Consider the following 72,089-nt stretch of genomic DNA (forward strand, 5'->3'; position numbering starts at 1 on the left):
TTTTTCAACGATTTAATATCTTTCCTTTTAAATGAAAAGTTTTTTCTTTACCCACTTATCTCTTTAAGTTTTCAATGTTTTTTTTCTATAATCTAACCTATTTCGATTGGACTAAGCTCCCGGCATGAGCCAAGTCTTTACCATAAATTGACCCCACTCAATTGGGTTTGGCTCACATAAATGAGTTAACTCTTTACCATGAACCACCCCACTTGACTGAGCTTGGCTCCCATAAATGAGCAAAGCTTTTACCATAAATCGACCCCACTCGATCAAGCTTGGCTCCCATAAATGAGTAAAGTATTTACCATAAACCGAGCCCACTAAGTCTTTACAATAAACTGACCCCACTCAATTGGGCTTGACTCCCATAAACAAGCCAATTTTTTACCATAAATCGATCCCATAAATGAGCCAAGTCTTTTAACACTAATTAACAAGACAAGATGGTTAAAATCAAAACAAATCTTTTATTGATAATATTTTTTAAGATTAAAAGCATTGCAAGGCACACGAATACATCCCTTTTTCCATTTTACAAATAGTAAGTTTAAGCTTCCCCTACTTGTGTATAATGTATGGGCCCTCCCAATTGGCATCGATCTTCCCACTATTGAGTTCTTGTGTGTCTGAAACACCTTCCACAACACCATTTCACCAATTTTGAATGTTCTCCTTCGTACCTTTTAATCGTAGATTGCTATTGATATCTTTCAAATCTCTCCATTACCCATTCTTTCATCTCATCTAGCCAATCAAGATTCTGAGCCAATAACCCCTTGTTTACACTAGTCTCGACGACTTGGATTCTTATTATAGGGACCTATACCTCAGTCGGAATGACTTCTTTTGAACCATATGTTAATGCAAATGGAGTTATCTGTGTGACTCGCCTCGATGTCATTTGGTACGTCCATAAGACATTATATAGCTCGTCGACCCATCTTCCCTTATGATCGGTCAACCTTTTCTTCAAGTTATCTATGATATTTTTATCCGATGTTTTAGTATGTCTATTCTCCTATAGATACCTCAGAGATGATTGTAATGAGTGAATCTCATAAGTTTTGCAATACGTAAGGACCTGACTTCCTTTGAACTATATGTCGTTATCTGAGACTACTGCATAAGGGATTCCAAACCGAGTGGTGATGCACACCCATAAAAACTTTATAATATCTTCCTCCCTTATCCAAGCTATAGTGATAGTTGCAATCCACTTCTTAAAGTAATTGGTTGCTGCAATAATGAAGATCATTCTCCCTAAACCCCAAGGAAATGGCCCGATGATATCCATTCCCTATATTACAAATGGCCACGGGGCTAAAGTTCTCCTGTTGATCGAAGATTCATCCAAACATGCCTCTAACACTTATCACACAATCGCATGTACTTTTTGCAATCTTCCTGCATCTTGGGCTAGTAGTACCCTTGGGTTATCATTTTGTTTGCCATCGACTGACCCCCCGAATGATTTTCGCATATCCCTCATGTACTTCCGCTATTACTAACTCAGATTCCTCTAGAATTAGTTATTTCAGGAATGGTCCCCCAAATGACATCCTGTACAATTCATTTCTGACCATTTTGTACTGTCCTACCTTGTAGAAGAGATTCCTCGCATTCTTCTTATCCAAGAAAAAAATCCCTTGCTACAGATATTTGACAAACACATCCATCCAGCTTGGAGTCTAGTCAATCTGCATACACTATTCTATTTATGGATCAATGCCCAATCACTATTATTATTTTACTAGCACTGTTTATGAGACTGAATTGTCAAGTATCGAAGTTACATAAACTAATGAATCGACATGCCTATTTTCATCCTTTGGGATTCTGTTAATCTTTACCTCAACGGATCTTTCCAGTTCTTTTTTTAGCACAACAAGATACATTGCCATCCGTTTATCATTCGTTTGATACTTCTCATTGTATTGGTTGATGACCAATTGCGAGTCGATGAACACTGTCAACTTGATAAGCTTTAGCTCCCTTGCCATTTTAAGCCTATTTATGACTACATTGTACTCCGTTTTGTTGTTTGAAACCCCATATATGAGCTTTAACATATTTTCCAACATATTATTGCTTGGTGTCACTAAGATTATCTTGAGTTGCTAAGGTTCAAAAATCCATTTACAAACGTTTTCCACCCCAAGTGAGCATCCTATGCGTCAAAATCCCCTGTTTTTTCTATTACTACATCCTTGTCTTCCTTTCAATTCAGATCTTCAGTTGGGAAGTCTACCAAGAAGTCCGCTAGTATTTGCCCATTAATGTCATACATTCTTCAAACTATAAGTCATGCCCCCCGAGCATCACAGTCCACTTTGCCATTCTCCTAGATTTATTCATCCTCTACAACATATACCTTAGGGCATAATCTAACTACCTGAACTAGTTTTGACTAAAAATAAGGACGGAGATTCTGAGCTGAGTAAACTAAGGCCAACCCACTTTTCTTTATCTTGACATATTTTACCTTTGATTGATCGAGAGTTTTGCCAATGAAGTATATGGGGTACTCTTGTCCCAAATTCTTCTGAAATAATATCGAACTCTCTGAAAGTAGTGTAGTTGCCAAGTAGATCCCCAATTTTTTGCCTTCCTCGGGTGTATTAAGTATATGTGACTTCCCTAAGTAATTTTTTAGATTTTGGGAAGCCATTTCACATTCTTCAAACTAATCGAATCCATTTCCTTGCTTTAGTAATCTGAACAATGGTTTGCACCTATCTGACACCCTCAAAATGAACTTATTTAGATATGTGATCCTTCTAGTGAGAGTTTATACCTACTTCAAGCTTCTTGGGCTCAACATCTTGATCAGGGATCATATTTGGTCTGGATTAACCTCTATCATTTCTTGCATAACCATAAACTCAAGGAATTATCTTGATGAGGCACCGAACTTTCTTTTGGTTTAGCTTCATTTGCTACTTCCTAAGCCATGCAAAAGTCTCCTCGAGGCTCCTGAGATGATCTTTTCCCTGTTTGCTTTTCACCAACATGTCATCAATGTAGACCTTTATGTTCTCCAGATCAGATCTTCAAACATCTTGGTGAGTAGCTTCTGATAGGTGGCCCTTACATTTTTCAAACCAAATGGCATGACTTGGTAGCAAAATAACCCTTATTTCATTATGAAAGACGTCTTCTATTGATCCTTGGCGAGCCAAAGGTATCTAGTTGTATCCTGAGTAACCATCCATAAAAGATGGATTCTCATGTCCTGAGGTGGCATCTACTAGCCTATCAATCCTCGATAATGAGAAATTGTCCTTTGGGCAGACCTTGTTCCAGTTGGTAAAGTTTATGCAAACTCCGACTCTCCCATCCTTATTTGGAATTATAACTATATTCGCTGTCCACTTTAGATACTCGACTTTCTTAATAAATCCAACCTTAAGCAACTTGTTGATCTCCTCATTTATGCAAGAGTGGAGATAGTCTTATCGACTTCTGTTAGATTGGTCGGGCTGTTAGATCCACATACAATCGGTGACTTGCAATACGAGATTCAATCCCAACACATATCCTCAAATAACCATGCGAAGACATCTTTGTTGGCTCTCAGAAACTATACTAATTCCTCTCGCTCATTTATGGACAACGAGGTCCCAATATTGGTTGTCTATTGTTCATATTCCCTAAGGTCCACCTCTTTTACCTTTTTAGCTGCGACCACTCAACTTGGTTGCATATCCTTTTGTCATTGTTATTGTTGTGGTCCCTCTGAGGAACTGTATTTCTTTTTCATCCATGATACTACCTTAGACCTATTTTTTTCCTTCAGTATTGTCATGAAGCATCTTTATGACATATCTTGGTCTTCTTGATCTCTATCGATCCATTTTTATTCGAAAATTGTATCACGTGATAGTACATTGACAAAACTGCCTTTATCCCTTGTATCCATCTTCTTTTCAATATCGTATTGTAGGATGAGTCTACTTTTATAATTATAAATCTTGTCATAATTACCTCGGGCCCTACATTGATTGGGAGTATTATCTCCCCGACAGCAATGGTCGGAGTTTCGTGGAATCTGAACACAATTGCTTAAGATAGCTCAAGGCTCTCTATTGTCCCTATTTTCTTTGTAACTTTTAAGAAAAGAATGTTGATCGCTTTTTTTGCATCCACCAGGATCATCCTTAAGTCTACATTTTTTACCACATGCCACTACCAAGGCATCGTAATATAGTGTAGCAACTCCTTGAAGGTCATTTTGGGTGTACACAAATATTTTATCCCCCTAGATTGATTCTCATACCCTTGCAATGTTCACCCCCATTGAAACTTGGTACACCCCAACCTCATGCCATATCTTTTTGGCGATTGTCTTTGCCATGTTCTTTGTCTACCTCCTAGAATTGTACTCCCCCATGATTGTATGCACTATCTTTTGTTACTCTTGCTCTCGATATTACTCATCTTTCGAAGGCGGGATATGATACATTCATTCCTCGTCTCGCTGTTCCCTTCGATTTCTTTCTTTGGTAGCTGTAGCAACAATCCTTTGAAGTTTTCCTTCCTTTATCATGTTCTGGATAATGTGCCTCAATCTGTAACAATTGTCGGTCAAATGATCCTCTGCCTCATGGTACTTGTATTAGGGCTTCCTTGTATTCCCTCAATAGTCTCGAGGTGGCCATAAAAAATTCGAATCGTTATGTATATGCCTCAAAATGTTGGACATCTTTTTCATTCAATGGTGTGTAGACTTGCTTGCTCCTCCACCTTGACATTCCCGTTAAAGCTCAATGTCGCTTCCTTCCAGTCTTCTCGTCTCTTGATTGCTCAAAATCCTTCGGGGGTTCAGGGTCCACGGTATTAATGGTAGCTATCTGTGCTAATTCCCCTTATTCTTCATTGTTTTCTTCCGCCAGAATGTACTTTTAAACTTTTGCGTAGAGGTCTTCTAGCCATGATGGGTTGAACTTAATCAATGATTCATGCAATTAAGTCCCTAGGACGATTGTCGTCATGTAAGTCACAAAGTAGCGCCTCATCTAGATTTCCATAGCTAGCATTTTGGTCATAAACCGAGCTATGAATGATCATTTTCTTTCCCATCCTTCATGACGTAAGTAGAAAAAATGTATTTACTCTAGCCTTCATTTTTCGATTGTGCACAAACTGATTAACAAAAGCTTACTCTAGCTCAAAAAAACTTCTGACAGATCCTATAAGTAATTTTTAAAACTAAGACACAACTCTATGCCTTAATGTTGAAGGGAAAACTTGTAGAGCAATGAATTGTCCCTAATACAACACTATTTGATTACGGTAATGAAGCACATGCTCCAATCGATCCTCATCTCATCGAATGTTTCAAATTTTGGTGGATGGAATGCTCTAGGTGGCTTAGCTGCCATTATCACATGCTAGAACGGTGACCTCCTAAGTTCTCAAATCACGTTTTATGCGTAACATCTAGAATCCCTCCTCGAGCGTTCTCATAATCTCTTTTTCGTAGCAATTCCTCCACTTATTCTCTTTTCATGGGTTTCCAAGCTTTAGAACTCCCTTCTTGTGTTCCCATGCCAACCAAGTTAACAGTTTGCTTATGTTGGTTCGATCCACCTCAGGCGGTGGGTGTCTTTATCTACCTTCCCTACCTCTGGATTTCTCTTAGCCTTGATTCCCTTACCCAACCTCTACTTGAGTTCCTCGTTTTCCATTCTCATGGTCAGGAGCTTATCGTTCTACCACTCAAGTCCTTACCGCATCTATACCTTCATCTCTATCAATAAGATATGTACTACTTGCAACGGGTCTTACTAGACAGGTTGTTGGTTCTGTGGAGGGTTTTCTACCTCATTGTCTTCATTTTTTCTTCTCCTCACCATTATGGTAATTTTTTTTTGTAATGTTTCCCACAGACGATCCCCAATTGTAAATGCAAAAAACTTGCACTACCTTGTGATTGCCCCTGAATGGTTGATTCCTTCCTTCTATGCTCCTGGGTGTGCCTGCAACACATCTTTGATGCCCAAGTCATGACCTTAGTACAAAAATAGTGTAAAGTTTTTAGGCAAAATAATTAGATACCTTTTAGTGCCCATTATCATTGTATTTATAGGGATCCAACCTTATGATCCTCCTTGATTTCTTTCCTAAATTCCCTTTCTTAATCATTTTAGTAGTTCCCTCTTACTAGGAATATATCTGCTTCTCATTCGGTGTTAGAATGATCTTTCCTAGGATCCTCACAATCGAATCCTTGATTCTCCATGAACTCAATCGGTTGGATCTTTCCTTTGTATTTCGACCTAATTACCTCTGAAGTTACCATTTTCTTTCCAACCTCCTAAGTTACCTTTTTCATATATCTGAGTCTTCCTCTCATTTATCTTTTTATCTTTTGACATTTATCAAGAAGTGAGATTTGATAGGTTGGATTCTTCTTGTGTTCTCGAGTGGTGAAGTTTGACACTTCCCTTTTATGATCCCAATGTGCCACGTGTCACCTTTTGAAGATATACGAAAAATATCCTCCATAATTTGGGCGGGTTGGAGGGTAAACCCAGGCTCAACACAAGCAACAAAACTCTCAACCTGAGCTCAACTCAACTCAACCCAACCATTGAGCCTAGGTTTACTAACTCAAGCTCAACTAGAGTTTGATTTTCTAAACTCGGGTTGAGCTTGGGTTAGCTCGAGTTAGGTAATTTTGGACAGGTTGGATTTGTTGAATAACTAATTTCCTTTGGATTAGCAAATAAATTGTATATTTAAAAAAAATACAATAAAAAATATTTGTATTAAATAAAATGAGTACAATTTTCAAATCCACCATTGATAGAATTTTTAGACAAATCATACTAAATCAAAGCTCACATTAATAATATCCAATTGTCCACAAGCCATCATATATATATATTGGGTTGAGTTGGATTGCCTGAACCCTCAACCCAAGCTTAACTCATCTACATAATTCGGCCTGGGTTCACCCATCAACTGAGTTGAGCCCAGGTTGAGTTTGGGTCAACCCACCTAGGTTGCAACCCTAATCCTAGGTGTTGAAAATGGGTGGTTACAAGACTCCAAAATTTAAACTTAAAATTCAATAGTTGAAAATAACTTTTTTTAAGTTATTAGAATTTTGATCTCTACATCCCTTTTACGTCAGATCATGTTATTTGATGCTACAAGGTGATAGGGTCATGAAACTTCATTTACTAACTTGGAAAAGAAAACATATTTAGAAAGAAATTCCTTCATTAAGGTTGATTAAGTATTTTTTTTTGCCTCAATTGCATACCTATCATGGTTTTAAAACTTGTTTTGATGTCTTATTTTGTCCATGAATGAAACCTTGTCGTCCTGGACAAGTCATCTGATTTATTTTAGACTTCCGGTTCAACAATGACACAATGAACGACTTTTAAGACACAATATACTGACTTTTGAGAAACACATCGCCATACAAGTTGAGTCCTAAGGTAAAACATCTAAATGAGGCCTTTTTATATTAAGTAATGATAAAACAACCACTCGCAATTCACTAGCTAGCGTGGATGTGTGTACGAAACCATAGATCCTTTTCCTTGTGTATCCTAAAGAAAAAGATCTATGGTTTTATGTACAAAACCATGCCAACGAGTGAATTTCAAGTGATTTTTTTCAAGTTAGTTTATTGTGATTCTTTTATAATTAATATACAATATATTAATATGAATAATTTAATTATCTATTTAGATAATAAAAAAAATATTTTAACTCAATTTTTCTAGTTTTTGAGATACAAAATTTTTAGGAAAAATTACTTAAAGGACCCTAGCATAGAGGTTTATTTCTAAATAGTCCCTAAGTTTTGCATTATAGCTTGATAGGACATTTAGTAAATTTTTTTATTACATAATAGTCGCTCATTACTGGTGAACTCACTGCTTTTTTATTTATTGTCGAATTCGCGACTTTTTGTTTAGTGTCAAACTCGGCGCTTTTTTATTTAGTGTTGAGTTTACAATTTTTACTATTGAACTCATTACTATTTATTGTCGGGTTCACCACTTTTTAACTCAACATTGATAAAATCCACCCATTTTCAATTTTGAAGTTTTTTTCGGTTTAAATGCATGGAAAGATCGACTAAGAACTTGAGATAACGACTTGTTTAGATGATTTCAACCCAAAAGAACCATTTTTAATCGATTTTCATCCAAAAACTAAGAAAAAAAAAGTGAAAAACCCTTGAAAATGGTTTTTTTTTTTCCTTCTTAAATCATTTATGATGGAATGGAGTATTTGAAATTTGATTGAGATGCAAAAAATCTTTTTTTTTTTTGATAAAATGATGAGTTCAAATGATTAGGACATTCAATCGCGAGAAATGTGGGAGATGAGACTAGGGACTATTAAGAAAAGTGTACTTATTGGACTATTAAAAGACTGCCCAAAACTTAGGAACTATTTAGAAAAAAGTCCCATTGCCATGGTCCTTTTAAGTAATTTTCTCAAATTTCTATTTAAGCTTTTATATTCAACTTTGTTAAATATATAATTTTAATAGATAACGTGAAAAGTAAATTATTCAACTATTTTAATATTTAAAAGCAACCTAATTCATCTTGGAAAAAAATTGTAATTAATTAATAAAAAATCTAATTTTTAAATTTCAAAAATGCAACATTTTTTTTCATGTGTTTTATGAATGATATAAAGGGTTTTTTTTTTTTTTTTTTCTAATATTATTATTTTATTTTCATAGGTAAAGGAGTCAACAAAAATTGTTTATGACCAATTATTTTATAAAAACCTAATCAAAGTATTACCACACATTAATCTTGGGGATTACAAAATTGACGATGAAGAAATAAAGATAAATTAAAATTATTTTTAATTAATTCAAATATTAAATTTATTTGTATAAAATGCCATGTTCATACCTTAATGCTCTTAATAAAAAATAACTTCTAACTAACTCTTTTAATTGTTTTTAAAAAGAGATATAGTATGAGAGAATGAGAGAAAGGCCAAAAGAGATTTGAGAGAGAAAATAGAAGTTTGTGTTTGAGTATCGAGAGGTGACAGTTAAAAGCTTGAGAGAAAAGAGGTAATGTAAAATTATTATTTTTCTTTACTCCAAAAGTTTCAACACGTGGGAGTGAATGAGAACTTAAAGAGTTTGTTGCTTTTTTTAAAAAAACATTTGAAAATCCAAGAGAGATTGTTACATTTATTTGTAATTCTAATGCGCAAAAATTTATAAGAAAGAATTTGTTTTGAAGAAATTTTCACTCTTCAAAATCTTCAACAAGTGAGGGTTTATCATAATGGTAAATTGATAATGATTATACGAGGTGTCTTATTCCTATAAAATGGGGACATTGTATATATAGGTATTTTGATAAGATTTTAAAATGCATAGAACTCCTAATCAATCTGTTTTCTAAATAGCACATAATTCGATTTATTTAATCCCCAATAAAAATATGCCAAGTAGATATCATAAATTGTAATAAAAACTAAACACCTTCTAGATCAAGACTCTTATCATAAAAAAAAATTGTGGAGTGCTTATAACATGTAGATATTTTTTTTCTTGACAAACCCTTTTCTTTTTGTGTAGGGATGGGGGTCTTATGCATGGCGTGGCTTTAGGCAATCGCTTAGATGGCCTAGTGACTGAGCCGGCCTTCCAATAGACGACTGGTCAACCCGTCTCGTTCCTTGAAGGTACCGAGATAAATCAGACGAGTCGTTTCACACGAGACTTAAAATCATGATACCGGTGCTCGTCTTAAAATCGGGCAGAATGAAAATCTGCCCGAGTTTCCGAATTACTCCGCCCGCTAAAACCTACGATCGTCACAATCTTTCGATTCAACGGTCTAGATGTCAGGAGAGAGCTCCGAAGATTCACGAATAGTTAAGATCGAACGTTCACGAATATTTATATTATAAATTTTACAAATTTTAAACGAAAAGGGAAGGGTTTCGAATCCGTAACTGCCAAGGTCACTGTTTGGGAAAAAAAATCTCTTTCGAAATTCGAAGTTCTCTCTCATAGTTTGTTGCAACAAAGAAAGAAAGCCGCGTGCGTGTATTATATGAGGTCAGAGAAACAGAAACCCTAATTTCTCAAAATTTTTCTGTTTTTCTAGATTTCTTATATCTGTTTTACAATTTCGATTGTCAAATCTATTTGTTCTTCCTTTGATTTTTTTTTTTCTTGCTATCGATTCTTTTGATCGAATTGATGTTATGATGAGTGGTTGTGTTGTTACATTGAAACCCTAATTTCTGACTCAATTAGAAATCATTGAAGTAGTTGTTTTGATATTTTGAAGGTGGAGATTAACTTATTTATTTTGTTTTGGATGGAAAACCGATGGCAGGAAAGGAAAATTGGAGTTCGTTTGGTTGATCTGTCGCTTCTAGAAGTAGTAATTTTAGATAAAGTTTGAGTGGAGAAGAGGAAAATTGGTTAGGTAGTCTGGTTAGGGTTTTACTATAGAGTTTTGTCTCGTTGATCAACTGTGGTCTGTAGTAGCTAAAAATTATTCTATTTCTTTTAGCAGAATATAGTTATGAAATTTGGAAAAAAATGATTTGCACTGCACATTAATGAAATTTAAAGCTCATGTGCATTGGAAAATTAATTTGAATTAAAATTTTATTGTATGCTTTTGAGCTTAGTGAGTGTGAATGTGAACTTGAACTAGAAACAATAAATTGAGATATATGTGGACAGATTTGACACACGTTCTAGGTTTTACCTTAGGCAATCATACTACTTCTAATGGGTTTGGTATAAAAGCCTGAGGCTTTATGCTGATAGAACAAAAGACCAATTATGCTCTACGAAGCAGGATTTTGTTGGAGTGAAACAGAGACAAGGATGTTGAGATGGACAAATTGAAAAACTAGGAAGGATAAAATTGTAAACAGTTATCCTCAAGGGCATTTAGAAGTGAACCCAATGGGAGACATTGATAGGTTGGAAACCTTGTCAAAGCTCTGATTAGCTAGTGATATACTTGGGTATGTCGGGCCATGCATGCCCTTGAACACAACCTTCTCTTTTGAAAAAGACGGTTGTGGGGGTAGATTTATCATAGGGTTTGCTGAGGTTGTTAGCTAGTTGAACCCTTACCCATGTTTGGATCAAGGAGTTAAAGTTCATCCCATGTTGGGACTGTTCTCCTTGTGAGATAGAATGCAGCATTCTACCCCAATCAAAGGGAGGAGATAAATTAAAGGAAGTCAATTAAGATGGTTTGAACAATGCATAACAGATACAACTAGCATCAATGGTGACAACTGCTTTGGTGTAGGTTTAAGACTCAAAAGGGTGAAAGGAAGGCTGGAAATGATGTCAATTGAAGTGGTAAAGATTTGAAAACACCTTCGTAGGATATATAAATTTTACTAGAATTAAATAGAGAAATAGGATTTATGTTGACTCAAAAGAGTTTGGATAAAGCACTATAAATGAATATGACCAAAATGGACATATATTTAGTTATAAAAATGGATGGCTTGGGTTGTGAACAATCTTCTCTTTCTGCTAGTTGGTAAACTTGTAGCCAACCTCTTAGTTTGGCTTGAACTTGTTGTTTATGGAGGACAAGGTGCTGATATTTTAATATCTCTTCTTAGAAGTTGGTTTATTAGTAGCATAACACGGACATGCTAATATGAGTGTGATCAATACCTAATACTCTTGCACTTGACAATATAAATAAGTTTGAGACTCAATTTATGAAGACAACCTTTCTAAGAATACATGTTAGAGTCTTATCATGGTAAGCTGGGATATTCTCGAGTTTAGAAAGTTGATTGGATCGTGAAAATGTGAGGTTTGAACTAAATCAATTGTAACTAAGTTTGCCCAATTTTCTTGGTGACTAATATTATGGAGATTGCTTCCATTTGTATCTTGATGCTTATGGTAAGAAAGGAATAAGCTCACTTTTGAGGATAATTGTGGTCGTGGTTCAAAGTTTTGTGTCGTTTCAGAATGTTTCAGTATAGCTTTCAGATTTTGGCCAAGACTGTGACTTAGAATATTTCATGTTTCGAGAATGTTTAAGTTTTTCTCTAGACCTAACTATTGATTCAAAACGAGATTTTAAACCTTGATTATGATTCCTTTGGCTAAATTTTCGTTAAGATCAACATAATGCTTTTTAATTGCTAGTCCTTGAGGATTTTTTTTAGTAATTCCTAAGGAATTTTGGAGGTTTCAGTTTCTTCACTTGTGTGTCATAGTTAGGATCTCGTTATTGATGGCTCTTGCCAGTGATTCCATTCCTCTTTTGTGTCAAATTATATTACAAATTTGTACATTGGAGTTTCTTCTATCAAATAAATTCATCTTTACTGATCAATTTTTTTATTTTTTTTAATATTCATCCTTGTATATCATGCTTGAAGTTTAGAAGACGTTAAGGTTTGGATTTGCATTGAGGAGGAGGAAAGAAAAGAAAATTGAGAGGAAAAAGATTAGGGAAAATAGAAAAGACAATTAGGTTTCTCCATATATATGTGCTTCTTATTACACCAAACTTCAAGTATGCCACAAAAAACATAAAAGCCTTAAAATTCCCCTAAGGTAAGTATAGTAACAAAAAAACTCTAACCCTCGACAATCCTCGTCAAGTTGGAGCATGTATATTATTCATGCCCAGTTGGCCAATGATCCTACTGAATAAATTTTTTTTTTTTTGATAAGAAAAATATTTCATTAAACAAAAGAGGCGTTGGGTGAGATGAACAACCAAGCCAAACCAAATACAACAATAGTAACCAAATTGAACATTACTAACCCTTTCCCAATTTGCTACAAAATCATCAAACGTAACTACTCTAAATTCAATGAACAGTTTTGACCAGAAAAAAAATGAAACCTAAGATAGAGATTATAATTCCTTTAGGAGCTTAGAACTTTTCTTAAAAAATGCGTCTGTTTCTTTCTTTCCAAATACCCTAACAAATCGCAAATGGCATAATACTCCAAAGAATTCTCTTGGCCCCTGAGAAAATCAACCCAGAACGTAACCAAGCTTTAAAGAGATCCCGCACCGAACGAGGAAGACACCCTGACAGGCCAGCCAAACATGCTGAAAAAATGTCCCTAGATTTGCAAAGCTTCTCTACAATGGAGCCAAAGATGATTTGTGGACTCGCCCTCACTTAGGCACATCAAGCAAACATTAGCCTCACAAAAACCTCTATGCATCAACATGTCTGTCGTTAGTATTCTACCTAAAACCATTGTCCAGGTAAAAAAATAATCTTGGAAGGCACTTTTGGACCCTACACAACTATTGAAGGGAAATTAGAAACCTATGTGCTGGTCAGAAAGTTGTAGAAAGACATAGCTGAGAACAAACCCCGAATAACTTGTCTTTGTCCTTTATGCTTAGTAGTGTCGAGGCAAATTTGAAAATGATGGTTAGGGAATTCTTGTGGAACGACAGAGATGGAAAGTATCACTTAGTAAAGTGGAAGGTTGTTTGTGCTCCAAAGAAAAATGGAGGTTTGGGTATCAAAGGTTTTAGATTGTCTAATTTGGCTTTGCTTGGGAAATTGTTGTGGCGTTTTGAGAAGGAAAAATCAAGTTTATAGAAGAGTGTAATTAAGGCAAAATTTGGGGAGAAAAGGTTAGAGTGGGAGAGTGGGGAGGTGAAGAATTCTTTCGAGGGTGGCGTTTAAAAGGGTATTGTGAAGGTGAGTTAAGAGTTTAGGAAGTGGATTAGGTTTATAGTGGTTTATGGGGAAAGGAATTGGTTTTGGGAAAATAAGTGGACCAACGAGACTCATTTTTCATTACAATTCCCCCTATTCTATGAGCTTTCGACTTGCCTATTTTTGCCTTTGTTAATCTTGTTGAAATTGAGAACTCGGGGGATTTGGGTTTTTTAGGAGAACCTTCAATGATTGGGAGCTTCAGGAATTAGTTGATCGATCCTCAAAATTGGACCTTTTGCATGTTTAGCCTTCCGAGAGTGATTGCAGGGAGTGGATTTGCACCAAGGAACGATGTTCCTCAATTAGCTCCTTTAGGTCCTCCCTTGAGCCCCACGAGGCCGGGTGTTTTCCAGTCGTTACCATCTCGGGAGTGGAAGTCTTATAAAAAATCTCATTTTTTGTTTGGCTAGTTGTTTCTAGTATGCTTCTCACCCTTGATCATCTAATCAGAAAATGTTTGATAACCCCAAACTTTTGTTCTTTGTGCTATGCAAGTTAGGAATCTACTGATCATATTGTAATCCATTGTTCTTTTGTAGCAAATATTTGGTCCCACTTTCTCCAGCTTTTAAAATTAAGGTGGGTTTTCCCAAATTCCTTTTTGTCTTTCTTTACATGTTGGAGTTCGATAGGTTTCACTGGTTGGTAAAAAAATCATTGGGCTTTGCTCCCTTTCGCAATTTGTTGGGGCATTTGGTTGGAAAAGAATATGAGAATCTTTTCGGGAGTTGAGAGGTCTCATTGTGATCATTTGTTCATTCTTGGGTTTTTGTATTATTGGTGTAAGATGGATGTTACTTTTAGAGGAGTTTTCTTGGAGGAGTTTGTGTTTAAATGGGATGCCCTCTGCTCCTTGTAAAGTTTCTCTGTTGTCGGTTTTTCTCTTGTTTTTGTTTTTTGCTTTGTAATTGGTCACCTTGACTGATCTGTTAATATATTCTGTTTTTCTTATACAAAAGTCACTTTTCTTGCTAGATGCTTATATAATCTTGGATTAGATGAGAGATTTTCATTTGCTGAAATTGCAAAGTTCGTGCCATGTCTAGTCAGAGGGGGGGGGGGGGGTCCCTTGTTTTCTAGGTGGGTCAAGTGTGATGATCTACTCACCTAGAGCTATTCACATACACTTAATGCTATCAAGGTCTCAAAGTTATGTTAGGCAATGTATTACACTTAAATTCTCAGAATTGAAGGATGGCATTCATTGTAATGACATTCATGACATTTGTGTGCAAATTAAAGCATAGGCATAAATCAGAAAGAGGAGACACAAGATTTATAGTGGTTTGATAACTTGCTTACATCCACTCCCATAATCACATTCGCAAAGGTCTCGGTGTTCACTAATCAAAGAGGTTTTCGATTCACCTCAACCCGTACATGAGATTTTTTCCTAGGCTAAATCCCAAAACCTTCTTGTTTGAGAAAGGCAACTCCTTACTTTTAGGAAACTCAGAACCTTGTCGCTTGACAAGAATCCTAGACTCAAGTGAGTGCTTAGTTTTTTGACAAGGCAAGACCAAAAAACTCCTTTGAAGGTTTTAAAATGAAAAACAAAACTTACAAGGATGACTCAACCGATTCTTTTAAAATGAAGCCAAATGCTTCAGATATATAAAACAAAATGTTGGGCAACGACTACCTTTCTGTGGCAACGACAAAGAGTCAAGTGGGGCACAAATTCAAATTTTGTGATAGTTGCACACTATCAGTGGCACCGACGAAGTGCATAAAACTGCTCATTTGATCATGTTCCGTCGGTAGCAGAGGGTGGCACCGACATGTCTATTTCTTAACAGACTTGTCTGATTTGGGTGTTTGGGACTCACAAAGACTTTGTAATCAATTTTTTCAATTGATGAGTGAGGTTCCAAAATGAAGTGTGGGTAGGTCTGGGTGGTCCAATTACTTGGTTGGGCTATGCACACACATGGTCGTTTTGTTGAGGTGTCTGAGGTTGCGCGTCGATGCCGAAGTCTTCATGTGTTTTTCAATGCAAAACAGTCCGACACATAACTTGGTCTCGGGATTGACAAAAAGTGGAACTAGCAGCGGCATGGATGAAATGTTTTTGCTCAAAAGGAGAATAAAAAAGGCTAAGCATCCAATTTTTAGTCTCATTGATGGAGAAGGTTAAAACATACTTCCTTTAAGAGATAAAGAGGCCTTTAGAGTAGTGAAACATCTTTAGTAATAAAGGAGTATTCTTGACTCATTTTGCTTCACATGGTAAATGAATCCAATATAATCCCAAGTCACAACACTATCATCAACATACATCAAAAGAATAGTTTGACCCTACCAAAAAATGGTATGATCTGCTTAACATCTATAAAAGAGTGCATTTTCCACACTATTTTGCTAATCTTTTTAACTATGCTCGTGGAGATTATTTGTGCTTAACATCAATAAAGAGTGCATTTTCGACACTATTTTGCTAACCTTTGTAGCTATGCTCGTGGAGATTGTTTGAGTTTGTGTATTTTTTTTTTCCACTTATAAAATTTTCAACGATTTCTTTTAAGGTGAAAGCTTATAGGTAAATACGCATACACCTTTTTAGTAAGGTCACCATGTAGGAATGCATTCTTCCCTTATAGATAAAATAAGAGCCTATCAAGGTTGTCAATGATAGATAGATGCAGATGAATGAAGTTAAGTGCGGGTACATGGGCAAATGTCTCTCTATAATCTACACGTATCTTTTTGTTAAGGCTTTAGCAAGCAGTTGGGCCTTGTACCTTCTATGCTGCCACCTGCTTTATATTTCATTGTATATACCCACTTGCACCCAATTGTGCACTTTGGTAAATGCACAAGTTCCCAACTAAGGTAATTTTTTGGTAAGTTAAAGATTTTATTGAGAAAAAAAAAGGGGTCAAGATGACCCCTAGAACAACTTATCGAAAGAGCAAGGGGACAAACACCTTTAGACAGTCTCTAGGTTACAAACCAAATCCCACCTTACAACAAAGTCCTAAAAGAAAATCCCCTTGAAGTTATAGAAAACTTTCTCCCAAAGAAACAAAAGCCTCATAATCAAAAGAATAAGGTTCTGCAGTTGGAGTTCTTTCCCCTAAACATGTGACGATTCCTTTCTTTCCAAAGCCCCTAGCAGATGGTGAAGGAGAGAAGGCTCTACAAAATACGTTTAGAAGCTCTGAAACGATAACCCCAAGCAAGCCACGACTCAAACAAATCACGAATAGACCGTGGGAGGCAACAAAAAAGAAAAAAAACTAAAGAGATTAAAGAATTGAGAGACACTTGATTAGCAACAACACAATGTAAAATAAGATGATCCACTGTTTCCCCATTTCAAACGGTCAACATGAAACAATTAGGAGTTTGGAAGCCTCTTTTAATTAACTGATCCAGTATTGTCACCCTTCCCAATGCAACTAACCATGCAAACACTGAGACTTTGAAGGGGACCTTGACAATCCCAAATGTAGGAAGTCGGAAAAGACGACATCGTCGCAAGCAAAACAGCCCCATACATGGACCGTACTGAGATAACTCCCTTGTGCCCTCCCACAGTCTGCGGTCCTTAGAAACCTCACCATGCTGGTTAAGATTCCAAAAGCTCCAAAAGTCTCCTCACACTTTGCAACTCCCAATCATTGAAGTTGTGCCTAAAGCCAAAATCTCACGATCTTTCCTTATTGTCTCCCACCAAAAAAGACTTAATCAACTTCCCTTTTTTCACAGAAATTGCATATAATTCAGGGAAAATCTCCATTAAAGGTAAGGCCCTGCACCACCTATCTTCCCAAAATCGAAATCTACTCCCCCTTCTCACTATGAATTTCACCTTGTTGCGAAAAGATGAAGTTCTTCTTATAATACCCTTCCACAATCCATAGTCGTGACCCCCTGTTGTATCCTTGCCCTCCCAACCAAACCTCTAAAGTCATTTTTTTAACAAAGCTGAGTTCATAGTCGCAAAATGTGTAATGCCTAAGCCACCATGTTTCTTCGGAAAACAAATCTATTTCCAACTCATCATGTGGTACTTCCTCCTATTTTCTTTATCATGCCAAAAAAAAAAAAAAAAGTCCCCACAAATTTTATCCATCTTTAGTTCCACACTTCGGGGCAAGGAAAAAAACGAAAGCAAATAATTGGGAATGGTAGACAACATACTCTTGATCAAAGTTAATTTCCTTCCCATGGAAAGATACCTCGCCTTCCATGAGCTTAACCTCTTTCCCATTCTTTCCAAGCATGGCTCCCAAATTTCATTTCTATATTCCATACCAAGAGGGAGATCCAAATAAGATGTAGGCAAAACTCCCACCTTAAACCTGATCAAAGCCGCAAACATTTCCACCCCATTAGTGACATTCACCCCAAATAGTTTGCTCTTGTTCAAATTCACCGAGATTTCAGATATTGCCTCAAAACGACCAAGTACTCCACTAAGAAATTTCAACTGAGAAACTAAATCGTCCAAAAAAATAAGAGTATTGTCTGAGAATTGCAGGTGAGAAATGAGATGGCCTTGGGTACCTACTTTGAAGCTAAATAGTTTCCTCTCCATCACCTCTTTGCTAGCATCCTACCAAGAGCTTCCATAACCACCAAGAACAAATAAGGTGATAACGGGTCACCTTGTCTTAACCCCTGGAGCTCTTAAATAAACCTTCAAGAGACCCATTTACTAAAATTGAGAATAGAGGAGAAGAAACATACTTCATTATCCATCTTAACCACTTTTCCCTAAAGCCCATTCTCCCAAGAACGTACATTAGAAAATACCAGCTTACATGGTCGTAATCTTTCTCCAAATCAATTTTGCAAACTAGACCTGGATCTATGCACTCATTTGCAATGCGAGCACCATCAAGGATTTGACAACCAACAACAAAAGCTCTTCGATAAGGTCCAATAATGCTTTGGATTACTCTATTTAGTCTTGAAGCCAACACTTTCGATAATATCTTGTAGACTGACCCCACAAGGCTAGTGGGGGTGAAGATCGGATATATCATCCTCTCCTTTCTTGGGAACCAAAGCGACAAAATGCAGTTCAACCAATGATCCAAAAAACCATCTCTAAAGAATTCCCCTAGGGCTGCCAGTAAATCAAATTTGATTATCTCTCAATAAGACTTGAAGAAAGCCACGGAGAAGCCTTCTAGATCGGGCACCTATCATTCGTCATTCAGGTAATTGTAAAGTTTGTATGACCGTAATAAGTTTGAGAACGTAAGGGTGCTTGTTGATAAAAAAAGATAAATTGTCAATAGATATAGAGGTATCTCAAATATTCACAAAAAAGGAAAGGGGGCATGTAATAAGTTTGAGAAGAGGAGTGCCTTTGGAGGAAAGTGATTGTGGATAAATATAGGGTGTGTGGGAATGAGTTGGAGAGTGGGCTGACTAGAGGTACGTTGGGTTGTGGGGTGTGGAAAGGCATCTTGAGAACACTTTCTTTATTTAGGAAAAATGAGAAATTCAAAGTTGGGAAAGGGAGTAAGGTGAGATTTTGGGAGGATTGGTGGTGTGTGGATGGTCCTCGCTTATGGAACTTTTCCCTGATCTCTTCGACTTGTCCTTGAAAAAGAATCAAGTAATTTCTTTTTTTTTTAAATCACTGGGAATGGGGCAACCAATTTGGATTTTGGGTTTAAAAGGGTATTTAATGATTGGGAATTGAAAATTTTAGGAAGATTGGTTTGTTTGGTGGAGAGTAGTCACACAGAGGGTTCTTTGGTTGATCATAGATTGTGGGGTGGTGTTAAGGATGGGAGATTTTTTGTCAAATCTATGCACGACACTATTGCTTCAAGGAGCTCGATGACATTCCCTCATTCATTTGTTTGGGGTGGCAAGATTCCTTCTGAGATCTCGGCCTTTTATGTGGTTGGCGGTTTTAGGGAGACTTCTAACATTGGACCAGTTAATTAGAAGAGGCTTTATTTTTCCGTATCAATGTTGTATGTGTAGATCTTATGTGGAAACTTTGGATCATTTACTCCTTCATTGTCGGGTTGCTCATTAGATTCAGTCCCACTTCTTTTCACTTTTTGGTTTGGTGGGTTGTTTTTCTTGCTCAGTTAAGTCGGTTTTGGGAGTAGTGGTTGGCTTGGGGAGGCTCCTTTTCTTCTTCGAAGTGGATTATTTGGTTTTTGGCCCTGCTTGTAGTTGTTGGGGTATTTGGAAAGAGTGTAATAGTCGCGTTTTTGAGGGGAAATAGTTTAAGATTGAAGATTTAGTTATAACTATTTTGGCTCTCATGTTCTCTTGGAGCAAACTTTACAAGGAATTCAAAGGAGTTTTTCTCTGAAGATTTTATTATTAGATGGGATAGGGTTTGTTCTTTGTCGCTTGTGTAGTAGGTGTTCATGGTTCTTTGTTGGTTTTTTTCCCTTTGTTTTTTGCTTTTTTCTTTTTGTTGGTCCCCTCGACCCTCCTTGTGCTCTTTTAAAAAAAAAAAAAATTTATCTTTATTGATTAAAAAAAAAGGTTGAGAACATGAGGGTGCTTGTTGATAACAAAAATTAATCGTTATAGGTAAGGTTGTATTTGAAATATTCCCAAAAGTAGAGGGGCACATGTAAGTTTGGAAACAAAGGGTGTGGAATACATTCACCAAAAATTGTACTTGACAAAAGAAATATAATTAATTAAAAATTAATTGATAAAAGGTAAGGAAATATCTTAAATATTCACATAATGGTGCTTGAGTGTAAAAAGTTTGAGAATATAAGAGTGTGCTTGTTGATAACAAAATTAATTTTTATAGGTAAGGATGTATCTCAAACATTCCCAAAAGTAGAGGGGCACATGTAAGTTTGAAACAAAAGGGTGTTGAATACGTTTACCTAAATTTGTACTTGACAAAAAAGATAGATTTAATTTAAAGTTAATTGACAAAAGGTGAGGAAATATCTTAAATATTCACAAAAGTAGAAGGGGTTGTAAGTTTGATTGAAAACAAACGGGTGCTGAGATTGTACACGTTGACATAACAATGTTGCTGAAGACAAAAACTATTGGGGACATAAATGGGATTTATTAAAGATCATTACAAAACAAAAGTTAATGTTCCTCTAGCTGCAAGAGGATTTTTATATAGAGTACATATTTTAAGCAATATTCCCTTATCTTTATTTTTTGGGCTCTTATAATCTCATTGAGAGCGTAGTATAAAGGAAAGGATTCTTTAATCTGTTAAGGATATCTAATCCCAACCTACTACCAAGACCCTGGATTAGTTCTGGGATTTAAATTTTTTATGGTAACATGCCAATAAATTGTAACTTGTGGGTTATCTTAGATGATGTAAATTAGGAGATTTATAGGGAAGTTGATGTAGGATAATGTAAAGTTGAATGGTGAGAGATCCCTTTCAAAACAAATTGAACTCAAAGAGAATTTCCACTCAATCATCTTCTTCTCTTTCACACCCATATCTTAAATGATGTAAGCTAGGGGATTTCTAGGAAAGTTGATGGAGGACAATGTACAGTAGAACAATGATAGATTCCTCTCGAGAAGAAAGAAGTTAAAACAAAATACATAGCCAATCATCTTCTTCTCTTTCACACCCATGTTCAGAATGTTATATAACTCGTTTCCCCATTCTAGAGATTTCTAAAGCTCCCATCCTTGTGCATAAAAAATCCTAAAAGAAATTCAAAAGATCACAAAAAGACGATCTAGAGCTTTTTTGACTAGCAAATTGTTTACAATAAATTTTTTGGTGGGTCATGCTTCACCCTACTTTTGTTAGTATAATATGAGAAAGTGTCTCATGCTCGCCTTCCACAGTTGTAGCTTCCCAAATTGATACTCAACCGCAAACACTTAATAATGAATCTTGAGGAACCTTTCATCCAAAACTCAGAAGGAATTTCTCATTATTACTGTTTTTATTTATTTATAGGTAAACTGAAATTTTATTAAAAACGGCGTACGAGATGACTAACCAAGGATACAAGAGAAAGCAAAAAGAAAAAAACAAACAAGGATCTCACTCAAAGCATAAAGTCTCCCATTTAAAAACAAAATCCTCAAAGAGAATCCCCTTAAAAAAAATATCAGCCTTGCACTGAGAAACCAAGAATAGACAAAATAATGTTATGGTGCTCCCTTTCCACCCCCAAGAAGATTCTTCTATTCCTTTCCAACCAAGAACTCCAGCACACTGCAAAAGGGCGCAAAGCCCAAAGTTATCCTTTCCTGCCAGAGAATACATTTGGTCCCTCCCTTTTTTTAGTGTTTTTTAACCTCTTTCGTGCATCTTGCTAGTGGATTTTAGCTAGGCTAAGTGGTTTATGTTCATATTCTTTCTGTGAAAATTGACTTTTATTTTTTATTAGACTTATGGATTATGGATTTGATTAAGAATGATTAGTCTTACTAGGTTTGTCACTTGCACACACAATCATTCTCTCTCTCTCTCTCTTATTTGATGGTGAATGTGTTAGGGGTAGGGCTAAAGCTCAGGTTGGGGTTTAGATTAATACTAGGGTTAAGACTAGGTTCGAGTTAAAGGATTAGGTTTTTAGGAAACAAGGTTTAGGTGACTCAACGGTTTTCCAATTGTTAGGTGAACTTTTCTGCATCTTCAAATCCCAAAGACTTGTAAGAGATTCACGTACTATTTCATTACATAAATTAACCTTTGAGAAAAATGTTAATCCTAATTGATTGATAAAAATAATTGGAAATTCAGGAGACTTAAGACTTCCTAAAGATTTTATTTTCCTCTTGCGACTCAAAAAGGGTTCGTTTTTTTTTCGAAAATGGTATTCCCTCTTGCTCACTATAGTTGTAAGCCCATGTAAAATGGCTTTGATCTCATTCTTTATGATCTTTTGAACACCAATATTGTGATTCCATGTCCTGTGGTCTTTGAATATCCATGGACCTCTTTTCCCATTGCTGGTTCATAACAATATCAATTGTGTCCTCATTTTTTACCTTAGGCTTGTTTGATACCCTTTTCTTAAGTTCTTGGATTCTTAGTTTGAAAGACCCAAAGTATTTCCACATCAGATATACTAAGGGAATTAGGCTAGATAGAAAATATAGGGAAAGTACCTAAGTAACGCCTGTTGCTGTCCTTTTTGACGGTTAAAACTAGAAAGGGGTGCTATTCACTTTCTCAGATTTGCCAAGAAAGCATGGTTTTCATGGGTCACTCCTTGAAATACAAAACTGTTAAGCATTGTTGTCAAGAATGGAACATCCAGAAAATGGGAAAGCTGACTTTGTAGTTCCTTCAATATTTTTGTGTTGTAGCCTTGCAAGCTATCTTAAATTGTAGCTAGAACTTTCTACATGGGAGCTATAATTTATTCAATTCAAGTAAAACTCTCTCTGTTTTCTAGTTGACTGTTTGTTAGGTGTTTCTTTATCTTCAATTTTAACAGTTGCATGTACTTGAAATTCTAATGGATATTGTGGCAGCTTAAGTACAGATGATTGTTTGTAGTAGCTATTAGCGCTAGTTCTCTAAGATTACTAATTGAAGTTCTTTTCTTCTGATTCCATGTAATAATTGATACTCAGTGTAATGAATGTGGCATTTCAGGTGTGATATGCTTTTGAGGCCAGGATATATGGGGATTGCCTGGGTTTGGTTTTCTGATTAGCTGCAGGACTTGGGGAATCAGTAATTGCTATCTAACTGATCTTTTGGTATCAGATTCACTTGGATTCTGCTGTTTCTTCTACTGCCATTTTTGATATAAGGAGAGAGTTTAATTAGTGATTCAGCATCATGCCATCTTCTTTGCATGATCAGTCATCTAATTCTGGTATTTTGCTCGAGTCCCTTCATTTGAATATCATGAGTTCCAAATTCAAATACCAATAAATTGTGAAACACAAAAATATATCTAATACTTGAATAATATATCTAATACTTGAATTGCAGGTGCTTGTCAAGATACTTTAAGTTTTGACCTCAAATAGGAAAGAATATGGTACAAGTGATTGGAATGCTGTTTGATTTTGGAGTTTTTGCTTAACTCAACAGCCTGTCCTATTTTAATTGTACTAACTGGAGTGCTTTGAAAGGTGAAAGTGAAATAATAATGACAAGCACATATGGAGAATTCTTTTTTCCTCTTTTAGTTTGTATAGGAACTTTAGATTCCTTGGAGTTCAAGTGGAGTTGATATACAAGAAGTGGTCTCCCATTTCATGAAATTGAACAACATTTAAGGCACAATCGGAACAAAGAGTTGAGGTGGTGTGCAAGGGATTTAGAACAAGTAGAACCAAGATAGAGTATGTAGAGTGCAACTTAAGCAATGACACTCGAAGAAGAAGTGTTAGCCAAAATTGATGCCCGGGAATTGCCTTCAAGCGACCATTTTTGTTACCTTGATTTTTTTAACCTATAAGGTTGGAGAAATTAATGCGGATGTTCTCGTAGAATTTTATAGCTGGATGGTTAAGGTGGAGGTCTAATTATGAAGTGCTATATGATTGACTGTTGCAATGAAATCAAAAGGAAATTTTTTTAAGACACTGACAAGACCACCTATGCATGCTTATGGAGCAGAATTTTGGGCAATTGAAAAACAAATTGACTTTATTAACTCAAATAACATTAGAAACAAACACATTAATGTCTATTGTGATGATTTGGCAATGTGCAGTGAAGCCTGATTACAATCTCAATTATAAGGATTATGCAAGTTTAAGTGTTCTAAAAGAGTGTGATTAAGGCCAAAACGAAAGTGGGGGTAACGTAGCAATTGCAGATATGAACTCACTTGAACTGATAGAAGACATGGATTTTGACAGAATTGATGAACACGATTCGTTCAACACACCTCACATTTTTGGGATAAGGCTTTGACAATGATGAGGTGGGGACAGTTGCAAGTCGCAGAGTTGCAACTTATCGATGTGTTTAGTGGTGTTGTTCCATCGGCATTGAGTACCATGGATGGTAGTGTTTGTTTGCATTCGTAGCCAAGTTGTATACCATTTTACTAGTTTGTGATTTGGTGTGCCATACAGATATGTGTGTTGTCTCTTTGCTTGCTGATTCCTTGTGGTTTGAGAAGAGTGGCTAAGTTTGACAGGATTTATCAATTTCGCATCTCCTTCTTGCTTGTGGGTGAGATTAGCTTCATGTGTCGTAGGATCTGTTAAATTGTTATGAATTAAAAACGTGCATTTTGATTTTTCTTAGAATTGCATTCAGAGGATTCCTCATTTGTTTCTTTTTTCTAATCACTTGTCATCCATATTGGTGCATCAGGGTTCTGATTTAAAAAATCTATGATATGGTATATTTACACTACAAAATGGGTACTTAGTTTATAGTTTATTCTTCTTTAAACTCTTCTATGTGTACTTTTATTTCAAGTAAATATTTACTGGGATTATATCAGTCTCTATCCTAATGTGGCTCAACAAGATAGGTAGACACAACCAACAAACCTGAGTATCATCTAAATAAATGTGGACAACAGTGAACCATGACTCAAAATTGTATTAACATTGTGAAGTGAATTGTACAATCAACCACAATGGTAGTTGTACAGCCCTATCTCTATTGAATTGGTTCCTCCAAAAACCATAAGTTGCAAACTGTGAGCCCAAACTGCTATGCAAAGTGATGAGCTGGATTACCATGTTCTAGTGTCGGCCATTTTTCTACTTCTAAAAGCCTTATGTATAGATTTTCCTTCTATGCAGGGGTTCCCCTTTTCTGGTTTTGTGGATTGTGGATTTAATTTTTATCACTTCAATAAAGAAGGGCTTTTCAAAAGTTTAATGGGTTCCACTTGTGCAACAATCCTTCTTTATGTTTTTCTTTTTCATTCCTTATGTTTTCTTTTTCTGACGGTGTCAACTTGCTAAGTTGGTTAAAGTCTGCCAGTTGGGGAGGAGGAGGAGGGGGGGGGGGGGGTTGTATCTCAATGTAGATACTAGATTTGTACGCTGTGGTTGGTGTAAAAAATGTACTTGTGATAGTTATTTTGTTAGAGAAAGCGAGGGTATGTTAGCCCTCCTTATTTGTAAAAAATACTAGGGAACAACGCTAGGAGCCATATTTTGTTCTCATGACTCGCCTTCAGGATGATGAACTAATTATATGCTGTTACTGGGGTTTGGGAAATGGATTATTTGAAGTTTGGATGTCGAGGAACATTTCAGTCCATTGAAAAACAAAGCCAACGGGGGTGGTTTTGGGCTGGGTTTACCTAAACTCGTCCCCAATAATATTTGCACACCTTGAACCCGCCCCGACCCTGATTCGGGTCTAAATTTTTAACCCCTCCCCCACCTCTAATAGGTTTTCCCTGCCCCGCCCCACCTGATCTCCCTTCAAACCAGCCCAGCCCATTTTAACTTTTGAATGGTGTTGGGGTGTAAGAAATAATTTAAGAAATTGGGGTATTGTAAGTAAAAATAAAGTTCAAGAAGGTTTGAACCGGAGAACAACTCTTTGTGTCTTACCACTATGCTAGGTCGTTTTTGTTGTTCAGAAGGTATGTATATATGTATAATCGGGCCAGGGCGGGGTATACCATAATCATCCTGGAACCATTTGAAATAGTAAAAAACCAGCCCTATAGGGATGGGTCGGGGCACCAATGGGGCGAGGTGAAATTGCCATCCCTACTTGAGTCTTGAAGGAGATTATGATACAAACTGAGGCAATCACGCGACAAAATTGAGCCAAACCAAGCCAAACCTTGGTGTTTCGTTCTGGTCACTCCCGAGACTGAGATGTGTTGGCTGAGATTTTCAAGACAACAATACCTTAAACCATAGTTGGGGGAATCTGTTTGTTGTCCCTCCAATTGTTTTATGACATCTGGTCCACGTACTTCTATGATTCCTCATATTCAAAGATGTGGGGAGTTTTTTCAGAGTATCAAGTTTTTTTTTTCTCTTATGGACCGTGGTTGGAGATAATATACTAATGATGGATTATGCCAATACTATGTTTTTTGTGATTTACCTCAAGATTGATGATCTCGAGTAAGATTCGTTCTCCATAATTGCTCCCCTGTGGGTCCTTGCACCGTAGGGCCTCCAACGCCTAAGTTAGAACCAAAAAGTCGCTAAAAGGGTTTTTAAGCTAAAAGATTATGTACCTTTTCAATGGTGATGGTGTGCCTTTTATAGAGGTTGGGATGAGATCTTTCCCGTTTGGATGTTTCTTGATTTATGTCTATCCTAATCTAACAACTCAATTTTGTTTTAGAATTCCCTTCCTTTTTGGTCCTTAAATCGTTTTAATAACAGACATAACTAGTTAAATGCTCATTTCCCTAGAAATTAGGGCTTTAGTATCACTGTGTGACATTCGATGAAAATCCCGACCTTAAGATTCTATATCATTCATTCCGAACTTTTGACCCCGTTTAGGGTTGGTAAGGCATGCGACCCGACCCTTTCTTATCTCGAGATGCCACGCATCATCATCCTAGGGCTCGTAGTTTTTTCCCTCCACACTAACCATAGGGAGACAAGTAAACAACATGTGTATGATGTGTGGTAACTTCGATGCGGTTCATCATCTTTTATTATTTCACATTTTCTAGGGTAATTGTGAATCTAGTCTCTTAACCTATTGAGCACTCAACATTAGCGGTTTCTGGGGGCTCTTCTATCAATCGGAACTTCAATTAATAATCACAAAATTCTTTGAAATATGTTTCTTTTTGCTATTTTGGTTATTTAGAAAGAGACAAACAAAATTATTTTTGAGAAGAAGAATAAAACATGAAATGAGGCGTTTAAAAGTTATATCACCTTTGGAGCGAGCTACTTCAATATCCAAGAAGTAACGAAGAAGACCCAAGTCTTTAGTGTAAATCTACTTGGCTAGACGACTCTTCAAATCTAAGATACCATTAGGATCACTTCCAGTGATGATAATATCATCCATGTAAACTATCAACATAATAATTCTACCAGAAGAGCGCCTCACAAACACTGAATGATTAATAGGCAAATCCATAGGCAAGAACAATTGAGCTAAATTTATCAAACCAAGCTCTAGGTGACTGTTTCAGCTTATAGATTGTCTTCTGTAGGCGATACTAGTCTAGTCTTACTAGAGGCAACATATCCAAGTGGTTACTCCATAGATACCTCTTCCTGCAAGCCTCCGTGTAAAAGGGCATTTTTAATATTAAACTAATACAAGGGCCATACATGGCACACTACAACAAAAATAAGAACTCTAACAGAGTTTAGGTGAGCCACTAGAGAAAAGGTCTTACTATAATCAATCTCATAAGTTTATATGTAACCCTTGGCTACAAGGTGCCTTCAACCTCTCAACAAATCCATCAGGAAGATACTTGACTATATACACCCATCTGCACCATACATCCTACTTCCTAGGTGGAAGCGGAGATAAGTCTCAAGTATGAATATGATGAAGGGCTGCAATCTCCTCTTCCATAGCTAGTTTCCACCCAGAGGAGGATAATGTCTGTATATAGGAAGTAGGAACATAAATAACAAACAAGGAAAGTCCAAATTAGCGAAATGAAGATGACATCCGATGAAAATACACAAAATTAACAATTGGGTGCTTAGTGCAATATTTAGTACCCTTCCTTAAAGTAATAGGAAGATCATTAGAGGTAGAAGTAGATGCTGGTGGATGTTGAGGAACCTCAAGTGAAGCTGATGATGGATCTGGGGCCAGTAGAGAAGATGAAGGTGCTCGGAAATGAGCACGTTGATATACTTGAAGAGGCATAGTGGAATTGTCACCTGCACAAAGTATTGGAAGCATAAGAGAGGAGAAAACTGTAGGAGACAGCTCCTCCTGATGAGAAGACACAAGATCCAAGTCAAATGAGGCACCAACAAACGAAAAATAAGGTGTAGACTTAAAGAATGTCACATCAGGACTTACATAGTAGCGTTGAGTGACAGGACAATAATATCTATACCTTTTTTGTGTACGAGAGTAAACCAGAAAAACACATTTGATGGATATTGGGGAAAGTTTATTCAACCCGGGCTCAAATGAGTAAACAAAGCAAAAATAACCAAAAGACTCTAGGAGTAACAATAAAAGGATGAACTTGTGGACAAAACCAGAGAGAGGTGATTGACCATTTAAAATTGGCGATTACATGCAATTAATAAGATGACAAGTTGTGAGGACATCACCCTAATAAGGCTTAGGTACATGCATTTGAAACATAATGACGCAAGCAATATCAAGTAAATGACGATGTTTGTGCTCAACAACATTATTTTGTTAGGAAGTATTAATACAACTGGTCTAATGAATAATGCCATTATATGAACAAAAAGACTGAATTGAAGATTGCATGTATTCTAAGGCATTATCAGAATGGATAATTTTCACAAGTTTGCATAATTGGATTGAAATTTCTTTACGAGGTAATTCAGTGAAATCTTTCAATAAGAAGAGCCATGTCATATAAGAATAATCATCCACAAATACAAGAAAGTAATGAAAATTGGATAAACTTTTTATTCTTGATGGACTCTAAATATCTGTATGAATTATTTCAAAAAGACTAGATTGACGACTTTTAATACGATTAGGAAAAGCACTATGGGGATGATTGCCCAATTCGCAAGTCTCACATTCTAAAACTAACACTGATCTCAACTTAAAAATAACACAGCATACATTAAACGAAGACACATGATTCAACCGATAGTACCACTGAAAGGGTAAAATTGAAGCACTCAAGGTAAAAACAGGCGTATCATGCATTAAATAGTATAATCCATTTTTCTCATGCCCCTAATCATTTATCTTTCTCATCTTGAGATCCTGAAAGACACAATAAAAGGGAAGAAGGTTACAGAGCATTGCAATAATAGAAAGTAGATTAAAAGGAAAATCAGGGATCAAAAGAATAGAAGACAAGGGAAGAGATGAATCTTGGAAAACATCACCTTTCCCAACTTCATTACGAGTGGACCCATCGGCTAGGACAATGCGAGAATTAAGAAAATGAAAATTAGAAAAGAGACAAGATATACCAGACATGTCGGTACTAGCTCTTGCATCGATTACCCAAGATGAGGGAGACTTGACAACCATAAATGTGGGATTACCTAAAGTAGCTATGGGTGGAGGTTCTGCAGTCAAGGTAGTCAATTTCTGAAGAATCTCTCTCAATTGTGTAGTAAGATAAGAAGATGCAACTCTAGATGTTATTTGAGAAGTGGATTCAGTGAAACTTTGAGGAGGTTCCTCTTGAGCTTGATTAGCCCAAGCAGGTTTATCCCATTTATCTCAACAGAATTGCTCAGTGTGACTAGTGTAGCCACAATAACTACACTTCAAATAACCACCATGGCCACATCCACGACCACCACGACCTCCACTACTAACAATATCAGAAATCCCCAAATTTGCCATCCGGGTAGGAATAAACTGAAAACCCACACATTCACGCGGCACTGTTCACATGACCCTTTTCACATATTTGTTTTGAAAACTGAATTTTGGGACTTTAAAACTGTCCAATTCCTCAAACATTCATAAACACCTTAAACGAATACAAACAAAGTCCTAGCTAAACATCTAGGTGCAAATAAACAAACCTCAAACACCTAATTCCTTTTTGGAACCAAGGCCTTATGGTTTGGAAGTACCGGATTGAGGAAAGAAGAGAAATTGATTAAGAAAATGGGAGAAAGGAAGAGAAATCAAGCAGATCTAATGGTAGAAGTGCTCTGATACAATATTAGAAGATTAGGGTTAAGAAGAGGATGAAGCTAGAGAAGAGAAATGAGTAGGTCACTCCCAATAGGATTCAACCTCTCTTTTCTATTAAAATCATGTGGTTGGTCGTGTGGGCTTAAGTATTGGGCCCACACGACATTAAATGAGAACTCTAACAACCTCCTTTTTTTAGTCTGCTGGCGGGTTCCTCTTTGCTAACTGATGTTTGGGTTTGGAGAGAAGAAAGTGATGGATTATTCTCGATGAGATTGTTTTATAGATCTTTCTAGGAGGAGGATGAAATAGAGTTCCCAGCGGTTGCTATTTGAGGGTCGAGAATTCCTTAAAATATCGCATTCTTTAGTTGGACAATTGCTCTAGATATTTCTTTACCCTGGATGGGTTAATTCGAAAGAGGGGGGGTCTGCATTTCAAGTTTCTGTTCCATGTGTAGGAGGGATGGGGAATCGGCAAGGCATTTGTTGTTGCACTATTCCGCGGCTTCTGAGATCTGGATGTATTTCTTCGACATTTTTGGTGCCTCAAATTACTTTCCCTCCTCTCGGTCAAAGTCCTTCTCGAGTCTTGATCTGGCTTGGGTTCCACTTTCCCGCTATCTAAACGTATTTTATGGTCTGTTGCTCCTTTCGTCATATGCTGGAGCATTTGGAAAGGAAGGAAATAATGGGTCTGTTAAGGAATGGAAGTGTCGATTGAGAGTATCATTTTGTCAGTCAAAGGTTTCTTATTCTTTTGGTGTAAAGCCTTTGAAGAATTTAAAGGCCTTTTCTTTGGGGATTTCATGGGTAGATGGGATAGGGTTTGGAGCTTATCCTGATTGTATTAGGGGTCTCGTTGTCCCCGTACTATTTCTGTTGGTCATCTTTACCACTTTTTAATGAAATTTGCATTTGCCTATAAAAAAAAACAGAAAAAACATAGAATTTCAGTTCAACATATGGTGTTCACTGTACATTGGATATTAAGAGTGATTATGTGGTCATTATGTGGTTGGTCATGGAAGCACTTGTTTGTTTTGTGTAATACTTCATCTTAGTGGTCTTTGTTATTTTTTATTTTTTAAATTTAGATTTAATGTTTTTTCTATTAGATGAGTAGATATGAAAACACTTGAATTAACAGAAGATATGGATATATATGGCTTTGATGGTGAGAAGGTTCTACCTTGATGAGATGGTAAAGTCATGCGGTAATACCTCAGACCTGGGGTCAAAACCTGCCTTCACACTTATACCAATTAAAATTGAATGCATTGGCGATGATGAAAAAATTTATATTAGAAAATTCCCATACGGCCCTACCTTTCTTTTGGCGGGTTTGAATTTTCTATGTTTTTCTACTTGCACTTGGAGTTCCGGTTCATAATGAAATTGTTTTTGTTCATTTTTTTTTTTTTTCATTATGGTCTTTGTTCTATGGTTTAAGTTTATGAAGCACTAACTATATATTTTATTTTCTTCCTGACTATGGTTCTCCAGAGAATGGTGGTACTGATGAGCATCAAAAGCAGTCAGAATCTCAGATCCAATCTCAGTCCCCTGCAACTGGAATTGTTCACCCTGGCATGGCACCGCCCTCTGTTGAATACATGATGCCTCCACATCTTGAAGTGGGACATGCCATGGTATTTATCTCAAAGTTACTACTAAATTACGCAGCACATTCCAAACTTAAAATTTTTAAACGAAAGATGTGTTATTTTTCTTTCCTAGGGAATCTTATTATGATTATATTCAATGAGCTCAACATCTAGATGAGTTAGTATCATATGAGTACTTGCTCTTTAAAAGTGCACTACTTGTAGCAGTTCTTTTTTGTGAGGACTCAGAAAAGAGGATTGTTGAAATGGCCATTGAATGATGAACTTCAGATCTTGATTTCTTGCGGATCTTCGCTCGCTCTACTTAATTAGGAAGTTAATGTTCCATAAGAATTAATGGTAACTTGTCCATAGCTTATGTGAAATAAATTAAAACATTAATTTATCCCATGTGCAAGAAGTTCTACTTGGATATATATATAGGGAGCGTTCAAGGGCCAAACATTTCGTTGTATATTGGTTAGAAGTTTCGGAATGAGGTGATTTTTTGTGAGGATTATCTATATGGTGAGATCATCCTTACATAAAATCAGCCCATTCCGAAACTTCTAAGCTCAGTTTAGAAATTGAAGAATCATGGACCGTCAATCATTTCTAAACCCTCTTTTAATAGTTAGAAGTTTTAGAATGGACTGGTTTTTTGAGAGGATGATCTCCTCACCATAGAGATCATCCTCACAAAAAATAGCCCATTCCAAAACTTCTAACCCATATATAGAGCGAAGCATGTTGGCAAAATGTTTGGCCCTTATATATATATATATATGGGGACAGTTCAGCAGCCCTAAAGTTTGCCAAGTTTGGTGCCAAACATTTTTCAAAATATGGGTTAGAAGCTTTGGAATGAGCTGATTTTTTGTGAGGATGATCTCTATGATGAGGAGATCATCCTCACCAAAAATCAGCCTATTCCAAAAATTCTAACCCCATCAAAAGTGATTTACAAAAATTGGACGGTCCACGATTCTTCAACTTGTAAACTAGGCTTAGAAGTTTCAAAATGAGCTGATTTTTTGTGAGGATGATCTCTTCACCGTAGAGATCATCCTCACAAAAAATCAGCCTATTCCAAAACTTCTAACCCCATCAAAAGTGATTTACAAAAAATGTTTGGCACAAAACTTGGCAAACTTTAGGGCTGCCGAACCGCTCCCTATATATATATATATATATGGGTGGCATTTGGAGACCTTAAAGAGAGCCAAACATTGTACTAAAACTTGTAACCCCATCAAAAGTGGTTTACAAACGATTCTTCAACTTGTAAACTAGGGTTTAAGTTTCGGAATGAGCTGATTTTGGTGGGGATGATGTAGAGATCATCCTCACAAAAAATCAACTCATTCCGAAACTTCTAACCCCTATTTTGAAAAATGTTTGGCACAATGTTTGGCTCTCTTTAGGGCCTCCGAACGCTTCCCTATATATATATGGGGCTGTAACATTAGTACACCATTATAATAATATATATATATATTTTTATCATTACACCATTATAATAATATGAGTTGACATAATCAATGCTTTTATTATGAAATCACACCATAAGTGAATAAAGGGTAAAATGGAAAAAAAAAATCTCATTTTATTGATTTATAATAATTTACATATGGTGTGAATTCATATTATAATGGTGTGGACTGTGTGGTAATATCACAGACATATCTATTTTTGCAGTCTTGGCGTTTTTGTGCAAGGTTTAAAATCTCGTCTCAAGGCAATGTTTTGAGCGAGAGAAAAACCGATATTGTCTCGACCAAAACATTATGATACAATACATTACATTCCAAAACATTCAATATTTCGGGGTTAATGTTTCATATAGTGTCAACCAATAAAAATACATATCAGCATATATATTCTGACATCCTGAACCATGTTTTGGCATTTGTGAGCGAATTTTTTCTAACTTCAGTTTACACTCTTAGTATTCTTTGGAATGTGCAATAGTACTTCTCATATTTTTTTCCCTAGTATTTCCCGTCACTATAGTTCGCCCTTGCCTACGGTGCGGGCATCCTCTTTGGGGGTTAAGGGAGTAAAATAATAAAATTGAGGGATACTATTAAAAACTCTAGGGGGTTAAAGTGGTAAAAGAGGGAAAATAGTAGTTAGAAGGGTATTATTGAAAAAAGTGAGGAAAGAGAGGAAATATAATAAAGTTGAAGGGGTGAAGAGAGAAGACCATAGAGGGGCCGACGCAAAGCGGTGGATGGGATGTTTATCCCTTATAACTGTAGCAACTATGGGAACCACAATCTTGTTTTATTATATAAATTGATTTTTTTTAGTAAAAGTCAAAAAACTAATTACCTCCGCCCAAAGGAAAGTTCCAATGAATTAATGAACGTTGGAAAAACAAATAAAAATACCACTATGAGTTAGAGTATTATGAGGTTATTTGGCCATTTATTTACATGTTTATCTAGTATAACATGTATTGAAAAATTTCCCTTCAAAATTGATATGTGGGTGTTTTTAGATTTTGTCTAGAATGTAATTTGAGAGTTATTGATTTTGTCTTTTTCTTGATAGGCAAAGCATTTTATGCAAAACAAAATAATATAGTACGAAACTAGCAGGTAGAGGAGACCTACCTAAGAAAATGATGAAGAATTAGAAAAAAACATATAAAGGAACTAAAAGTAGGTGGTGCGGAACGCAAATCAAGCTAGCAGTTAGGGGTTCCAATGAAAATTTTGAAAATATTTAGGTTGTAGCATGTTTGGGTCTAGAGTTATTTTTTATCCCTTTTAATTTATTGGGATTAGTTTTAGATGAGATATTTATTTTTAGATATTTTTTAATTATTTTAGAGGTCATTTATTAGTTTCGATACTATTCACGTTATTTTTATTTAGGTCTTATTTTGTGGGGTCAAAATTTATTGTATTGGGTCATTTTTTGTGCCATTTGATAGGTTTTTCAGTTACCTATCAAACGAGCGCAAAATTTTGCAATTTTGATGAGTTAGAGAAAGTTATGGCCAAAATACTGATGGGGTAGTCAGTGCTACATGTGATTGACTTTTCAAGGTCAAAAGAGTCAATTTTTATTTAATTTTAAGATTAGGATTTTGAGTCTAGCTTATATATATGACTATTGTAATTGATTTTAAAAAGTTTATGGAATAAATTATTTTTGCAGCTTTCTTCTACAAATTCCTCCAGTGATTAGAGACAATCCATCTTGGTGTGAATCCAATGTTCTATCTTTTCTATCATCTTCTCTTCTTTTTCATTTGTTTTTGTTTTTGTTTTCTTGATTTTCTTGAAATCTTGAATTCTTGAATCCATCAAGAAACTGATGTGGACAACGTAGATTTGTTCGATTCTAAGGTTGTTCTACTTTGGAAAGGTCAAATTAGGTGGTGATGAAGAAAAATTATGATTATTTTTTTTGGAGAAAAAGGGGTTTTCTAAAATCCCAAATGTCTATATGTTGAAATGTAAAACACCAAGTTTTCCAATTATAATATTTTGCAATTAGGGTTTGCGAAAGGTGTAGGGTATTTTTTTGGGGTTAGGTAATAGAGTATTGGGTAGATTTGAAGAAGAGGTTAATGGTATATGTGTTTATGGTTTAGGAAGGATTTGATAGGTTTCTTGAATGGGTTAGAGGATTCTTGATGAATTCAAGAATTCAAAAAATCAAGTAAAAAATAAAAAATTGGGAAAGATGAGAAGATGATAAAAACGATAGTTACTTGGAATTACACGATAATGAATAGCCTATAATCATTGGAGAAATCTTTAGAAGAGAGTTGCAATTTTTTTTCCATAAACTTCTTAAAATAAATTACAATAGCCATATATATAGGCTAGACTCAAAACCCTAATCGTAAAATTACATAAAAATTGACTTTTTTGACTTTGAGAAGTCAATCCCGTGTATGACGTTACCCATTGGTATTTTGGCTATAACTTTCTCAAAACTCATCAGAATTGCAAAATCTTGGGCTTGTTTGATAGGTAATTGAATAACCTATCAAATGGACAAAAAGTTGACTCAATACGACAACTTTGACCCCTCCAAATAAGACTTAAATAAAAATAACGTGAATTGTACATAAAGTCCTTTCTTGTTCAAATACCAATTTGTATTCTAGGTGGGTTCTCAATTTCTTGTTTAAATATTGGTTTCAACTTTATCATATAACCAGCGTAGTGTGAAAGTCAAGTCGACACGAAACAAACTAGGATTGAACTGACCTTTCTCACTCATGTCCAAGTTGGGGAGGTAATAAATCTCTCAAAGCAAAGAGTTGTCGTATGTCATTATGCATACCATGGGCCTTCATCAAAGTTGTCATTGTCACGTGGTAACTTCTTCCAAATCCCTGGTTTGACTTTTATATTTTCCCTCCCTGGACATGGCTTTTAGGGAGTTCAAAAGGAACTTCTTTGAAGGTTTTCTATTTGGGTGGGATCAGATTTGTTGTATTCCTTCATCTTAGTGTGGTTGCTTCGTCTGTACAATCTCTTTTAGCTGGTCATCTTGGCCACTTTAATGAATGAATTATTATTATTATTACTATTTTCTTATATGGGTATCCCCACCTTTTGGGTGAGACTAATCCAATGGTCACACACATTGTCCCCCTTGAAAAGTCCTACATGCAACTGGTTGAGCCGAGGGTCAACCGGACCCTGGAGGGTGGTGCCAAGGAATTCATTGCTTCTTGGGGCTTTGAGACCTACCCTTTTTGAGGAGTTTATCAAGGCTCGGCATGCCACTAGGCCAACCCCTTGGGGTTGAATTGATTTATTTACTAATCGTAAAAAACATAGTTTCTTTTGTATGTCAGAGTCTGACATACTTGTGTTAGTGTGCAGCAAAATGCCATTGATCTTCATTGCCACATTTTGTACATTTGTTTATTGTGGTTTGATTGCTTATGAGTGTGTTTTTGTGCTTGCTTTAATGTTTCATATTGTTCCTGTGAAAACTTCATCAATTTTCATCATTTCCATAATATCTCCATCATCTCCATGAAAATTGTATTAGTTTCTATATTAATGAAAATATTTAGGCTGATTGAAATAGATGTGAAAACGGAAATTTAATACCTTGGCTCATAGTGATGGCTTTAGTCTGTTACACTTGGGAAGTGGTTGAACGCAGTATCTTGTTGGTCCATGATATCTCTGAGACATCTACTGGTCCATGATTTTCTCTATGGTATTCTACCTTCACTTATGGATGTAGGATCAATTCAAAAAGATGATTACAATAATGACAAATTCAACAGAATGCTAAATTAGCAAGTAAATGCTCAATACTTTAGAAATACTGCAGTACTGAAGCTCACAAATCTTGTTGAAACTTTGAATTGTTGAATCTTCAACTTTGTTAAATGTATTAGACTGAATCATAATTTTTTTAATTGGTTAAAATTTGGGATTCATGGAAATTTTGTTCATCTTAGGTTTCTTCTCCTGTTTCCAACCAAGAAAGTCTTTTATAACCGAACTTGTTGAAAGAATTAGTCTAATTTGTTGCTTGCTTATATGAGAAAAATAGGAAATTGCGGTGGGTATTTATTACTCCACTTGTCTTTCGTAAGTGTCATACTAATGGAAGATGTTCATAAAATTGAGAAGCTAAATTAATTGAAGCAAAGTATTTCTCACAGGCACAAACAGCTTATCCATATCCAGATCCCTACTATAGAAGCATCTTTACTCCCTACGGTTCACAACCTATGGTATGTAAACTTCTTTGATTGCTATCTATTGATAGACCCAAGACTTCTCTAGTGATACTTGGTTTATACTTTGTTTTTAAAATAAAATTCTTGTTTCTTTGATAATTATCGGTTTCAGATCCATCCTCATCCACTACCTCATCCTCACCCTCAATTGATGGGGATTCAAGCTGCAGTTCCGTTGCCATCAGATGCAATTGAAGAGCCTGTATATGTCAATGCAAAGCAATATCATGGTATCTTGCGACGCCGTCAATCTCGTGCCAAAGCTGAATCAGAAAATAAAATGCTCAAAAATCGTAAAGTATGCTATTGCAGACCTTTCTTGCTTTCAAGTCTCAAATTTTATTGAGGGGCTTATTCAATATTTATTTGGTATTTAGCATTTCCAATTTGACCTCTTTTTGGATCGAGTTATTTAAATACTTTAATAATCTGTCAGAAGACCTGTTTAATTGTTGTTTATATGCCATACGTTTTGGCATCCGTTACATCATGTGGGTTCCAACTATTGTTGTTTGAGGCCCAAAAGTCCCTTCAGAGGTGGCATTCTTCATCTGGTTGGCTGCGTCTGATAGAATCAGACTGGATAAGATAATAACTCGATGTATTATTTCTATGGATTTCTGTTCCTTGTGTAACGCTAATGGTCGATCCTTTTTTCATCTACTTATCGAATGTAATTTTGCTCATTGGATTTTGGTCCCATTTCATCTTTCTGTCTGTTCCATAGATCTATATAATTTTTGTTCTGGAGTTTGCAGTCCTTGTCTTTCATTTCAAGAGACCATTTTGTGGAGATTAGCTCCATTTACGATTTTCTGGGGGAATCTGGAAAGTGAGAAAACAATCATGATTTTGAAGGAAAGGAACGTCTAATAGAAAGTTATCATTGGCATTTTAGGTCTTGTTTTTCTTCTTTTCAATATTTTTCCCTTTCATACAAACCCTTTAAGGAATTTAAGGGCTTTTTCATTGTAGGACTTCTTGTTTAGGTGGGGTTGTGCTCGCTGCTTTGTGTTTTTTTTTTCTTGCGTAAAGCTTCTAGTGGGTAGGTCTACTTGACCTACTATTTAATTTTCAATAAAATTTATATCCGTAATTGTACATTCTTACTGATGTTGGTATATAAGACATTTATTACTCTACTTATATTTTATTTTGTATAATTTAAATGTAACATATTTGGTCTCATTGAAATCTTCTAAACAAGGATCACATATCCATATGACCATATTCATGGTTATTTTGTTGCTACATGGGTACTCACAGGATTGGAGTCTGGCTGCATCATGGACTTAACCCTTTTAAGGCTTTTCATTTCTGTTATGTGATCGTACTTCTCTATGAAGCGTTTAATCTGTTGTGATACTCATCATACTTCCTATTAGTAAGTACTTATAAAAGATTAACCATGTGGGAACTTTTAAAGAAGCGAATAATGGGTTGGTTTGCTGATTCATTTGTGACAAGTCATGATTAAGTTTATTGGCATCAAATGATTATTGCGGTGTATATCAACAACCTCTCTTATACTGCGAAGTTTAATGATAAATACCGTACCTTTAGCACCTAATTTACAATAAATACTGCTAATTCCCCTGTATATCTTAGTTGTAGGAAATCGCTTATTAGATGACGCTCCCACCCTAAAACCGTGCTTCCACAATTCTGACTTGGGGGCACTTAGGACTTGTGGTTTGGGGATGACATAACTGTGAATTGTTTGAGACAAACTCTTGGATCTAAACATAGATCATGAAATTATACTGTTTTTATTTTTTATTTTTATGTTCTATGTTTTGAATTTTGAATCTATGTTTGGATAACTGATTTAATTGAATAATTGAATAGGTATTTATGATTTCTTTTTCAACACATTATTTTTCTTACTAATTGACCATCTAAGTTTTATTTTTATCTTTCAATGATGCATGTATTTGTTTACCGTTTCACCTTGAACTGTGTGCAATATTTGAATTCACATGTATATCCTTTAATATTTTCTTTTTTTAGGTGCTAATGTTATCTTTGTTTTTTTATTTGGGGGGGGGGGGGGGGGGGGGGGGTGAGTGTTGTGTGTTACAAGAGACTTAAATTCCCTGTACCAATTGATGCGGCAAGGCCAAATGGGTTCCTTTATTAGATCACCGTCTTCTATATGGAAACTATAGAAAGGCTTCGTTCAATTTTTCTAGTTGAAAACTTAAATTGAAGAACTATCAGTCTGTCATAGGGTAAAAGTGTAATGCTGACTAGAGTGCCTTGCACATTGCCAATGTAGATGGTCTTCTTTCGGATAAATGGTTTGGATCCAAGATTGTAAGTCTCCGGATATGGAAAAAAATATGGTATGGGAAAAGGTCAAGTAAAATTCCATTTCGACATTCAGTATAGCTTAATGGTAGTTTGAATTTATGTTTTTAGTGCTAGGAGTGGTGTCCCTCCCCCCCACTCCTAGCAAAAGTATGATATGGAAATCATATTGGAAAAATTTGTGTATTTGATGTCTTTTTTTGTTGAAAATTCATGAACCTTTCTGTTTCTTTTTAATATACACCTAAATTTAAGGATTTGTCAAAAATGTAGGACCCGAGTGTAGAATGCTAATTATATGGAAACACATCCTCTAGTTTTGCCTCAGCAGCATTCTATATAGCCGGAAAATGCTGTCTTAAAGGCGTGAAGTTTGTTGTGACCCTTGTTAGCAATCTCCCGTTTAATTCTTGAAAAATTCACGAATTTTCTGTTATTTCAATGTAAGTATTATTCTCTGCATTATTGAACTATTCTGAATAATTCATGGATTTTAAGTTTGAAAAGAATAAAATGCGGTTTTCACTAATTTTTATAAAACTCGGTGGAAAAAAAAATGCTCCTATAACTTGTTGTATGTTGTAAAGCGTAAACTTGTAAGTTGTGACGTGTAACACAAGTCGATTTTGAAGTGGGCCATGCTTCAAAATTTTGGAAGAATCTACATTATTACGTGACAAATGTCCCTTTTATCATTCAAAAAATAATGACATGACCCTCTACATTTATTTGAGATTACACCTTAATTTTTCAAATTGATGATTTGTCCGTTGACTTTGGTCTTCTTTTAAACATCAATGGAACAATAATCTCAATGTCCTCATTATCACCATCATCATTATTACCATCACCTTCACCAATTTCATCATCACCATCACTACCATATGGCTGAATATTTGGTTTTCGAATTTTTGAAATGAAACTGATAATACACGTATGAAGCATATGCTGCATATTTTCCATTTATTGAATTTTTGGCCGACTTGTAGATCGGATTTTTGAAATCCAAAATTGAATAGAACTCGAGTTTTTCACGAATCTAATTTTTGCTGTATTCCAAATTGCTAACAAGGGTTGTGACAGCTGAGACTACCTTTCCCCTACTTGGAATGTCTGATGAATTGGTGCATGTGCAATGCGACTTTCATTTTCATTTTTGACATGCAACTCTTATTTAAAAACTATGTTTCTTTTCAGCATATATAAAATCTTAAATGATTCGCGGTTTTGAAATTTCTTGCAGCCTTATATGCACGAATCTCGACACTTACATGCCTTGAGAAGAGCGAGGGGATGTGGGGGTCGGTTTCTTAATGCCAAGACAGATGAAAACCAGGAGACCTCAAATGAAAAAGCTCAGTCCAACACTGAAGACTCCAATAAGAACCAAAATTCTACCTCGGCGAAGGCATCTTAAAATTGTTGAGTCAGGTTGTTCAATTCCTCACCTTAGTAGTGGGGGGTGTACTCATATTTGAACGTGTAGCTCTTTTGGCATATAGGAAGGTAGCATAACTGAAGTCAAGTACGTAGAAGCTGTGAAGTTGGTTGTTCTTAGAGAGAGACCATTAAATTTCTCTCAAGAGTTCTAAAGCTTCTGATGCTGTATTATCCCCAAAAAAATGCTGATGCAGTTGCAGAGAGATCAATGATAATGCCACATTGTCTTATAAGGTGGTTATGTTTGATTATTTGGTTTTCAATATTTAGGTCAGAGAGTTTAAGTGACAGTTGTGATGTATATTAGTCATTTCATCTAAGTAATTCTGGGCAGAAAAATATCTAGGGTTCAACTCCATTGCATTTGTGTTGGTGTGTAACACTAATCTCTATTAGTTAACACTTTGATTTGACATACTGTGGCTCAAATAGATAAGACCCTGTAAAAAGCTCAATTTATCTTCTCTGTGGTTTTTTAATCTTGTTTACATGTAGGGGTCCAAGTTGTTGGGACATTGTGCCCAGTAGTTACAAAAACTGGGATTGCATTCTGGTTGAGGTTCTACTGTTAAAACTGGATGAAGACATTTGTGTTCTCTAGTGGTTCCTAGGCTTACATGGAGATTGTGTTCACCATAGAGAGATCTTCCTTCCCAAGAAGAAAAACGATGAAGAATAGGGCTATTCATGATTATTCAATTAAATGAGGTACCACCTTTCATTGGTTCAAGAATGGTGAACTAGATATGTTTCAGTTAGACACGTTGATTATGTCCTACATGGTCAATGGTCGAATCCACAACCACAAATATAGTATAATCCACAACCACAAATATAGTATAGAAGTATCTATCATCATCAGACTAGTGACTGGTGCCAATGAGGTATAGTAGAAGCTGAGTTGGGCCTTGTGGAGTACAAGAGATGAATGGAGGGATGTCCCGGGGGGGCTGGCTGGCTGACTACCCTTCTCCCTCTCGGCCAAGCAAACTGTAACTTTTTTCCCCTTAATAATTCTTTCCTAAGGACCCATCAGCTGCCTTTTGGAGACAGGCAGTTTGCCTCCTATTACTTTGGTTGTGGGGCACTACCCTGGGAGCTATGATCCCCTGATCCACCATTGAGCCAACTTTTCCTTCTTTGTATGAAGGGCCTTGTATGCAGGATAGCTTGAACATCTAGTTGTTGGCTAGGGGCGCTTTCCTCATCATGGTCTTCGTTTCCCCCGTTGGTCTGTTCTTCCTCCACTGGGATATCCCTGCTGTTTTTAATTTTCCATCCTACTGGAGGTTGTGGTGTGTATGGTCTTCTTCTAAGATTTGTCTGCTGCTTCTTCCTTCATGCCCCACGGTGAGGTAAAAATATTGCCTCACCCCCATACTTGAATATCGATGAATCTCTCCCTTTGAGTCCTACAAAAAGTCTCAAATTGGTGATAGTTTCTCATATCAAGACCCTTAGAAGATCAAATTAACAAAAAACTAAAGGACTATGTTAGAGAATAAGTCAAAAAGTCCGTTCCTGTGTGATGGTTCCTTATCTTCAAGATCATTCCAAAATTAGGATTTTATTATTTGTATCCTATTTATTCCGTGTTGGTTCGCAAATCTTCCTGTTCTTGGTCTCTTTTTATTCTGATGTAAGAATTGACTATAATTACAATCTTAGAGATCTTAGGATCACTTGGCCATTCTCAATCGAGTGTTTTTATCTTGTCACATGTCACTCTAGTTGAGTCCTTCCTAGGATTTATGGGAGTTGACATGTGGGGGTCTTGGTTTAAACAACTCATCTGAAGGATTAGGTATTTAAAATAGATAGTGCAACACGTCCATTTTCACGCTCTAGTAGCCACGTTGAAGTTTCCCATTTGTCCATATATGTCATCAAGTGTAATTATTCACTACATAAATGAAAACTTGATAATTTGAATTTGGAATTTAGAATGTCATAACTTTCTATAAATATGGACTTTGATGGATGAAATTAGAATTCCAATCGAGAAATGAGAGAATTCATAATTTTCATGGTGGGAAACATTCTAAAAAGACGGTTAAAACCCGACTTTTGCATGAAATGTCCTCATCTTCAACTTATAAGCCTTACGAATAAGATGTGATTTTTTAGATAAGTAGAAGGTGAAATATTGGGAGAAAAATCAAGGGTTTTCTACCATGAGTCCAGGCAAGGTTAAAAAGACAGTTGAAAATTATCAGTTTCGGGAAGAAAAATAAGGGGTTTTTGGTTAGAGGTCAAACTAAAGGCGTGTAAGTCATTTTTCATTAAAGTATAATAGAAGACAAGATCAAGGGTTTTCATAGTGGATATGTCACATTTTCTTAGTGGATGTCTAAAGTGGTGGGACTATTTGTACCACTTTTTTGCTCGTCCACTTAACACTATTTTAATAAAAGTGAAATTAATCGTAACACCCATAAATTTTCATTGAGAATTGATAGGTGTTGGTGAATATAAGAAAATGGATAAGGATCTCCTCTCATTCTCTTGACTTGTCTCTATTTATAGAATTTGTGGAGGGATAAAATTGCCTCTCATCCGGATCATTCTACACTATCAACACGTATCCCGAGATAGATGTGATTTTATTTGAAGAGTATTCTATCTTATTAAGGAAGAATCCTAATTTAAAATGATTTTTTTTTTATGTAATTATTAATTTTATAAGAACAATATCGTCAATTGTAACCTAATTAGGGTTAAGACTCTTCTTAGAGTTTTTCTATTTAAAAGCTTTGAGGCCATTGTAAAGAGAAAGAGGAAGAAGAGGGGAAAAAAAAAGGAGGAGGAGATTATGTAACCGCGTGAGATCTATAGTAGAACGGCTCCTCGAGCCCGTAGATGTAGGCACATTTGCCGAATTACGTAAAAAATCTTTGTCTTCCTTATTATTTCCATGTTTTTATTATTATTTTGTGGATTGAATGTCGAAATCGTGATCGAGACTGATCTATCACAAAATCGGCCTCCACCGAATCCTCCACCAATTATCTTTCACCAATTGGCAGTAGAATAAGGATGCAAATTTTGATCCATGTCAGTGTGACTTGTCACGCAATGCAGCTGGTGTTCTCCTATTGGCTTTACTGACTTCTCGTTAGTCGCCTCAGCCTATATATATGCATCATTCACTCATTGGACCTTCTTGACCGCTTTTTGTCTTATCTCCAACAACTTTGGGTCAGTTTTATAACCACTTTGATCGTGATGTTTTCAGCTTATTGGAGGAATGGGCGTAATCCTTACGTGTCCATTTATGTGCGCCATATCATCTATCTTCCTTTTACTATCCCCTCCCAAAGGTTGGACGTCAAGTGGCGTCTGTTCACTCCTTTGATTGGTCTCTTTCGGACATCTACTATAGCCAATTGAATAATGCTTACTCATCATCGACTACTCAACCTTTCTTCTTTCAGCCTTATACATTTAGTTCCCTTGAAGGTTTGAGGCAATAACGTCAGCACATACATTAACACCTTTTAAAGGAAAATGCTGCAATGATACAAACGGAGACACAAAGGTGACAAAAAATAATGTGGTGGAGCACACATAACCGTAGATGCTTTTTACTCGCTTTTAAATTATGAAATCATCGACGAACTCTGACCTAAGGTCATTGATGCATTTTGTCGAAGTGACGGCCAATTATTGTCTCGATTTCCCACTTTATCTATTTCCATGATTACTAGCCATCGAAATCTTTATGACATAACCACATCTAAGTACAACGGCAATCCTCATTTCTCATGTGCATTATGAACGGTCGATGGCTATCATCATTTAGAGGCATTTATTTCCCTTGTAATTGGCGCCTTTTCATATAAAAGGAAGAGGAGGGTCTATTTTAACCACTTTTTGCTTGAAAATTCTTCTACACCCCCTTGTTTCTCCCCTTTAGAATCCTTGCAATCTTCTTCGTAATATCTGTGATGGCGAGAAGAGGAAATATATTTCAAGTGTTGAAGGACAGCCATCGAGAGTGCCAATATAAAATTGTTTCAGTTAAGGTGTCTATAAAGACCACAAGATCTGTCTGGTACCTGTGGACACGTGATTTCTTCAATTTTGAATATATTATCCACTTTATGGGGGTTTGGAGTCGCCACCATTCATGTTTGAATGGGTGTGAATGATCACCCGGATTGCATTTTTTTGAAAAATCATGTTTTTGGCATTTGATGACTCTCGTACGGATATAGCTCATTTGGTCCAACTTGTGATTCAAGGTAAGGGGGTCCATTTTATGGAGTAGGGAAGGTGTTAGGCACCCTACTCCATCCACCATTAGTGGTAACCTCGAACTCGGTCCATCTTGAAAATAAAAGTAAAATAAGAAAAGGAATCGGAAAATCCGATGTGTGCCCTCAAGTATGAGGGGCTTTGATGTTGGTTCGACCCATGACGGTATCCTTATTGAAAAACGGACCCTTTGATGGTTCAAACCATGGTGGTGTGTGTAAAGGTGTGAAGAAAGGGATAAGTAGAAGAGGGGAGTTGGAGGGGGTGTTCTTTTATCCAAACCCACCTTGTTCCTTTGTTGACTTTCTTTGACTTTTCTTGATAAATTCCTTTGACCTTCTTGGATTTTCTTGAGAAGAATTTGAGAGTGAAAGTTGAGAGTTGAGGGTAATGGAGGTGAGTTGAGAGTTGAGAGTTTGAGAGTTGAGGGTAATGGAGGTGAGTTGAGAGTTGAGAGTTTGAGAGTTGAGAGTATGAGGTGAGTAGAAATTTTTTTTTTAGAGAGTATTTTTCTCAAATTTTTATTAGGTAGTGAGAGTTGAGAATGAGAGGGGGTTTTATAGAGTTTGGAATTTGTTTTTAAGGGTAAAATTGGGTGAAATGAGGAGGAATGGTAGAATGGTGTGGGGTTTAAGAGAAAGGTAGGAGTAAATTAGAAGTGTTTGGAGGGTATTTGTGTAAGAAGGTTAAATGGGTTGTTTTACAACCCAAATGGGTTGGATCTTTCAACCCATTTGGGTTGAGTGTTAGGTGAAAGATAATGAATGGTGAGGATGGGGTGTAAGAGAGTGATAGATGGGTAGAGTGTTTGGGGAGTAGTGTTTGGATTTGAAAGAATGGGGGGTGTAAGAGGGTGGTTGATGATATTTTGGGAGGGTGTGGGAGATGATGCCATGTGTTAAAATAGGTGAAAATGAATGGTTGAGATGAATTGATGGGAGAGTATGAGTGTTTGATTTGAGAGGAGGGGTGTGGGTTTAGATTGTAGATGTGGGTTTTGTAGGGAATGATAAGGGTAGATTAGGGGGAGGTATAGGTTAGGGGTGTGAGTAGATTAGATTTTTTTTTAGAGAAAAGGTGATGGGTTGATGTGAGTAGATTAGAGGGAGGTATAGGTTAGGGGTGTGGGTAGATGATGTTTAGAGAAAAGGTGATGGGATAGGTTGGGGATGAGGGAGGTGAGTTGGGGTGGTGACATGTGTCCCACCTTGATGATTGTGATGATTGGTTATGATGTTGGGTTGGGTTGAGAATTGGGCTTGGGTAATGAGTTGGGCTTGGGTAGAGTGTTGGGTACGTATAGTGTTGGATTGGGCTTAGGTTGTGGGTTGAATATGAATGGATTTGAGTTGAATGGGCTTGGGTAATGAGTAGAATAAAAAGGGTTTGGACTTATGTTGAATAGGCTTAGGTGAGGGGTTGAATAAGAATAGGTTTGGGTTGAGTTGAATGGGCTTTAGGTAATGGGTACAATAAAAATGGGTTTGGACTTATGTTGGATTGAGTTGAAGAATTTAGAAGGGTGGTAAGGAATTGGGGTCCATAGGCCACGTGGGAAGTCTTAGGCCATTAATTGAAAGAAATAAAGGACTTTTGGAGGTATGGGCTTTGAGGGCTCAATTCGTTTTTTATTTTCTTTTTGGGCATTTTGCGTCGAGGGCCCGGTCAAATTTTGGTGTCTACAGTACCAATGATAGTTTCATCTATGGACCACGGATGTCGGCTACCCTCTAGCCCTTCAAAAATATGAGTGGACCTTTATGTGGACTGAGGGAGAAGGTGATGAGTATGCGGATGTAGACACCCCATTTTTGCATCCGCCTGATTAATCAACTCGTCAACCCGATCGCAAGGATTCCCAATGATGGATGTGTATTCCGTTGCTTTATTTTGTTACCAGATGTGTTTCAGAAATCCGGATGAGGTATCTCGAACTGACAAAACCTTAGAAATCACGCTACGCTAGAAAAACACAACCCCAGAAACATAGAAATCATCATCTTGCAGACCAAAAAGAAGCTTCACGATAAAAATCACTAAAAATTGATCAAATTACCAAAATACCCCTGACATCAAAACAACCCTAGAGCCTACGTTACGCTTAGAAAACTCTCTCGAACACATAAAATAACAAATCGAAATCAAATAGATCATTTCACCAATTTTAACAGAATTTGACAAAATTACGAAAATGCCCCTCATAAAGTTCACAATCATTTCACATAAAAATTTTCATAAATGACACAAACCAACATTCCCATTGAATTCCTTACGAAAAACTGATTCTAAAACATCCTAGAACATCAAAAACTGACTTAAAACGTGAAAAGTCCTCTTCGGGGGCAAAACGGTAATTTCACAATTTTCATAATTAAAAAATTCGAAATTAATAAATAAAACATTAAATAATTAAATTAAACATTAATGAAATTAATTTAAAATTTTGAACCTAAAAAATCGATTAATCAGACTCTTAGGCAAAATTGTTGAGGGTTCGTGGGATATTTCTTTAAGGACCCCTCTATTTGGGGGTCCAAAGAATTAAAGAAATAATGGAAGGGGGTTCTCCAAAAATTAAAAGTAAATCAAGCAAGACTGAAGTCAAGGTATTAAAGTCAATCAAGTGAGACTGAAGTCAAAATTAAAGTCAATTAAGCAAGACTAAAGTCAAGATATTGAAAGTCAATCAATTAAGACTAAAGTCAAAACATTAAAAGTCAATTAAATAAGACCAAAAGTCATAATAGAGTTCTAATTAAAAAATAACTCTATCTAATAGAGTTCTAACTTAAAAACAATTCTACCTAAAACAATTGAATTAAAACACAATTCTACCTAAAACAATTTGAATTAAAACACAATTCTACCTAAAAAATTTTAACTAAAACACAACTCTAATTAAAAGATCTCTAATTAAAAACTAACTCTATCCAAATCAACCCCTAAAATATCTATAAATAGAGGTGCTCACACCCTATTTTCGTATCAAAATTATAAACCCTAAGAGAAGTAGGTCTAGAAGCTCCCCTAGCCCCCCATAAACCCTAGTTTTGGAGCCCCAACTCCTTAGCTAACATCCCTCCTTCAATTTTAGTCTAGAAATCACCCAAAAGCCTTCTTAAAACATCCCCAAATCCTCAACGAACTTGAAGATTTCAGATTCAAAAATAAGGAGATACCTTGCCTCGGAGATCCGAAGTCAAATCCGAAAAATAGAACGAAGCAAGGGAGCACGGTACAAGGAGTTCTTTTTGTCAGATCTGAGGGAACCAAGTCCTTGCCATCGGAAAGGTAAACCTTTTATTTTTATTTATTTTCTTATCTAGGTTTTAGCAGTGTAATTTACTTGGGAATTTAGTAGAGATCGGCTTTGGCCGGGTGGGGTTGGTGCCTAACACCTTCCAACCCCGTAACTTGATCCCCGAATTCAGTTTTTTTTGGTTTTAGATTAGTTTTTATCCGTTTAGAGTCATTGATCGGTTCCTAGACCGTAATAACTAGGTGGCGACTCCCAAACCTCAAAAGTCAAAAGCGGATCCGCGCACCCCGCGGATCGAGGGCGCTTTCAGCGGACCTTGATGGTGCTTTCAAATTTCTTTTGGAGAGGGGTATTGTGATGCCTTCGCACATCAAGTTTGACAACCATGCCTATCTTTCCGATGATTAGGTCGAATGATTCAGAAAGATGATGTTAGATACGATTGTTGTCGATAACTTAAAAGTTGCAGGGATATACGACATCATTTGTAGATGTAGAGGGAAATAATTGCGCATTAATCTAAGTCGTACACGTGTCCAAGTCAATTAAGTGGTCTCAGGCGCAGGTCAACATACGAGCGTTGCCGTTCAAGTGGGGCAGATCAAAGTAGAGATCTCCCTAGCCTGGCTGAAGGGGTAACACAACATTAAGTGAAACCAGGCCAGACAAGTAAGGTAGACCTGGTCATAGAATAACCGTAAGTCTGATATACGCATGTCAATCCTAGAGATCTTAGAAGAGATCTTTGCAAAATAGTACGATCAATCCAGAAGATCCTCGTTTGGTAAATAACCTCGTAGAGTCAGGGGATATCTTAAGAATGTCACCCGAAAAAAGGAAAACCTTGATTCTCATTGAGGAACTATAAGTAGCACAATAAGCACTGTTTAAGGGATCTTTGGGGGAGATCAGAAGTCTAACCAGTTTTCTTAGACTATTCCTCTACTTCTCTAACTTGAGCGTCAGAGTGATTTTGGCAGGTACCATGTCGTTGCGATGAGGGAGGTGATCGAAATGACTTTGGATCAGTGAGGTAGAATCTATCAATGTCGCGCCCAGCCAAACACTAACACAAAACCCCATGTCAAAACTCGAGGTACTAGGTGGCACTTCAAGTTTTGAGTGTTAGTGTTTGGCAGGGCGCCACAATCAAAGTCCTGCACCAGATTATGATCGTACAGAATTGACACCGTCCGTGGTAACACTAGTAACAAATTGATTTCAGTTGAAACAATGGTGAGATCCACAAGAACTAACGAAGTCAATGCACCCCCACCAGTGGAGCCAGCCGCAGATGCTTAACTCTTGGTGATACTAGATGCTATGAGAAAGCAGCAAGTAGAAATACAGAAGAAGATGGACGATTTGGTTGAACAAAATTGGAATTTGAATTAGCGACTCGGTAACCAGCAGCCAATGAAACACGATAACCCACCAAAAGACCCTTAGCTGTCAGATAAGGGTGATCATGCTTCGAATAGGGAAGGGAGTGCACCGTTGTTAATCCCTACGGGAGAAGGCGAGACAGAAGTTGCTACTACAACCGCTCAGACTGAACTTGTAATAGGTTTGACTCGAGAAAAGATTAGAGAGATGATTAGAAAGGAAAAAAGAAACGATGGAGAGTGTTTATATAACCATAACAGCGGCAAAATGACTCAGAAGTCCTCATTTACGGTGAAGATCCTAGAAGAGAAATTCCAAAGAAATTCACGCTGCCACATTTTACTCCCTACTCGGGAACGAAAGACCTGATGGAGCACCTTTTCCATTTCCTGCAGATGTTAGCCTTATGGAAAGGAAATGAAGGATTGTTGTGCAGACTATTCCCTTTGAGCTTGTAGGGGAATGCGTTAACATGGTTCCATAAGTTGCCAGGTGGGTCCATAACTTCTTTCGATGAGCTCTGCAATTCCTTTGTAACACGTTACATTGGCAATAGGAAGAGTAGCGGAGATGTTGATGCGCTTCTTAGTATTAGGATGCAGTCTAGGGAAAGCCTTAGAGAGTTTATAAGGAGATTCACGAAGGAACGTTGTCCCTAGAGAGTTATGACGATAGAACAGTCATGGTGATGTTCAGGAACTCCTTGACGTCTAGCTCGGGGTTGTATAGATCCCTTGTGAAGAAGAGACCAGAGGCATTGAACGAACTGTTTGAAAGAGCAGAGAAGTACATTCGTTTGGAAAATGACCCCTAGAATTCCACCGAGAAAAACAAGGTAATACACACTGTGGTGAAGCCCAGTAAGCAGCATTAGCCACAACAGTAGAATAGGAAAAGGCCACTTGAGTAAGATATAGAGCGGATAAGAGAAGAGACGTATTTTTCCATACCCCCTAGTGAGATCTTACCGTTAATTACGAATGAGTTTTATTTTGAGTAGCCAGCCTCTTCCTCGAGATCAGACAAATCGAAACGAAAGATACTGTGAGTACCACAAAGTACGGGTACATACCACCAATAGATGCCAGGCTTTGAGACGATTCCTACAGAGATTGGCAGAGTATGGTAGATTGAGAGATTTACCTAGAAGACAAAGGGAAAATCCATCCCATGACAGGAACTTCAGGCTTGACCAACCACCTGTTGAAGAACAGGATGGTAGAGCAATAGTGATATATGTCGTTCTCAGACAAGAGAGTAGAAAGTTAGGCCAGAAGAAGACGGATGAAAGGATCAAGAGACGAAAAGCAGAGCACTTAGTTCACGTCTACATGGCGAGAAGTGGGCCCAAGGTGCAAATTGAGCCCTATGGAGAGTAGACTGTGGCTTTCACAGAGAAGAACTTGTAAGGGGTAGTAAAGCCCCATTATGACACACTTGTGGTAACTTTCCAAATGGGCACCTTTATTCTCAAGAGGGTGCTGATCGACAACGGCAACTCTGTCGATATTCTGTACACTTCAATTTTTCTAAAGATGGGCCTTAGAAGAAATGTGTTTATCCCAACAGGAACACCATTGATTGGGTTTGATAGAAGGACAAACTAGCTTTGGAAGGAGATAGTTTTGCATGTGTAGGCAGAACCTATAACCTTGATAACTAGGTTTATGGTTGTCGAGGCAAGTTCCCTATACAATGTCATCCTGAGTAGATGGTAGACATATTATTAGGTTCTGTGATTCCTAACGCTACAAGGGTGTGGGAAATACATGGAGATCAAGTAGCGGCCCAAGTGTGCACCTTAAGTAGGGAGGAACCTTCCGAGATTAAGGTCTAGCAATAACAGTTATAATGGGGGGGATAGCGAGCCTGGTGAACCCCGTGACTAGAAAATGTCCAGATGGTAGATATAAGAGAAGGCAGACAGATAGGTGTAGGAGTAGAACTGGTATCGGAAGAGTTGAGAGAACTGACTGATTGTCTAAGGAGGAACTGAGACGTCTTCGCCTGGTCCATAGAAGAGATGATAGGGATCAGCCTAAATGTGATCTATCACCACTTAAATGTGGAGTCAGTTTTCAAACCAATGAAGTAGAAGCCAAAGAGATTAATACCTCGATCTAGAGAAGTAGTGAATGAAGATGTGAATAGGCTGACCAGAGTAGGGTTTATCAGGGAAGTGCAATTCCTTGATTGGATAGCAAATACCGTGGTAGTGCCTAAAAAGAATGGGAAGGTTAGAGTTTGTATTAATTTTACGAACCTAAACAAGACCTGTACCAAGGATAGTTTTCTTATGCTAAGGATAGATCAACTGGTAGATGCCACTTTAGGCTACGAGAAGTTGTCCTTCATGGATGGTTATTCTGGCTAAAATCAAATACAGCTCAATCCGGCAGATCAAGAGAAGACAACCTTTATCACCGAGAAAGGACTCTATTGCTACAGAGTTATGCCTTTTGGGTTGAAGAATGGGATGGCTACTTACCAGAGGATGGTAACAGGATTCTTCAGGGATCTGCTAGGTAAAATCGAAAAAATCTACATTGACGATCTGCTGGTGAAAAGTAAGAGGAAAGAAGATCACATTGCTGATCTAGAATTTTTTTTTTCTTAAGTAAGAAAAGTGGGGATTAAGCTCAATTCGGAAAAATATACTTTCGCATTAATTTCAAGGAAGTTTTTAGGTTACCTGGTCACGAAAAGTGGGATAAAAGCCAATCCAGACCAGATCAGAGCGCTGTTAGAAATACCCTCCTCGAAAACATAAAAGCAAGTTTAGAAGTTAACAAGAAGATTGGCAGCCCTTCATCTCCAGGTCTTCAAATAAGTGCAGACCCTTGTACTAGTTGTTATGAAAGAATACCAGGTTCGAGTAGAGAAAAGAGTATGAGCAAGCATTCATAGAATTGAAGAGGTACTTGGGCAGACCTTCTATACTCTCTAGACCACAAGTGGGAGAGGAACTAGGACTATACTTATCCACCTCGGAGCACACACTCAGTTCAATCTTGGTCATGACTGGAACAACAATAGAGCAACATATTTATTTTTTAAGCAAGACTTTTACTGATGCAGAGACACGTTACTCAAGACTCGAGAAAATGGGGTTAGCTCTAGTCTACACAGTATTATGCCTAAGACCATACTTCTAGGCACATCAAGTACATGTCATTACAGAGTAATCCTTAAAGTCCATATTGGGGAAGATGGAAGGATCGGGCATAATGGCAAAATGGGTTATATACCTGGTAGAGTTTGTAGAATTTAAGCCCAAAATATTACTGAAAAGTCAAGCAGTAATTGATTTCTTGGCAGACTTCCTAGTAAAAGGAAATGTAGATCTATTGGTAGATGAGTTGGAGGATGTGGAAGAAGAGCAATAATTGCACAATAGCCCAATGTGGAAAGTTTACGTGGATGGATTGTCAAACCTAGAAGGGTCAGGAATTGGAGTGGTGTTGATTACTCCGGATGGGTCCAGGACCGAGAATGTAGTCAAATTAGGATTCAAGGCGTCGAACAATAAAATAGAATATGAGGCGATGCTACTCAGCCTCAATTCTTTAGCAAGGCTGGGTGTAACAGAGGCAACAATTTATAATGATTCGCAATTTGTAGTCAATCACATCAGCGGAACGTTCGAGGCACGAGATCCCAGAATACACCTCTATTTGGAGAAGATCAGGTCTGCCATGCTTCAAGTTAGAAAGATTAAAGTGGACCATATACCTCAAACAAACAACAAGCATGCAGATGTTTTAGCCTACATAACCTCAATGCTTGCAAGGCAGAGCAAGAAAGAATTGCCATTGGGCTACCAAGAACGTTCTACGATAGACAAGCTGGAGCTGGTCAGTGCAGTAACGATAGTAGGTGACCAAGGATGGATGAGTCCAATCCTAGCCTTCCTATAGCAAGGGCAACTGCCTAACAATCCAAAGGAGGTCAGACTAGTCAAGAGTAGAGCGAAGAGGTAAATTATTCTAAACTGGGTTTTGTACAGAAAGTCTGTTGGAGGGCCACTCATGCGTTGCATAGCACCAGAGGAGGCAAAAGATGTGTTAAGCGAAATTCACAAAAGAAACTGTGGAAACCATTTCGAGACGAGATTTTTGGCCCATAAAGTATTATCTCAAAGATATTTCTGGCTCTACTTGCAGAAAGACGCATCACTGCACATTAAGCATTGCGATAGTTGCTGATAGGACTATCGTTGTTCTTCCTACTAGAGTTAATATTAATCTTACCTTTACCTTACTTGTGGTGCAAGTAGGGGATCGAACCCAAGAGAAAGGGGGAGTAAAGTTAAGTTAAGAGGATAAAATTCAAATTAACCAAGAGAAATTAAAACTATTTTTCTTTGTATTTTGAACTTACTAAGAAGATTTGAAGTTGCTGGAAAATTAACCAAAGTAAATGAAGTTAAAAGCAAGTAAACTTATGAAATTAAAGCAGCATTGGAGGTGGATATACCTAGAACATATTGATGAGGAATTCCTACTCTCTAGCCTTTTTATAACTCAATCGTAAGGGCTTGGTGTTAGCTCCTTAGATCGGAAAGTTTAGCAAATTAAAGCAAATGAAGGAATAAAAATAAAGTAGAATTCCTTGAACTTCGTACTACCCATTATCTATTTTAAGCATACTTTATCTTGATATAATCTAAGCATAAAGAATCTATATTAAGAATAAAAGGTGCAAGAAATCTTAAAGAGCACTCATGAACATTTTAGATAAAAGAAATGCATGAAATTAGAAACAACACAAGAACTTGCTCTAGACTTTTTCACTCTCCAATGGAGAGGAGCTTAGCCTAATGTTATTATAGACACTCCATTTTCACACTCGCCTGATTAATCAACTCGTCAAGCCAATTGCAACGGTTCTCAATGATAGATGTTTATTCTAATGCTCTATTTGGTTACCAGATGTGTTTCAGAAATTCGGATGAGGTATCTCAAACTAACAAAACTATAGAAATCACGCTACGCTAAGAAAATATAACCCCAAAAATATAAAAATCATCATTTTTCAGACAAAAAAGAAGCTTCCCTATAAAAATCACTAAAAAAATGACTAAATTACCAAAATACCCCTAATCTCAAAACATCCATAAAGCCTACATTACGCTTAGGAAAATCCTTTCAAACACATAAAACAACAAATCAAAACCAAATAAACCATTTTACCAATTTTCACAAAATTTGACAAAATTACGAAAATACCCCTCGTAAAGTTCACGACCATTTCGCACAAAATTTTTATAAATGATAAAATCCAATATTCCCATTGAATTCCTTATGAAAAATCGATTTCAAAACATCATGGAACATTAAAAAGTGACTTAAAACGCAAAAAGTCATTTTCGAGGGCAAAATGATAATTTTACAATTTTAATAATGAAAAATTCCGAAATTAATAATTAAAATATCAATTAATGTAAAGTGCAATCCTAATTAAAATTTAAGTCAATCAAATAAGACTTATGTCAAAATCCTAAAGTCTAAAGTCAAGTCAATCAAGTAAGATTTAAGTCAAAATCCTAAAGTCAAGTTAATCAAGTGAGATTTAAGTCAAAACCCTCAATGAATCTAATAAGATCAAAGTCAAAATCCTATTAGAATTCTAATTAAACTCAAAAACTATCTAAAAGAAATCTAATTAAACTCTAAAATTATCTAAAAGAAATCTAATTAAATTCTTAAACCATCTAATATAATTCTAATTAAACTATAAAACTATTTAATGTAATTCTAATTAAACACTAACTATATTTAAAAATAATTCTAATTAAACACTAACTCTATTTAAAATAATTATAATTAAACACTAATTCTATCTAAAAAGTACTTTAAAAAAATCTATAAATAAGGGTCTCTACAACCTATTTTCGTATCAAAAAATAAACCCTAAGAAAAATAGGTCAAAAAACTTTCCTAGCCTCCCATAAACCCTAATTTTGAAGTCCTAACTCCTTACTTAACATCCATACCCTAACTTTTGCTCAAAAAACACCTAAATTTTTTTAAAAAATACCACGAAATCCATAAAAAAATCAGAAATATTCAGATCAAAGAAGGAGGTACTTCATCTTGGAGGTCTGAAGCGAATCCGGTGACAGAACGAAACGACAAGTACTATACGAGGAGTTGTTCTATCAGATCTAAGGGAACAAAACCGTTGCGTTGCAAAGGTAAATATTTTTATTTTTTATTCTTATTATTATTTATGTCTTTTTAGCAATGTAATCATTTTTAAAAATTAGTAGAAATCGACGTTTGCCGGGCTGAGTTGGTGCCTAATGTAGACACCCCATTTTTGCATCCGCCTGATTAATCAAGTCGTCAACCCGATCGCAAAGGTTCTCAATGATGGATGTCTATTCCAATGCTTTATTTTGTTACCAGATATGTTTCAGAAATCCGGATGAGGTATCTCGAACTGACAAAACTTAGAAACCACGCTACGCCAGAAAAATATGACCCCAGAAACATAGAAATCATCATCTTGCAAACCAAAAAGAAGCTTCACGATAAAAATCACTAAAAATGATTAAATTACCAAAATACCCCTAACATCAAAACAGCCCTAGAGCCTGCATTATGCTTAGGAAAACCCACTCAAACACATAAAACAACAAATCTAAACCAAGTAAACCACTTCGCCAATTTTCACAAAATTTGACAAAATTACTAAAATACCCCTCATAAAGTTCACGACCATTTCATACAAAAAAAACTTCATAAATGATAAAAACCAAAATTCCCATTGAATTCCTTACGAAAAACTGATTCCAAAACATCTTGAAACATTGAAAAACGACTTAAAATGTAAAAAATCCTCTCCGAGGGCAAAATGGTAATTTCACAATTTTAGTAATTAAAAATTTCAAAATTAATAAATAAATCATTAAATAATATAAAGTGAAACATTAATAAAATTAATTATAAAATTTAAACCAAAAAATTGATCAATCAGGCTTTCAAGAAAAATTGTTGATGGTTCGCAAGATATTTCTTTAAGGACCCCTCCATTTGGGGGTCCAAAGAATCAAAGATATAATAGAGGGGGGTTCTCCAAAAATTTAAAGTCAATCAAGCAAGACTAAATTCAAGATACTAAAGTTAATCAAATAAGACCAAAGTCAAAATTAAAGTCAATTAAGTAAGACTAGAGTCAAGTATTAAAGTCAATCTCATAAGACTAAAGTCAAAACCCTAAATCAAAACCCTAATCTAAACTAATCGAGTCAATCTCATAAGACTAAGGTCAAAACCCTAAGTCAAAACCCTAATCTAATCAAGTCAATCTCATAAGACCAAGGTCAAAACCCTAATCTAAACTAATCAAATCAATCTCATATGACTAAAGTCAAAACCCTAAATTAAAACCCTAAAGACTAAGTCAAAACCTTAATTGATACCCTAAAAGAAATCCTAATCAAACCCTAATGCTTCTAAAAACTTTATAAATAGGAGCCTCCACACCCAATTTTCGTATCAAAGAAAAAACCCTAGAAAAAGTAGGTGAAGAAGCCTCCACAACCTCTCCAAAACCCTAATTTTGGAGCCCCAACTCCTTCCTTAACACCCCTACTCAGATTTTAGCCTAAAAAACACCCAAAAATCTCTCAAAAATATCCCAAAAATCCACAACAAATTCGAAGCACCCAGATCCAAGAAGGAGATACCTTACCTCGAAGATCAGAAATCAGATCCGGAGATAGAACGAAGTAAGGAATACGATACAAGGAGCCGTTTTCACCAGATCTGAGGGAATAACACTTTTGCAGATCGAAGGTAAGTTTTTTTTTTATTTTTTATTTATCTAGGTTTGTCATTAGCGATGTAGATTTATTTGGGATAAGTAGAGACCGGCAATGGCCGGGCGGGGTTGGTGTCTAACACCTTCCAACCCCGTAACATGATCCCCAGATTCAGATTTTCTGTAGTAGAGTAGTTTTTATCCATTTTAGAGTCAGTTTGGTTCCTAGACCACAATAACTAGGTGGCGACTCCCAAACCTCAAGGGTCAAAAGCGGATCTGCGCACCCCGCGGATCGAGGGCGCTTTCAGTGGCGACTCCACTGGGGACTATTGAGGATCAAACTTGAAAAACCCCAAGTATGGGAGCATTGCTAAGATGACCTAGTTTTTTTTTTATTTAGTTGGATTTATTTTATTTATTTTTTCTGTTTATTTATTTTTTATCTTGATTGTAGATGATTTTGGGTATTGCATTTTTTTTTCGCCAATTAAGGATCACTTTTTGATGACCCCTAAATAATGAAAGATTCAAATTGACCTATGAAAATGATGGAATGATGAAGGTTGGACAGAAATATTAAAATATTTTTAGAAAATATTCTAGTGAGAATTAAGTCTGAGAGCCTCTTAATAAAACATAGATCTCGTCGAGTAGATTAATTTAGAATCTGAGTTCACTCAATTTTGTTATCGAAAGCCTTAGATATCATCGATGCAAGTTCAATCTGTAAATCTGGAATTATTTCTGAATGAAAGTTGGGACAGCAACGTTAAAACTTTTTTACATAACATTCTAGTGAGAATTAAGTCTGGGAACCTCTTAATAAAACGTAGCTCTCATCGAGTAGATTAATTTAGAACTTGAGTTCACTCAATTTCGTTATCAGAAGCCTTAGATATCATCGATGCAAGTTCAATCTGTAAATCTGGAATTGTTTCTGAATGAAGGTTGGGACAGCAAGGTTAAAACGTTTTTACAGAATATTCTGGTGAGAACTAAGTCTAGACACCTATTAATAAAATGTAGATCTCATCGAGTAGATTAATTTAGAACTTGAGTTCACTTGATTTCGTTATCAGGAGCCTTAGATATCATCGATGAAAGTTCAGATTGTATTTTCCTAATTCACAGAAAATCTGAATTTATCTAATGTTAGCACAATTAATGTTCTTGAGAGTGAGCTCATCTCAACCATTGTCATTCTATCATCAATGTAACACCTATTGGAATCTCGATTTATTTTGGATCACCCAAAAGTGATCATTGATTAGACCTTAAAAATTATAAAAATTATGCCTATTGCAATGTTTGTTTGATCAATTATTATATGCCATGCTCATTAATTGATTTGCCATGATCTTGACAGATATATTTGTGATGGGTTTGATTTCATCTTAATTTCGATGTGATGGGTTTTGGATTATTTTCTTAATCAATATTCATTTGATATCCATATGTGGTGACATAATCTGGCCCATGGGCCCACATGTTTGAAAAAGGCCCCGGGCACACCCCATCCTATTTTGCACACACCACAAGCACGTTTACTGTTTTACCCACTTACACGTCCCATATAGCCAACGTGGCACTAGTGCATGGCCCGGTCTCTTCGGAGATGCGACGTCATTCATGAAAACCACAACTTCAGTCACGTACCTTAGGGTATATCAAACTGGGGGCATCAATACCGTCTGATCAGGTGATTCTGAGAGGTATATTGATGCACCCAGGCTGGAACGACCTAAGCCTTTTACCTATTGTGAGCCACACAGTCACATGTCCCGATTGCCAACGTAGTACTAGTATGTGGTCGGTCCCCTCGTGGGATGCCAAACCATTTATGAAAGCTACAACCCTTGACTCGTACCCGTAGGTATAAAAGATAATCTAAGTGTATCAATTGCACTTCTTGGTCAAAACCGGTGCCTAAGCAGATCTTGCCCCGCTGTACCCTACTGTACGAGGGGGATAGACTACGTTTATTCTAGACGAGAGGTATTTAAGTGGGCCCTTGCTCAGCATTGTGCGGCACCTCCTAACTGGAGATCAAACTGACTGTTTTTGGCTTCAGAGAAGTGAATTGAGGCTTTAGATTATCACCTATAAGGTATATCAAACCAAGTCACCACATATCGAAAGGTATATAGGTGTGCTTGGGCAAGGGTGGCTAGATAAAAATGTATTGCACGTAGTAAGATTAGAGTCTAGAAACCTTCCCAGTAGGTCACAACTCGAACTTATCGTGGGTGTTCCCGGGTTGTTTATTGAATGGAGTCCGTTTATTGATGAATGTATGTGAGTGATGTGAATGGTGAGATCAGAGTGTATGATTGTCCTCAAGGATCAAAAATATTATTTTTGAAAATCAAAATGGGTGCACTGACCCAATAAAAAATCCATTCTTTTATAATAATGACCCAATCCATCCCGATCCAACAGTCCTGAAGGACCGGGCCATTTAAATCGAAATAGAAATCAAATTTTCAAAGAAGAAAAATAGTTTACAAAGGCAAAATATTTCCCAGAAAAAAAATGTTTTCCAAAAGAAGTGTTTTCCAGAAAAAGTGTTATTCTCTAGAAAAAATATTTTCTAAGAAAAAACGTTTTCCAAAAAATATTTTTCATAAGAACAAGATTTTCAAGAGAAAATGATTTCCAAATAAAAAACTATTTTTCATAGAAAAATATTTTCAGAAGAAAATATTTTCCAAAAGAAAAGAAAATGATTTACAAAAGATCTATGTTTGCATGAAATTTTTTTGAAATATGTTTCTTACCAAAAATCTATTTTTTGCATGGACCTTATAAAATTATCAAAATATGTTTTTCTAAAAAGAAAATGATTGCAAAAAATAATCAGTATTGTGAAAATTGTTATTCAATAAAAACATTATTTTCAAGAGTGCAATAAAATTATTTTTCTTCTGAATAATCATTGAATGGATGAATTGTTTAACGGATTGGTGTACAAAATTCTATAAAATCTCAGGGTTCATTTAAAATGTTATCAAGGGGGTGACACTGAAATTGGTTAAATTCACCTTCAAAGAGGTTTTCAGGGTTATCATTGTATCTAAGCTCAATCGTCTATCGTCTAGCTAGGGTTGTAAATCCGGTCAGTTAGAGTAAACGTCAATATCAAGTCAACAGTTAGAAATGACCTCAAAATTCTCAACATCGTTCAGTTATTCTTTGAAGATTATAGTGCTTCAATCCTACCGGTTGTAAGTAATATCTCAGTCCTCAGTCCTAATCAAACTCGTGTGGGTAGTCTTGTCTTGAGTTTTCATGAGTCATTTGGGTTAGCTCGAGTCTTTTTTTCCAGCAAGGTCATGTCTTCCTTAGATTGAGTCTACTCTTTCCTATTGAGTCAGGTTAGTTCATCGAGTCTATAGGTGTCTGTTGCCCCATCTGAAATTGATCGGATAAAGGAAATTTTTGAATACCTCGAGCGCATTAACTAATTAACTAATAATTTAATAGATTTCGTTTCTGAACAAGAAGATAAGAGTCGGGCTCAACCTTTAATCGAGAAAGGAAGGTCTTTGACCTCGAAACAAAAAATAATTCCTAAAGAGATTCAAATAGAAACAATCATATCCCTAAAGGAACATGAGGGGATAATGAATTTACTCAGAAATTTCAAAAGACTTGTTCGTGTGATCATATGAGGGTATGTTAGGTACAAGCTTGGGTGTTGTTCAACACGGAATAGATACTCGTCTATATCGATGGAATCAAAGAAGATGTTATAAAATGTATCAGCACTATCCTTACTACATCTTGAGTTTCAAATCACATATTATCAGTCGATATAGGGGTACCTTTTGAACTGATCTCTGATAATGGGTCGTACTTCAAAGCATAAATCATTACTCTATGTTAAAAGTTGAAGATCCGGAAGCACAAATCATCCCCCTACCATCCTCAGATCAATGGAATGGTTGAAGCAGTTATTAAGAGTCTCAAGACTATCATCAGGAAAATATGTCAATCACATCGAGATTGGTTAGAAAAATTATCATTCACGCTATGGACATATCGAACTTCAATTCGATCCTTTACTGGAGCTACTCCTACTCCTTAGTGTATGGCATGGAAGTAGTCTTGCCAGTTGAAATGAAAATTTCGTCTCTCAGGGTCTTGTTGGAAAATCATTTGTGAGAAACAGATTGGGTTCGACAGCAGTATGAAGAATTAAACTTGATCGAAGAAAACGAGTTAAAGCCCTGTACCATGTGCAAGCTTATCTAAGAAGAGTCACCCGTGCATTTGACAAAAAGGTCAAAGCTCATCATTTACAAGTCAAGGATTTAACTATCAGACTTCAAAGAAAATTGAACACTCCTCCTCGACTATTGGAGAAAGTCTGAACCCAACTGGAGAAATTCATTCATTAAGGAAATACTGTCAGGAAAAGCTGTCAGACTTCAAGATCATGATGGAATCGAGTTACCAGAACCAACTAACCTTGACCAAATCAAACGGTACTACATTTAAGGAGGCCATTTTTGACAGAATCAATTTTCCTATTACCTAGTTCTTTATTCTCCTTTCTCAACCCCTTTTGCAGCCTGTTCAAAAAGAGAAAAATTGTGCCTTTTATTTCTTAGCCCGATCACCTAACCTAGGGGAGGGAATATCTGAACTACGTTTTGGTCTGATCCCAAAAATTTGGGGTACGTAGGCAACCTGAGAAGTTACTTCAGGCCCGACCACATCAAAATAAAAAAATATATATGGATTCCCCGACAAAGGAAAAATCTAAAAAGAAAAATTCAAAAGAAAAAGAATATCATCCAAAATGGGGAAGAAAGTTCAAGAAAAAAATTTTAAATGAAATGCCACACAAGGGGCATTTGGGTTTTTGAGCCTCAAAATTCCTTTCTTTTTATGCCTAGTCCCAAGCCTACCTATAAAAGTCCTCCTAAGTACCGTGTGAAAAAGTCAAGGAAGGTAGCGAAGCATGATCAGACAGTAATTCTAGAACTTCAGAAGAGAAAAAAAGATAAAAAAAATGATGAAGCCTGCTAAGTTGAAAACCTAAAAAGGGCGACTTAGGCAAAAATTAAGGCAAGCTCACAAAGTTGAAAATCTGAAAGGACAACTTTGGCAACAATCAGAGCCAAGAAAAAAGAAAAGCTCGCTAGATCGAAAACCTGAAAAGGCGATCTAGGCAAAAGTTAGAGCAAGCTCGATAGATTGAAAACCTGGAAAGGCGATCTAGGCAAAAGTTAGAGCAATAACAAAAAAATAGAAGAAAATCCCAAGCTGAGAGCAGTTCGAGCTGAACATCAGAAATCCGAATAATCAAGTTCAATACTCAGCTTAAACCAGGCATAGATTCAGAAGTCACAAGTATCTTGTCTACGATCGATCTGAAAATTCTTACTTCCCCAAGTGAACCAATGGAGAGAATGGTGAATTCTATGATAAGTCTCAAAAGGAAATATTTTGTACTCTTGAGCCTGACTCAAAATCTTTAATAAAATTAATCAAAATTAAAAGTTGGATCTTTATTGCGCTTGTGGTAATCAAATATTTCAAACCTTCATACAAGGGGCATTTTTTTCTTTTTCCTCTAGATATGTAATTTCCCCCCTTATACAAAGGGCATTTTTTAAAGATGTGTTCAATTATTTTTGAGCAATGTTAATCCTAAAAAAAATAATGAGAACTTCAAATTTAAGGTTACACTCTTGATAGTAGTTTTTTGAAAAAACTCTTGAGATTCAAACTCAGGTTTTAAATTCATAAAACTTTTGGATAAATCCTTGAGGTTCAAACAAAAGCACTTCGGATCTCACATTTGACTATGCCCAGAGATCAACTAATATGGTTTTTTTCATTCCTAGATCCAATCATTCTTAGATTCGATCATTTCTCTTCCAGATTCAGTATCTTCCAGATTTATTCAATTCACTATGATCAGTCTTTTCCAAATTCATTCATTCTTTCCCAAAAGTCCTTCATTCATTCGCCAATTTTGCTCAGATGCCGCCAAAGGTTATCTTGGAATTATGCTCAAATGCCGCCAAGGGTTTTCTTGGAATTATGCTCAGATGCCGCCGAGGGTTTTCTGTGAACTATGCTCAGATGCTGCCAAGGGTTTTCTTGGAATTATGCTCAGATGCCGCTGAGGGTTTTCTCGGAACTATGCTCAGATGCCGCCAAGGGTTTTCTTGGAACTATGCTCAGATGCCGCCGAGGGTTTTCTCGGAACTATGCTCAGATGCCGCCAAGGGTTTCTTGGAATTATGCTCAGATGCCGCCGAGGGTTTTCTCAGAACTATGCTCAGATGCCGTCAAGGGTTTTCTTGGAATCATGCTCAGATGTCGCCGAGGGTTTTCTCGGAACTATGCTCAGATGTCGCCAAGGGTTTTCTTGGAATTATGCTCAGATGCCACCGAGGGTTTTCTCGAAACTATGCTCAGATGCCGCCAATGATTTTCTTGGAATTATGCTCAGATGCCGCCGAGGGTTTTCTTGGAACTATGCTCAGATGCCGCCAAGGGTTTTCTTGGAATTATGCTCAGATGCCGCCGAGGGTTTTCTCGGAACTATGCTCAGATGCCGCCAAGGGTTTTCTTGGAATTATGCTTAGATGCCGCCGAGGGTTTTCTCGGAACTATGCTCAGATGCCGCCAAGGGTTTTCTTGGAATTATGCTCAGATGCCGCCGAGGGTTTTCTGTGAACTATGCTCAGATGCTGCCAAGGGTTTTCTTGGAATTATGCTCAGATGCCGCTGAGGGTTTTCTCGAAACTATGCTCAGATGCCGCCAAGGGTTTTCTTGGAACTATGCTCAGATGCCGCCGAGGGTTTTCTCGGAACTATGCTCAGATGCCGCCAAGGGTTTCTTGGAATTATGCTCAGATGCCGCCGAGGGTTTTCTCAGAACTATGCTCAGATGCCGCCAAGGGTTTTCTTGGAATTATGCCCAGATGCCACCGAGGGTTTCCTCGGAACTATGCTCAGTTACCGCCGAGGGTTTTCTCGAAATTATGCTCAGATGCCGCCAAGGGTTTTCTTGGATTTATGCTCAATTTAAATTTACTTCATTTTTGACTCATTTCCAATTCAAACTCTTTGAAATCTATCTCAGATTTTGAGCCCACACACTTGCACAGTTGTTACATCAGTCAAGGAGAATTTTCTAAAATTCAAGGATCTGTCACTGCCAGTGAGAGCTCACGCTCAAGGACCTGACATTTTTCTAGCTCAGGGAGAGTTTTACGCTCAAGGATCCCAACGTCCCGACGAATTGTTAAATCAGGCTGCAAAATGAACTGTCACTAGCTTTGGCATTCGGATATCGCATTATCTACCAAAATAGATTTGCTATCTAGTTTGCTTCAATCCTCTACCAAAGAGGGGCATCTGTAGACACCCCATTTTTGCATCCGCCTGATTAATCATGTCGTCAACCCGATCGCAAAGGTTCCCAATGATGGATGTCTATTCCAATGCTTTATTTTGTTACCAGATATGTTTTAGAAATCCGGATGAGGTATCTCGAACTTACAAAACTTAGAAACCACGCTACGCCAGGAAAATATGACCCCAGAAACATAGAAATCATCATCTTGCAAACCAAAAAGAAGCTTCACGATAAAAATCACTAAAAATGATTAAATTATCAAAATACCCCTAACATCAAAACAGCCCTAGAGCCTGCATTATGCTTAGGAAAACCCACTCAAACACATAAAACAACAAATCGAAACCAAGTAAACCACTTCGTCAATTTTCACAAAATTTGACAAAATTACTAAAATACCCCTCATAAAGTTCACGACCATTTCATACAAAAAAAACTTCATAAATGACAAAAACCAACATTCCCATTGAATTCCTTACGAAAAACTGATTCTAAAACATCTTGGAACATTGAAAAACGACTTAAAATGTAAAAAATCCTCTCCGAGGGTAAAATGGTAATTTCACAATTTTAATAATTAAAAATTTCAAAATTAATAAATAAATCATTAAATAATGTAAAGTGAAACATTAATAAAATTAATTACAAAATTTAAACTAAAAAATTGATCAATCAGGCTTTCAAGAAAAATTGTTGATGGTTCGCAAGATATTTCTTTAAGGACCCCTCCATTTGGGGGTCAAAGAATAATCAAAGATATAATAGAGGGGGGTTCTCCAAAAATTTAAAGTCAACCAAGAAAGACTAAAGTCAAGATACTAAAGTTAATCAAATAAGACCAAAGTCAAAATTAAAGTCAATTAAGTAAGACTAGAGTCAAGTATTAAAGTCAATCTCATAAGACTAAAGTCAAAACCCTAAATCAAAACCCTAATCTAAACTAAACGAGTCAATCTCATAAGACTAAGGTCAAAACCCTAAGTCAAAACCCTAATCTAATCAAGTCAATCTCATAAGACCAAGGTCAAAACCCTAAATCAAAACCCTAATCTAAACTAATCAAATCAATCTCATATGACTAAAGTGAAAACCCTAAATTAAAACCCTAAAGACTAAGTCAAAACCTTAATTGATACCCTAAAAGAAACCCTAATCAAACCCTAATGCTTCTAAAAAGTTTATAAATAGGAGCCTCCACACCCTATTTTCGTATCAAAGAAAAAACCCTAGAAAAAGTAGGTGAAGAAGCCTCCACACCCTATTTTCGTATCAAAGAAAAAACCCTAGAAAAAGTAGGTGAAGAAGCCTCCACAACCTCTCCAAAACCCTAATTTTGGAGCCCCAACTCCTTCCTTAACACCCCTACTTCGATTTTAGCCTAAAAAACACCCAAAAACCTCTAAAAAACATCCCAAAAATCCACAACAAATTCGAAGCACCCAGATCCAAGAAGGAGATACCTTACCTCGAAGATCAAAAATCAGATCCGGAGATAGAATGAAGTAAGGAATACGATACAAGGAGCCATTTTCGCCAGATCTGAAGGAATAACACTTTTGCAGATCGAAGGTAAGTTTTTTTATTTATTTTTTTTTATCTAGGTTTGTCATTAGCGATGTAGATTTATTTGGGATAAGTAGAGACCGGTAATGGCCGGGCGGGGTTGGTGCCTAACACCTTCCAACCCCGTAACATGATCCCCGGATTCAGATTTTCTGTAGTAGAGTAGTTTTTATCCATTTTAGAGTCAGTTTGGTTCCTAGACCACAATAACTAGGTGGCGACTCCTAAACCTCAAGGGTCAAAAGCGGATCTGCCCACCCCGCAGATCGAGGGCGCTTTCACCTAACACCTTCCAACCCCGTAATGTGATCTCCAGACTCAGTATTTTTTAGTAGATTAGTTGTTTGTTTATCCGTTTCGAGTTAATGTTCGGTTCCTAGACCATAATAACTGGTGACGACTCCTAAACGTCAAAAGTCAAAAGCGGATCCGCATATCTCGCGAATCGAGGACACTTTCAGTGTCGACTCCACTAGGGACTATTGAGGATTAGACTTGAAAAACCCCAAGTATGGGAGCATTGCCAAGATAACCTATTTTTTTTTATTTAGTTTGATTTAATTTATTTATTTATTTATTTATTTATTTTTGTGGCTTGATTGTGGATGATTTTGGGTATTGTATTTTTATTTATTTTTATCCAATTAAGGGTTATTTTTTGATGACCCCTAAATAATGAAAGATTCAAATTGACCTATGAAAGGGATGGAATGATGAGGGTTGGGATACCAATGTTAAAATATTTTTACAGAACATTTTAGTGAGAAATAAGTCTGGGCACCTATTAATAAAACGTAGATCTCAACGAGTAGATTAATTTAGAACCTGAATTCACTCAATTTCGTGTAGACACCCCATTTTTGCATCCGCCTGATTAATCAAGTCGTCAACCCGATCGCAAAGGTTCCCAATGATGGATGTCTATTCCAATGCTTTATTTTGTTACCAGATATGTTTCAGAAATCCGGATGAGGTATCTCGAACTGACAAAACTTAGAAACCACACTACGCTAGGAAAATACGACCCCAGAAACATAGAAATCATCATCTTGCAAACCAAAAAGAAGTTTCACGATAAAAATCACTAAAAATGATTAAATTACCAAAATACCCCTAACCTCAAAACAACCTTAGAGCCTACATTACGCTTAGGAAAATCCGTTCAAACACATAAAACAACAAATTGAAACCAAGTAAATCACTTCGCCAATTTTCACAAAATTTGACAAAATTACGAAAATACCCCTCATAAAGTTCATGATCATTTCATATAAAAAACTTCATAAATGATAAAAACCAACATTCCCATTGAATTCCTTACGAAAAACTGATTCCAAAACATCCTGGAACATTGAAAAATGACTTAAAACGTAAAAAATCCTCTCCGAGGGCAAAACGGTAATTTCACAATTTTCATAATTAAAAAATTCGAAATTAATAAATAAAACATTAAATAATTAAAGTGAAACATTAATGAAATTAATTTAAAAAGTTGAACCTAAAAAATCGATTAATTGGACTCTCAGGCAAAATTGTTGAGGGTTCGTGGGATATTTCTTTAAGGACCCCTCCATTTGGGGGTTCAAAGAATTAAAGATATAATAAAAGGGGGTTCTCCAAAAATTAAAAGTAAATCAAGCAAGACTGAAGTCAAGGTATTAAAGTCAATCAAGTGAGACTGAAGTCAAAATTAAAAGTAAATCAAGCAAGACTGAAGTCAAGGTATTAAAGTCAATCAAGTGAGACTGAAGTCAAAATTAAAAGTAAATCAAGCAAGACTGAAGTCAAGGTACTAATCGAGTCAATCTCATAAGACTAAGGTCAAAACCCTAAATCAAAACCCTAATCTAAACTAATCAAGTCAATCTCATAAGACTAAGGTCAAAACCCTAAATCCAAACCCTAATCTAAAACTAATCAAGTCAATCTCATAAGACTAAAGTCAAAACCCTAAAACCCTAAAGACTAAGTCAAAACCCTAATTGAAACCCTAAAAAGAAACCCTAATCAAACCCTAAATGCTTCTAAAAACTTTATAAATAGGAGCCTCCACACCCTATTTTCGTATCAAAGAAAAAACCCTAGAAAAAGTAGGTGAAGAAGCCTCCACAACCCCTCCAAAACCCTAATTTTGGAGCCCCAACTCCTTCCCTAACATCCCTACTCCTATTTTAGCCTAAAAAACACCCAAAAATCTCTCAAAAACAGCCCAAAAATCCACAACAAATTCGAAGCACCCAGATCCAAGAAGGAGATACCTTACCTCGGAGATCAGAAATCAGATCCGGAGATAGAACGAAGTAAGGAACACGGTACAAGGAACTGTTTTTCAGATCTGAGGGAATAGTGCTTTTGCAGATCGAAGGTAAGGTTTTTTTTTAATTATTTTTTTAATCTAGGTTTTATCATTAGCAATGTAGATCTATTTGGGATAAGTAGAGACCGGCATTGGCCGGGCGGGGTTGGTGCCTAACACCTTCCAACCCCGTAACATGATCCCCGGATTCGGATGTTCTGTAGTAGATTAGTTTTTATCCATTTTAGAGTCAGTTTGGTTCCTAGACCACAATAACTAGGTGGCGACTCCCAAACCTCAAGGGTCAAAAGCGGATCCGCGCACCCCGCGGATCGAGGGCGCTTTCAGTGGCGACTCCGCTGGGGACATTGAGGATCAAACTTGAAAAACCCCAAGTATTGGAATATCGCTAAAATAACCTAGTTTCTTTTTTATTTGTTTGTTCTTTGTATATTTGTTTATTCATTATTTGCGTCTTTGTTTTTTTATATTTTATTTCGATTATTGAGCATGTGTTTTGATTTTAAATATCCGACTTCGACATACTATTCTTGTGAGTCAATCAAAGGTTATCGAACGTGATCCTAAATAATGAAGGATTTCGGGATGGTTGGTTGTATGGAAAATAATATGATGATTGGTGGACCATTGGCGTTTAATTTTTACGTGTGTAGTTTTCTTTTTTCTGTTATTTTTTATTTTTTTTTTTATTTTTGATTTTTTTTAGGGTGAGTGCCATTAATCATTGGACAGTGTTGTGTTTAAAATAAAAATAAAAAAAAAAAAGAATTTTTAAAAAAAAAAAACATGTGTTATTAGTTTTTTTAAATAAAATAATTTTTTTTTGAGGTTAGGAAAGTGGTGCTGTCCATTGACAGCAAAGGGAATTTTTTTTAAAATAATTTTTGAATAAAAAAAAGAGAGAAAAATTTTCGTTTTGAGGTGCTGTTGATAAAGAATTTGGGTTGGTGTGTCATTATTATTTACGTCGGCTTTCGGTTTACACCCCATTTAATAACAGCGTTTGAGAGTGTGATTTGGGGTGTAATAAATAAAATCTATTTTTTTCTAATCCCACATCATCTTCCCCAAACGGCAAACAGATTAAGATTTGAGCTCGTCGTCCTCATCAGGTTGTAGAGCCAACACAATCCGATCAAACTCGATCTATAAATCTGATTGATGCGAGATTTGGAGCGAAGAAAATCAGATCTTGAGTATAGGGAGTTTTCCTTTAAAAATTCCCATCGACGATAAGCAGAATCTGCGTTTTTTCGATTTCAAATTCGGACCACGAACTGCTGTACTTCGTCTTTTAAATCTGTAACTTGGGAGACCACATGATCATTAGATCAAATGTGGAGGTAACCGTGGCCATTAGAGGTTATGGAGAATCATTCCACTTCAACCTTAAGCTCTAACAGAGCATTAATGGCAGATGTTTTAAACGTTTTTTTTTTCTAAAAAAAAAAGAAAATGGTTTTGTGAAAAGAGAAAGTCCCACACCCCAGCATGAGCCATCGTTTTTTCTGAAATTTTCGTCTGCAGCCGCGAGTTATTGCTGCACCTTGGGTTTTGCAAAGTTTCGGTTGTAATAGTCGAGCTTGTTCGACAGATTGATCCAGAATGTTGATGATGAAAAGAAAGGAGAGAATTAAAATACTTGAGATTAAAGTCTGAATTTTTTGAAGGCTATGTTGAAGGGCTGAATGTTTCGGAAAACACAAAAAAAAAAATCGAGTTTCAATTTATTTTTTTTCTTAACGTTATTTAAGTAGTCTCTCGAAACTGCGGATTGTTCAATTCGAAAGGTTAGAAGAAAATCTGAGATTTTGACAGAATTGAACCTTTGAGATTAATTCATGAAAATTTGGTGATGATTCGATTGACACTCCTTAAGGGACCTTCTCGGTTCGGATTTGAATTTTAAAACAATTGATTTAAGTTTAACTCGGTGAGGTTGATGAATGGATGAGGCAACCGGTCACTTGGTGTCCAATTCGTTTTCAAAAAAAATTTCGATAATGTATCTCATTTATTTTTATCTCAATGGTGGTAGGGTACAAGTCTCTCTCTCGTGTTAAAGTTTTTTTATTATTTTTATTGTTACATCAACCTATAACAAATCATCCGTATTTGTTATTTGTTTGCAAATCGAAGAAATTGGTGTAACAATAATAATAACAACAATAAAAGGGAGTTTTTTTTTTTGTTCAATTTGTTTATTAATAAGTTTCTTTAATTTTTTTAGGATTTTATTTTATTGTTAAAAAAAAAAATGGGTCATGTGATTTTAAAATTTCCATTTATCCTCAATTCAATGTGCCTTAAAATTCTGAATTATTTCGGACCATCCAAATAACCCTTGATTGAAATACATGAATAAATATGTCAGATTAAATGTTTGTTTCTGATATGGATATATGCTTGATATTTTCAATCATGTGATTTGAATAGTGTTGATCTTGATTAAATATTCATATGATTGGTATGGTGTTTATTTCGATTAAATATTCATGTAATGATTGGTTTGATCGGATCCATGGGCCCACGTGTTTGAAAAAGGCCCCGGGCACACCCCACCCCGTTTTGCACACACCACATGCACGTTTACCGCTTTACTCACTTACACGTCCCATTTAGCCAACGTGGCACTAGTGCGTGGCCCGGTCTCTTCGGAGATGCGACGTCATTCATGAAACCCACAACTCCAGTCACGT

General features: G+C 36.4%; 1 protein-coding gene across 1 annotated transcript; it reads left to right on the forward strand.

Moving 5' to 3' along the window:
- Positions 1 to 9,857: 9,857 nt before the first annotated feature.
- Positions 9,858 to 41,921, forward strand: NF-YA7 (nuclear factor Y, subunit A7). Its single transcript, XM_086420807.1, has 6 exons — positions 9,858 to 10,069; positions 23,258 to 23,483; positions 31,873 to 32,018; positions 37,630 to 37,701; positions 37,820 to 38,005; positions 41,261 to 41,921. Exons 2-6 carry the CDS (start codon positions 23,447 to 23,449, stop codon positions 41,432 to 41,434), a joined length of 615 nt encoding a protein of 204 aa, XP_086276933.1. The 5' UTR covers positions 9,858 to 10,069; positions 23,258 to 23,446; the 3' UTR covers positions 41,435 to 41,921.
- The last annotated feature ends 30,168 nt before the right edge of the window (positions 41,922 to 72,089 follow it).

This window comes from Akebia trifoliata, chromosome 13, assembly GCF_017979445.1.
Source record: "Akebia trifoliata isolate Shusen 1 chromosome 13, ASM1797944v1, whole genome shotgun sequence".
NCBI classification, from domain to species: domain Eukaryota; kingdom Viridiplantae; phylum Streptophyta; class Magnoliopsida; order Ranunculales; family Lardizabalaceae; genus Akebia; species Akebia trifoliata.

What these genes read in the sequence shown, in the direction of transcription:
- NF-YA7 (XM_086420807.1), top strand. Translation starts at nt 23,447, where the DNA reads ATGCCATCTTCTTTGCATGATCAGTCATCTAATTCTG. An exon ending in TTGAAGTGGGACATGCCATG is followed by an intron (nt 32,019 to 37,629) that starts GTATTTATCTCA and finishes TATTTCTCACAG; the next exon opens with GCACAAACAGCTTATCCATA. An exon ending in CCTACGGTTCACAACCTATG is followed by an intron (nt 37,702 to 37,819) that starts GTATGTAAACTT and finishes TATCGGTTTCAG; the next exon opens with ATCCATCCTCATCCACTACC.